We start from the raw sequence: 72,089 nt of genomic DNA, 5'->3' as shown, positions 1-72,089 counted from the left end.
TTCAGCGCGAGGGTGCAGCATAGCTCGATTTAACAGAACACAGTTAATTCTGGATTGTGTAATAAAAGTGATCAATTCTTTAAGCAAAGTTCAATACAATAATATATTATACATACATCTGTTTCTGTTTAAAGTTCGAAAACAGAGCTCCCTCAGCTAGAGTATTGTTTCTTAAATATAATATTATGGAATAAACTGGCCCTAGATTTAGTCTATGTCTTCTGAGATTATCTACGTAACGCTTAATATTACCCCAATGTCCCTTTGGATGTGTTCCATGTATGTGCTCATAATACCACTAATAAATAGTAAATTCCATCTGCCCCTGAAACGTTGACAAACTTCAAACTTATATGTCTTCCAAAAGGAAAAAAATTATTCTTCCAGAGGAGTTACATAGCTGTCCCGTTGAGCCATACAATTGTGAGCGACACTTTGTCCATATATTGCTGTGAAATTCAACAACAAATTAAACGTATTTCCCCCAAAGTGCGGTTGAAACTGCCCATAATATATCAGGAACCATAAGCCTATTCTTTTCAGGGTATTGTTTCATTGTGGACCATATCAAATTTTAAAAGATAATTGTAGGGAGAAACTAGAAAGAGAGACGAGAAAGAGCAGTGACACAAAACAACTTCATGAAAGTTGGGAGTAAACACCAGCCATTTCCCCCTTCTATTCTCTTGCTAGTCCCCTGCTTTCCCTTTCTGTATCTTGCCTTCATGGTCCTCTTAGCTGCACTAATGTCAAGCATTTATTACATTAATCAATGGAGTATTGTCTGTTTATGCATTTGGTTTTAGAGAGCACTATATTTTGTTAATCTTTGTGAACTATAGATTGTACCTACTGTGTGCAAATTAAGACCTCCAAGCCCGGTTTTCGTTAAATAAAACTCTTAGAGAGAAATAGAATGGACTCGGTGTCAGTATGGAAGAAAGTGGATTTGGCCCAAATTGTTCGAAAGAGTAGTCTTCTAACTCCATTATTTATTTAGTTAAAAGTTTTATATAGCACAAAATGCATGTAGTTGAACTTTACAAAGAAGAGGAGTAGATGTGTTCAACATCATAGTAAATCAGATCAATGATTATTTTACCTAGGTTTGGGTCAGGGTATAGCAATGACATACTACAGTTCTCACACTTAGGGCCATATTGACTTAGCCCTTGCGCTTCACTTGTGTCACACAAGACAATACAAGGTGACTAAGCCATGTACAGCAACTTTGCATGGCTTAGTAAATCCAGAGTAACGCAAGGTAGCGCAAATCTCTGTCTTGCATTTCTCTGCCTCGGGAAAATGTCCCGTGGGTGGAGCATAGGCGTTCTCATGCACCCATCCATAGGTTTTAGCATATTGTCAGAATTACAAAGACTTGTAAACCTGTGAATGTGACAAAATGGTATGCCTTCCCAACATCATTATTTCTCCTTGTTATTTCCTCTTTCCATGTGTCATGCATTCTGCATCACACGTAGATAGGGGAAAATGACTCAAAGGATTGCTTCTGTGCAAGAAGCTGTCCCTTCCAGCACAAAAACAATTCTTCCCATAGCAGGGGCACCTTTGGACATTGGTAAAAGGGTGCCTGTGTTGGCACTAGGCAGCACTCAGTGTGTCAGCACACAGAGAGAGAGAAGGAATGTGTTATATCTTCGTAGACATGACACATTCCTGCTCTGTCTCTGTCACATCTTGCAGCAAGTTGTCTTGCAGCGTGGTGTTGCATGATATTTCAATAAATCTGGCCCTTAGTTTTTCATGTTTGGATGTTGAAAAAGCAGCCTACTACTAGTTGCAGGCCTTAAGGTCTTGACACATTGAGATAATGCTGAGCTTGTTTTCAGAAACAGATAGATTACAGCAAACATTGCTCCTTTTCTGGCTCCTTTCAGCTTATATATTGTGACTTTCTATATTATAATATTGGCACTGTACTTCGCTTCAGAGGTGTTGATGACCCATCGGCGCAAACCCTAAACATTTACAATCAACGTCACCACCTTCCAGTTGTTTGTGTGTTGTCCCCAGGGATCATATACTGTTAATATGTATATTATGATATTAACAGTTATGCTGATCTCAGTTGAGTTCATGACCCTTCGGCACAAAGAGTAATGATATATAAGCAAGGTCACCAGCTTCTGTTTTTTAGTCTATTTCCCCCTTTTGATCATATACTGAGTATATGCATATTATAATTTTCACACTCATAATGATCTCAGAGGAGTTTATGACCCGTCGCCACAAAGATCAACCTTTTCGATGTCCTGAAGAAAAGGAGCTCAGAAAATAATGACCGCTCGAAAGTATTTCGTTATGGATCTTCTATTCTATAGATAATTTCTTTTTTCCTTTTCTTTTTACTGTAACAATGAAATTATTCATTATATTGTAATTGATTATCCTATTGTTTAAGAAGAGGAATAGGAGATTTTTTGGGGCCATCTGTAATACAGCTTACAAAACATTAGAACGTACTTGATCAGATATTTATTTCAGTGAGCATATTTTACGAGATTGCAGAATAAAAACATTTAGCTTTCATACATACTTTGTCTCTTTAAATATTTGATAAACCCTACATTTCTGAATCGTATTTTCTCATTTATATTCTTCTCAGTTGCGGTTCTTATTCACCTTCTCCCTATAGAATATATAGGACCAGTACTGTATATTAAAATAGTACTATCCTATATATTCTTAGGTGAATATGTGATTTATTAGCGGAACAGTGTGCGACAGAACGTTCCTGAATTCTACAAAATACAAATTTGAACAATAATAATGCATACATTTCTATGTAATATGAAGTCACTTGCATTTAACAGTTTTTTACTTGTTCTCCTGACCTCAGATAATATAGTGTTTGTTGTAGTACTTCTATTCTACTTTATCTAAAAGTAACTGATGCCCTCTTACATTATCAAGAATATGGGGTAACACTTTTATAAACTATAGCAGAAAAAAGGAGGGTATGGTCACGCTTAACTGATATTTTATGATATTCCATTTTTATTTGTCACCCCTTTCATATATACAGCGTCAGTTTCTGAAGAAATTTTATTTGTAATTGCTAAATAAAAACTGTTTCAAACCTAGACTGACATTTTTGCTGCGCAATCACACCTCCCCATCGGAAAAGTATACACCACCTTATAAGTAAATAGTGCTTCTGGGAAATATCCCACCTGCAAACTTGATTAAAAAAACACCGCAAGACACTGTCATTTTTCCGCTGTGATTTGTACACCCCACGGCAATTATATAAATGGCCCTTAAAACATATAAAAACAATGTTTACCTTCACAATCCCTGTCCACCACCTTGTGACCACTGTGCAGAGTTAATAGTGTTCCTACCCTCCCCTCTACTACTTTCCTTTCCGATACTCCTTTGGAAGTACGTCACAAAATGACTGACAACAGTGAACCGTTCCCACCCAATAAGGAGCAAACTTGTGCTTGAAACACTTTAGCCAATAAAATGTCCATGTTGTTCCGCAGAGTAGGAAGGAATGACTGCCAACAATTCTACTTTTAAAGCTTCACAGCCAATGAACATTAAGCTTCGTAAGGTCCCGCTTGGAACACGCTACCCAAGAAATGTCCATAATACTCCGCGAAGAGGGAAGGAATCGCTGACAAAACTTCTACTTTAAGCGGGATACAGCCAATCAACATTAAGCTTGGGAAAGTCCTCCTTGGAACACGTCAGCAAATCAGATGTCCCTCCTACTCCGCAGAGCGGAAGTGAATGTCTGCCAACACTTCTACTGTCAATAGTTTGCAACCAGTCAACATTAAGCTGTAGAAGCTCCTCCTTAGAGCATGTCAGCCAATCAGATGTCCCGCCTACTCCACGGAGAGGAAGTTAATGGCTGGCTACACTTCTACTTTCAATAGTTCGCAACCAACCAACATAAAGCTCAGGAAGGTCCTCCTTACAACATGTAAGCCAATTAGATGTCCTTGCTACTCTCCAGAGCAGAAGTGAATTGCAGAAAACACTTCTACTTTCAATTGTTCGCACCCAATGAACATTAAGCTTGTTAATGGAACACCTCAGCCAATTAAACATTAAACTGCGATCAACAGAGCTCACTACTACATACCAGAATCGCATCAGCACTACAGACAACATAAAATTCAGTCTTGATTTATTTAAGGCAGAGTCAATTATACTGTGTCCTCAGATTTTGTTAACTGTGACAAAAAAGCATTCTTCGATGTCTGTGTCAACCACTGCCTTCGATGTACTCTGCGGACAGAAGAGTTCACAACTTGAATTCAACTTTGCATTCATACTACGGACAGTAAGGAATTCAACCTTGATTAATTTAATGTAGATAATGTAATGCTCGACACTTTCCTCATACATACTTCACACGACACCAGTAGTAAGCACTATAATGAAACTTTTGCAAAGGTGGACATAAGCTCAACAACATTACATTACATAAAAAGCAACTGTTTTATTGATGAAAAAAGACAATAAAATCACACTAATTTAGTGCATGATGTACATCACATATATATATAAAAGAACAATTAAAAAAAAACATGTCCATAGAGTTTGTGGACAAAGGTACAGGAGAAATATATAAACAAATACAGCCCCCTATGTCTTTTTGATAGTCAATTCATAAACATTTGGATCAACTGAGAGTTAGAATATCCTATTTCGTTAAGGTAGAGTAAATTCTATTTTATGTCATCAGATTTTGTTAAAATATAGGACAAAAAGAATTTCTTGATGTCAGTGATGACTACTGCCTTCGATCTACATTGTGAGGGGTCACCATTCAGGTAGAATGACGATTGTACATGACGCATTCCAGTAGACAAGAGACATTATACTGCTGCGAACCCCCTGAACCACGAGTCATCGCAGGGTATGCACACGCGGAGTTCTTTCGGTACCACTGACTCAATGCAGCACAAGTCATTTCCCAGTAGCCTTATGAAAGCAGAATTCTCTAGGCAAAAAACATTGCTCCCAGTACAGCCCCCCCTGCATTATGCAATATCGCAGGGTACGTACAAGCTCAGTGCCAAAGATACTACTAACTCAGCGCACCATAAATCATCGGAAAGAAGAGTGAACAGTTTTATGTCAGTTATGAGGCATACTATCACTTTTAAGTGGAATTCATGCAGAATCCAATCGACAAAACACATTACTCCAATTACTGTGCCCCCCTCCCCCCAGACCACGCATCATCACAGGATACGTACACGCTAAGCACCAAAGGTACTAGTAACTCATTGCACTAAAAACCTTTATCACGTGGCCTTACTAAGGCAGCATTCATAACACAAAAACGTTACTATCAGTGCGGCCTGCCCGGACCACACATCATCGCAGGCTCCACAGAACTTTGGGGCATATTATCAAGGGGGTTTATCTCCGCTTTTTTGGCTTTAAAAGCCAAGAAAGCGGAGATAAAATTATCTCCCTATTACCAAGCTGTCGCTAACACCAGTTAGTGACAGCTAAAAGGAGATAGCGACCATCTTGGGCCCCGCTTTGCATGTCAGTGATATTTATCACTAATGACATGCAAAGTGGGCGTGCCAAGATGTTAGCGACTGGAAACAGTCCCTAACATCGCTATCTCCTATTACCAACTTTTGGAGATATTCGCGCTAAGCGCGAATATCTCCAAAAGCTAACACCTGCCCTGAGCAGTTCTTAGCCATGTTATCCAATGGGAGGTGGATAACATGGCTAAGAGCATTTGCTCGATAATGCATGAAGATCGCTGACTTTTCAGCGATATTCATGCATTTCGGCCGTTTTTTATCGCATTTGCGATAAACCTTGTTAATAGCAAGGTTTATCTGCGATAAAAATCGCCGATGTGCAGCGATAATTTTTGTCTCTAAACAAGTTAGAGACAAAAATTATCGCTAGTTGTTGGTAATATGCCCCTTTGTTGTTTCAGATACCACTAACTCAGTGCAAACCAAACTAAGTATAACACCTATCAAACTAATACAAAATCCCTTTATTATGCATCCTTCAAAAACTTCTTTTATATCACTTATAGAATTAGTTGAATAATAAAATTTATACTACATACATGTTCTATCTTTCATTTTAATCATGATTGCAGATAATGCGGTCCACCCTAACATCTACTCTGCAGACAGCAGGGTTTACAACTTGAATTCAGCTTTGGATCTACACTACAGCCAGTAGAGAATTTAGCCTTGATTTATTTAAGGCACAGACAAAAAAAACTCCTGTGGCACTGCTAGTATGCGCAAGCCCCTTTAATCCCTATATCCTTTGAACTTTTTTTACAAAAAAATGTAGTATACAGCGCCAAAATGTACCTCCACCACCGGCAATACCAAGTACATCTGGGGTACCTTCAACAATGCCACCAGACATACGTCCCCATTCTGAGAAAGTTAGAATGCACTGCGTGAAATGCAATTGTTTAATTTGTTATGGGGAGAAATCAGTAGATCTAGTTTGCAGAGCAATTGATAACCATTGATGGTAGTTTTTTTTTAACCTCAAAGTTCATGCAGACCAGTATGCAACACTCAATATTTTGAGTACAGACCACTAAAACCCCGCATCATCACAGGGTGAGCAGACACTGAGCACCACATGTACCACTAACTCAGTCCACCATAAATAATCGCCACCTGGCCTTATTAATGCAAAATTCAGTTGCCAAAAGACATTTTTACCAGTGCGTTCTGCTTGAACCACGCATCATTGCAGGCTCTAGACAAACGGCCCCTACCTCCGAGTACCACAATTCATAAACCCTTTACGGTAGAATCTTCTGTGTATTATTTCACATATAATGCTCCTACCTTTGTACAGCAGAATTTATAAATCGTTTATGATTGAATATCTGTGTATGATATCATGATTGCTATTCTACTTCTTACCAACAGAAACGTATTAAAATGGAGTCGAGCACACGTGCCTGTACCCACTTCAACTATCTATCTGTCTCAGTGTACTTATTATGTTTGTAAAATGCTGCTCCTGCGCCCTACCACATTATATTGTGCTGTAAACAGCGTATGCAACCATCTTATCTCTGCCAATAACAAAAACTTTGATTATATAACTTTCTCTCGATCATTCTACAAATACGAACATACAAAATGGATCATTACAATATTGCAAAGAAACTGTATAGTCAAGTGACAAATGTGATCTTTTTTTTTTTTTAGAATATGTATATAGCGCAAAGTCAACCCAAAACTATATCAACACTTTACATGACCACCGTATTTACAGTACATTTTCAGGCACGCATAGATTACGTCATTTCTCTTCAATAACAGAATGTGGACGCGACTCAGAGGCTCGAACGCTGATTTCCAGCACCAACTTCACCAGTATACCCCAATGACTATATTTGTATATATATTTGCTGCACTTCATGTGCCAAAAACTGCATCCTAAAGCTTTCATAGCCCTGTGTTACTACAGCTACAACACTCCACTGAATGTACAACAAACATTCATATACGCAGAAATGCATCATGTCCACCATCTTTTATGTATGCAACTATGAATGAAAATAGTCAGTAATACCCCGTACCTTCCATGTTGGCCATGTTGTAGGACTTTATGGATATAATGACACATTTGCGTTTAAGACCCGGGTGAAATCAGCACTACAAGACAGACACCCGAATCACTTGATTTCTCATATAACTTACAACGGAACCAAGCTCATAGTTCTGGAATCATGGTTCAGAGCCTCACACAGCACTGGCATACATCAGTCTAGCCCACTCCGCTTACGCTTCCAGGAGAAAACAAAAATGCAACATTGCCCAGATTTCCATTGTAGTGATTTCTTAGTTCCAGGTCTAGTTGTCAGAATGGCACACACACACACACTCCCTCATACCTGGTATACACCCATACCACACCCATCCACCACAAACGTCACTACATACGTCACCCCACCAATAAAAAAGACGGGGCACACGTGCTCTACGCCAATTTAGAGTTGCTCGTATCGCAAGCGTTGTGATGGCCCGTCCTGTTGGGGGGCCCACCACTACGTGCATGGCCTTTTTGGTCACTGAATAGTGGTACCGCAAGGACTGAGCGGGTGAGGAACCTGGATGATGATGGTAGAATGAGCATGTCGTTAGCCATAGTGATATCAAGACTCAGCACCATATGTGAGACTTTTGGTGGAAGAGCGGGACTGCGTGATTTACAAGGTGCCCTGTCCGCGAAAGGGTGAGCAGTGAGGCCTGGGTGCGGAGCAGAGGGAGTAGATGGGGTACAGAAGACTGGATACAAAAAGGCGACACAGGTATCTTATTGCATTTGTATTTTTTTTTCCAATAGCAGAAACGTTTTTATAATAGGTCAAATTTCTGACGCTCGTGATGATCGAAACCATGTGTATCACTGTGCACTACTTGCTTTCACAACCGGATAAGAACATAACTAATATAGTAATTTTTCAAAAATCGAAGCCTATTAAACAAGTTGGAACTGTACAAATAGTTGTTTTTAAATGCGGGAGGGAAGGTGTGTAAAAGGGCGATGTAATTCTACTCCACATTAACATAATAACAATTACCAATCATAACATCTTTCTTTTACTATCTTTTAGATGTAAAGCTTCAGGGTGCATTATATCCTGGCACATGGTGAAAGACACACCAGTGACAGAAAGGTGAGCTGCGAATATTCTTTTCAGTCATTCTTTCAGTTCCTCACTCTTTCATAAAGAAATGACGAACAATATAACTTCATTTTTATCTTACAGGTTGTGTTTCACTAATTGGTGTCCCCCTCCCCCAACACCTCCAAAGCTCAACGTTCGAGGATTCTGCGATGATGCGTGCCAATCGTAACAATGTCTGAGAAGGCTGCTTCGACACATGCGCCCTCTTTGAATCACGTCAATGGCACAAGGTGAGCAAAGAAGCATGTTTCCGAAGCAACCAGAAGTCACCTATGGGCGGAGAGAGTGAGTAGTATGCAGCAGTTTGACTGCGTACGCATGTACAATTACCTCCCGGCACTGGGAGTGGATAGGTTGCAACAGTCTGAAGGGCAGATTTACAACCCCCTTGAGCTACTTTTGTGTCACTTTTAATATGGTTAACTGACGCAAAAGTGCACAAAGAATGTATAAATCTGCCCCTGAGTGCGCAAGAAGAAGCACTTACCTCCGGAATCTGGGAGTCAAAAGGATGCAACAGTCTGGGTATGCAGTAATGAGAACTCACCGCTATGCAGTGGGAGTGCATAGAGTATGGTACTTTGGAAGAAAAACATTGCACAAACACCTTCTTGCAGTGGAAGTTGATGAAATACAGTTTCCTGAGTGTACAAAGACATTAGACAAAAATATACTTGTGCAGTTGTATGAAGTATACTATTTCTAACTCTATACTACCTTTCATATCAGTAAACTGGAGGGTGCACTATGAACCGGCACGTGCTTCAATAGGAGTCCTAACTCTACTACTACTAAATTGAGAAAAATCCTAATTTTAAGACTTTCGGTATTCACAGAAGGCATTTAGGAGTCCTAAAGTTAGGACTACTAACTTCTGTGAATACCGAAATGAGTAAGTTCATTCTGTGAATGCCAAAAGTAGTAAGTGCATTCTGTGAATACCAAAATAGTAGTAAGTTTAGGATTGAGTCTTAAGTTCATTCTGTGAATCGGGCCCTCAGTGCCTATCATTAACGGTTCCTATGAAAAATGTTTAAAACTCCAGGACAGTAACTGTTTCGATTAGCAACATTATATGGTGAACTTGTAACCTGTGTGCTCCCTTGAGTGTTCCATGAACTGTTACTATGGTAACAGGCAGTAAGCAGTTTGGGGGAAGGGTTGAAATGTACTGGCTGTACAGAAACCGTTATATTTACCCAGGATCCTTTACATGACAGAAAGGAAAGCAAACTAGGACAGAACACTGTGTAGCAGATTTACAAGCCCCTTGCTCCACTGTTGCGTCACTTTTCCCATGTTAAACGTAATGCAATAATGACGCAAGGAACTTGTAAATCTGCCCCTATGCACATTAACTGCAAAAGAAGTACACAACTCTTCGAATTCTTTATCGATGACAATTAGACAGTGTTGCTTCATGATTCACAATGCACTTCACTAAATACTTCGGGGCAGATTTATGAGGCTCTTGCCCCTCTTTGCGCCGCAATTTCGTCACTTTATTTGACGCAACGGCGGTGCAAACAATGCGAACTATTTACAACGTGACGCATCTAGGAGATGCGTCACGTTGTAAAGCCCTGCGCCATAAGGAGGCGTTCCTGCGCAGGGGGGGGGGGCGTTCCTGCGCAGGAATGCCTCATGAAAGTGGCTGAGTGAAATCTATGAGATTTCACTCAGTCACTTTCAGTCCAACGCTGCGTCAAAACCCTGCGCCTGCTTGAAGCAGGCGTAGGTCTTGACGCAGCATTGTGAAGATGGGGCACCCCATAGCCTTGCTGGAGCTGCGTCGCGCTTGCGACGCAACTCCAGCAATGTGCCACCTTTCCGGCACAGATGCGTCACGCATCTGTGCCGTTTTTGCACCATGGTGCGCCGCATTACAAATGCTGCGCACCATGGGTGGCGGAGCTGTGGCGCACTGTGGCGCACATTAACTGGCGCATCCCTGGGGATGCGCCAGTTAACATAAATCTGCCTCTTCGTGCCTATTTAAATGGGAGGCGGGATTATTGACATTACAAAACTTAGTGGCATATTTACAAGGACGGCGTTAAAATTGCAATTAGCGAGAGTTTTCCTATTGGCCCTCAAATCCAGGGCCGCCTTGTAAATACAACGCTATTGTCATACCTCCCTCTACCTTTATATGTTCTCATAGAAACACCTACCTTGCCACTGAGAACACCTACATTGCAACTCATTGGAGATACAAGGCGAGCCCTTAGCAAACCAGCTGCTTACATGCTTTAATGCATATTAGCGCCGCCTAGTAAATAGGGCGATATAATTTTCACTGCATTTTTGGCTTTTTTAAATAAATTGCACTTGTTAGGATGCCCTCAACCTTCCTATGACACAGCAGGAACCTGGACTCCGCCTTACCATAGCAAACAGCAGTGTCCAGGAGGTAGGCACCCCGAGACACAGCAGGAGCCGCTCCTGGGAGGTGGTGTTCCCCAAGGCTTTCGACTGCTCCAGAATGGAGACCATGTGGCCCCATCTCAAAATATAAAAGCCATGGAGGGTGGTAATCCCTGGGTTTAGACGGACCTTTGAGCTCCCTCACCCATTTATTTTCTAGGACCGAGGAATGGCGGTCCCCGGGCTAGAGGACCCCTTGGAACCCTCATCAAATTTAATATTTTAGATCCCGGGATATGGCTCGCCCAGGTAGCTAATTTTTAAACAAGCACCGGAGCCCCGCTTCATTTTTTTCTTATTATGGCAGATCCATGCATCCAACGCACATTTCTCCGTTTAAAAAAAATATATAATTTTTTTTTATAGGGCCCAAGGGGTCCTTGTGGGACCCCCTGAGCATGTCTAGAGGTTCAAAATATTTCTTACCTGCCCCCTTTATAAATTTTGAACACTTGTTCCACAAATTTCTAGATCCTTGCTACTACAGAGGCACAAAATGACTGCCAACACTTCCTGGTTTCGAATGATGACAACCACTTGACAGCCTTTAGTGTGCTCGCAGGATACGCGCATCCACAGTGGCCATAGATATATATGTACTTTTAGTTGTAATTTCCTCAGAAACTACTGAACAAATTTACACCATTTAAGCAAAAGGCACGAGTCTGATCCGAGGACTACAACTTTGCCAAATTTGATGTAATTCTGTTCAGCTGCTCGGGCATTAGCGGCAAAGAACAGTACCTATGGACAATTCCATGCGGAAACACGTTTTGGGATCCCCTTTTTTCTTAGCCCCCACTTCCAGTTGTGGGGTACCCCAGGGCTCCTCCCTGAGCCCCACTCTTTTTAACGCCTATATGGAGCCCCTAGAGAGGATAGTCCATTCCTTCGGTGTGCGTATTGTTACCTACGCAGATGACACCCAACTGGCGGTCTCCCTTGACCACTCAGCGGGATCATCTTCCACCTTAGGTCCCTGTCTAGAGGCTGTTGCCAGATGGATGCAATCCTCATACCTCAAACTTAATGGGGAGAAAACAGACATTATGCTGTTGGGCAACCCCTCTCCATCTGCCCTAGCATCCATCTGGCCTCCATCTCTTGGCCCGCCTCCTCCTCCCAAACCGCAGATTAAGAGCCTGGGAATCTGGCTGGACAAAGCGCTTGATTTTTCAGCCCAAGCCACTAAAACCGCCTCCACTTGCATCGGGATGATGAAAATGCTCCGTAAGGTGCTTCCCCTGCTCCCATTCCAGGCCAGGAGGATCATGGTCCAGGACCTGATCCTCTCTCGCCTTGATTATGGGAATGCCATCTATATGGGAGCCCCAGCTGCAGTGACCCATAGGCTTCAGGTCACACAAAACTGTGCTGCCCGTTTATTGTACAACATCCCCCGCTGGCAGTCAGCTAAGAAAGCTCTGAAAGAGCTTCATTGGCTCCCAGTAGTGGCCAGAGTGCAGATCAAGACAATGTGCATTGTGCACAAATCTTTTCACCGTACTGGCCCGGCAATTCTGCACCCTATAGCTACACCCTATGCTCCGTCCAGAGCCTTACGCTCTAATTCTCTGCAACTTGTAACCGCCACCAAAATTAACAAAGCCCGTTGGGGCGGTCGTTCCTTTTCCCACACCGCGGCCAGGCTTTGGAACTCCCTTCCCCTCTCCCTTCGAGAAATCAATAATCACTTGTCCTTCAGAAAGGCTTTAAAAACGCACTTGTTTGCAAAGACGTGCTGATCTACTCTGAGCCCGCCACCAGTATTCAGTCTAAAGCGCTGCGAGGCCTTCGGGTAGTTACGCGCTATATAAGTGCAATTTTCATTTCATTTCATTATTACAGGCTATTCCTGTAGGCTGTTTTGGAGCTTTATATATATATATATATTCACTGAAAAAACCATAGGTTATAGACCATATATCGTTAGGAATTAGCATTTACAAAACTTTATTTTACTCACACAAAACCATTGAAATTCGCATATATAGTTAGTTGCACTAACTATATATCGCGCACCGCAATCCACTGCTGATCATGTCACATACTACATCGTTCATGACATGGTCAGTGACATCACTGATGACATCTCAAATGACATCACTGATGACATCACGGATGACATCACTGATGACATCTCAAATGACATCACTGATGACATCACTGATGACATCTCAAATGACATCACTGATGACATCACTGATGACATCTCATTTGACATTACTGATCACATCACTGATGACATCATTCATGTGATAATACGATAAACCTCTTCAGACTCTAATATAACCTTAGATACACTCAGTGTAAACAGACCCTCACAGACTGTCACTCATCCATGGAGTTACTCAAACACCTAGTCAGTCATGCAAAGAATCAATCACACCTCCATTTCCTCAACTATACAGTTATACACACCTTACTTATTCAAACATATACTAACACATATTTACTCTCTTATACAATCCCTGATACAAGTTCACAATGATCCATACAGCCACTCACACATTCACTGGCTTTTATACACAGTAATTTATATATGTCAACTCTCACATGTATTGTGTTTTACAAATGTACTTACTTTGACATGTAGCACTGCACTGAGAAATCCATTCACTCACCAATACACTCATGCACACAGTCAACCACCCATACAGCTGTTTCCACATGCAGTTTTGAACCCATAGATCTAGTGAATCAACTGTTCACACATGTATGCACAGAGACACACACCTCCCAGCCACCACAACACACACACTCACTCTCCCATACAAATACTTGGGCAACCAATCAATAACCCATATAGTTACTCATATAGGTACTGATCAACACATGCAGCACTTTATAGAACAACAGATATAATGATGCACAAATTAAGACAGTTTAATCACTAACCCATGCACTCAGTGAGACACATTTAATCACTCTCTCATACAGTCAGTCATGCACCTACTAAATCCTTCATCCAGACACTTATACATCCACTCATTCTTCAATATGTAAGACATATTTTAACTTTACAGAAACATACAGTCACTGGATGATGTCATCAGTGATGTCATCAGTGATGTCACTGACCATGTCATGAATGATGTAATATGTGACATCATCAGCAGTGGATTGCGGGTGCGCGATATATAGTTAGTGCAACTAACTATATATGCGAATTTCAATGGTTTTGTGTGAGTAAAATAAGGTTTTGTAAATGCTAATCCCTAACTATATATGGTCTATAACCTATGGTTTTTTCAATGAATTTTCAAGGTTTTGTAAATGCTAATTCCTAACTATATATGGTCTATAACCTATGGTTTTTTCAGTGAATTTCAATGTTTTTTTTATTGCAAATATCAAAAACTGTTAAATGTATTATTCTTTTAAATGAAAAATATATTTTATATGTTTGTAATATAATTTTTTTATGCATCTGCCAAACCCTAACCTCTTAATAGTGCACTGTGGTGGAATTGATTTTGGGACTATGACTGGGGTTGGTCTGGAAATGCTTTTAAAGGACACCTTTCATCAATTGATGACACTTTTTCCCCAAACTGCCTTGGTATATTCCAATATATGCCAATGACAGAAATGGAAGTGGTCCAACCAATTTTTTCCACAATTTGAGAAAGCACGGAAACATGTGAATAAATCTGTTTCTGCTTACATGAGAGAATTTACATTGGGTTTATTATACAACAATAACTTGCGTTACAACATGCAAGACATCTACAGAGGAGATGGTGTGCACTTCTCCGATGAGGGGAATAGAATATTCCTCCTGAATTTAAAACTGTGCATTGGAACCTACTTGTAAGTACCTTAATTAGCCACAGAACCCAATAGCTCTTTTCATTGCTTCCCTACCTCTGATCATTCAAAACGTTTATCTTTATCTAACCTTTTTTTTTTTTTTTACCAAAGTACGCTCCCCGGTTCGCTTGCATATATCACCGTCCTAAGACCCCCTCAGAAAACCTAGAGGGTCACAAAGTGTCTACCGTGCCCCCTTCTACACATTCCAAACATTGTTTGTCATCCTTCTTGTGTCTCAATTCTACCGATACACAAAATGGAGAACTCCCGTAACGCTGCCGGTTGGCGTACCGGGGCGCACACCGGGGCGCGCACCGGTGAGCGCTCGCAAAAAAAAGGTGGGAAAGTAATTTACAGAAAAACCACTAGAGACACTTTCATCAAATATAGAATAGGCCCTACTACATAGCAGTCCCTACCATTTACCCAAATTTGATGGAATTGCATTGAGAAAATTATGCTGTAGGCCTGACTAAATATTCTGAGGTAAATTACCTAACAAAAACACTTATGAAGTGTTAGAATTGACAACCAATCAAAATGCTACTTTTATTATCTTCTATTATTGCATGACATTTGATTGGTTATGTACCTGAATATATATAAAGAAAGAGAGAGAAACACAGCCATTTTGACTACTACTTCCTGAAGTACAATTTAAGTGCATTTCAACTGAGAACTTAAACTTCTTTTTGAAAGGTAAGATGTTATTTTAAAAACTGAAGTATGTTGTGCACTTTAAGTTAATTAGGAAAACATTTTCTGATAGTTATATACTATCCCTCTGTAATAGTTATAGAATAAGATAGACTTCTCTGTTATAGTTATGGATGGAGTTAGGCTTGTCTTGTATAATTATGAATTTACTTAAGCTTTATCACATACACTTTTTTATATTTCTACTTCCAGTCTGATACCATACACTGCCCAAAGATAAAATCACTGTTAAAAAAACCAAACGACCTGTCTGAACTAAAACCCAACAGTGCCCTATCTCTACTGATATATTTTTTTTAAATTCAAATAACAGCACAAAAATGGAAGGAGAGCAAAGAAATACCATCGAAATTGTTCTGGAAAGCAACAAACATACAGATATTGAACCCAATGACTCTGATTTCTTTGATGAATCACAGGCCTATAAACTTCTTCAATGTGTAGAATCAGTAGATTTCCTGATTGAAAATGACGACATTTCTGACAATCAAATATTAGAAGTTCTTTTAAATTTTGAAAACGAATCTGAGAAATAAATTTATATTTAATAATTCAAAAATTGTTTGAGACATTATTCATTTTTATATGTATTTTTAAACTAGTACCAAATTGATTATAATGTAAAGTCAGACTTTAAATATACTGTGCAACTTTTTTGTGTAACATAGTAAGTTTGCTCATAGTTACTTCCTTTCTCCCACTATTTTATCTCCAATGTGTATTTAACATCTCTTTTTCATCTCCTGCCTCCATATTCTTTCTGCTTTCCTCACATACTATGCTATGAATTCCATATACCACAATAACTTCTGAAACAACATGCAATATATCTACAAAGGAAACGGTGTATTTTTATTTTTAGACTCTGCATTGGTACCTACATGTTGATACTTAAATAAAAAAAAATTAAAAAAATACAACAAAAAGAACAATCAATATACATACATTATTTGAATATTCTTTCATTCTATTTTCCCTATATTACTCTCTCCGGACCGCTTCGCGGTGCGCGTACCGAGCGCTCGCCCCGCCAAAAAAAAGATAATAAAAATTATTTTTTTTGCCCCGCAGGGCCCTTTTAAAGCCCCCTCATCAAACCTATGGGGTCAGGGAGGATGTACTCTGCCCCCTTATGCTCATTTCCCCCTTTGTTTTTGCCACATTTTGTGTCTCGATCCTACCGAGACACAAGATGGCGGCCGCTCCGGACTGTTTAGAATGTTGACAGTCACCGGGGAGCCAATCCGCTTCTCTCGCGAAGTTCCGTTAGGCATCAGGTACGCGAACCGGGGCGCTAACCGGGACGCTGTCACAGATATATCTGTTTTTTAAAATGTTAATTTCTCAAAATCCACTGGAGCACATATATTGAGACATAGCAAAGGCGCGTCGGGCAAATCATATCTACAATTTTGCCAAGTTTCGTGTAAATCCATTCAGCGGTTCGAGCTAAAAGTGATTCCAACCGCCCTATGGAAAAATGAATGGGAAAAACGCGTTTTGGGACCCCCCTTTTTTCTCGGCACCCCCTTGACGAAACACCCCAAATTTTCAGGGGCTGCTCAGAAATAAAATGTGGTACAAAAGGGGTTGGTGATGGACGGAGCTTCTGAATCAATCAGACACTCACACCCAGTCAAGAGATCTGTGTTTAATCCATCACCGTTCTTTAGCCCACTCTGCCACCCCAGTTCAGACATGGCTATATGCAAATCAGTCTGAACCTGTGCCTCATGGGAACAGTGCAGCCCGAACTGCCAAGCCATGTCTTCCCTGGACCGGAAACAAGCTTCCGAGGACCGGTTTCTGGCATTCCAGCCTTCTTCAGCCCAGCTTGCTTGAATCCAGTGGCAAAGTGAGCAAGGGACTCACGTCTGAGTATACCCTGCCACACTTATGGTGGCCAAAAGCGATACAAAAGGGGTTGGTGATGGACGGAGCTTCTGAATCAATCAGACACTCACACCCAGTCAAGAGATCTGGGTTTAATCCATCACCGTTCTTTAGCCCAATCTGCCACCCCAGTTCAGACATGGCTATATGCAAATCAGTCTGACCCTGTGCCTCATGGGAACAGTGCAGCCCGAACTGGCAAGCCATGTCTTCCCTGGAACGGAAACAAGCTTCTGAGGACCGGTTTCTGGCATTCCAGGCTTCTTCAGCCCGGCTTGCTTGAATCCAGTGGCAAAGTGAGCAAGGGACTCACGTCTGAGTATACCCTGCCACACTAATGGCGGCCAAAAGCGGTACAAAAGGGGTTGGTGATGGACGGAGCTTCTGAATCAATCAGACACTCACACCCAGTCAAGAGATCTGGGTTTAATCCATCACCGTTCTTTAGCCCACTCTGCCACCCCAGTTCAGACATGGCTATATGCAAATCAGTCTGACCCTGTGCCTCATGGGAACAGTGCAGCCCGAACTGCCAAGCCATGTCTTCCCTGGACCGGAAACAAGCTTCCGAGGACCGGATTCTGGCATTCCAGCCTTCTTCAGCCCGGCTTGCTTGAATCCAGTGGCAAAGTGAGCAAGGGACTCACGTCTGAGTATACCCTGCCACACTTATGGCGGCCAAAAGCGGTACAAAAGGGGTTGGTGATGGACAGAGCTTCTGAATCAATCAGACACTCACACCCAGTCAAGAGATCTGGGTTTAATCCATCACCGTTCTTTAGCCCACTCTGCCACCCCAGTTCAGACATGGCTATATGCAAATCAGTCTGACCCTGTGCCTCATAAGAACAGTGCAGCCCGAACTGCCAAGCCATGTCTTCCCTGGACCGGAAACAAGCTTCCGAGGACCGGTTTCTGGCATTCCAGCCTTCTTCAGCCCGGCTTGCTTGAATCCAGTGGCAAAGTGAGCAAGGGACTCACGTCTGAGTATACCCTGCCACACTTATGGCGGCCAAAAGCCGTACAAAAGGGGTTGGTGATGGACGGAGCTTCTGAATCAATCAGACACTCACACCCAGTCAAGAGATCTGGGTTTAATCCATCACCGTTCTTTAGCCCACTCTGCCACCCCAGTTCAGACATGAGCTGGGATGGTGCAGTGAGATAAATGACGGTGATGGATCAAGCCCTGATCTTTGGACTGGGTAAGAGTGGTCTGCTTAATTCAGACACTCTGTTCATCACCACCCCCTTTTCTGAATCAGAAATAAAATGTGCCATTTTCCTGAACATTTCAGCCAATTCCGTCCACAAACGCCAAAGTTATTCGACATAGAATTTTCAGAAATCCCATAGGAAAAAAATCCTAACTATATCCGCCAGTAGGTAATATATATATATATATATATATATATATATATATATATATATATATATATATATATATATATATATATATATATATATATATATATATATATATTAACGCTCCAAAATCCTTCCCAATCCTCCTGGAGAGAATGACAGCACTCGAGGTTGAGGAATACAAACGCGCTAGATTTTATTCAGCGGAGGGGTGCACACAGACGCGTTTCGGCGGTCTGCCTTCGTCAGTGTGTGATATATATATATATATATATATATACATATATATATATATATATATACATATATATATATATATATATATATATATATATATATATATATATATATATATATATATATATATATATATATATATATCAAATTTCTATGGCAAAATGAAACCCCTCATTTTGTTCCTTTTCAAATTAAATGTTTTAAGTGTTACCACTTTATTCCAATCAAGATGACTTCAGGTGTGCCATACTTTTGTCATAAGTAAGACTGTTAGCGTTCTAGTTGTTCTTTAGAACACTCTGGGACATTCTGTCACTGGGCTATAGTTGGGCTACATCTGGCTGATATTTGGGCTACATTTGTTTTTTTTTGTCTCTGGTGGCCATCTTTGGGCTACATTGGGCTACATTGGGCTACATTAGGCTACATTTGGGCTCTAACATATATATAGCCCAATGTAGCCCAATATATATTTTTCAAAGTTAATTTTTGTAAAAACCACTGGAGCATATATCTTGAGACATAGCAAAGGCACATTGGGCTATCAGTCCCTACAATTTTGCCAAGTTTTGTGGAAATCCATTCAGCCGTTCGAGCTAAAAGTGAGTCTAACCGCCCTATGGAAAACTCAATGTTAAAAACACGTTTTGGGACCCCCCTTTTTTCTCGGCCATCGCTTGAGGAAACCCCCCCCAAACTTTCAGGGGACACTCAGAAACAAAATGTGCAATTTTCCTGAAAATTTCAGCCAATTCCGTCCATCAACGCTAAAGTTATTCAACATAGAATTTTCAGAAATCCCATAGGAAAAAAATCCTAACTATATATACCTACTGGCGACCGCTAGTAGGTAATATATATAAATATTTACACGGTGCATAGATGTGGAGTTAAGTATAGTAAAACTTTGCTTTTCCATGGAAACTTGCCTTCATGATATGTTTGTCCTCGATATTCTTGACTCAATATTTTGTCCACCCAATATTTTTTCCTCAATAGTTTGTTCAAACGCTGTCATCTACACACAAGATACCTGGTCTTTATAAGCTATTTACTGAAACATTACACTTCTTCAATGAGAATATTGTCATTCTACATGTGTTTATTCTAGGAGGGATATGATTTGTTCAATATCTGTGACCTCTTGCATCAAAGGAAATAGCAACGGAAGATACATGCCTTTCAGAGATCAGTCAAGTCTGGGTGTGCCCAGACATGGGTCCCATGCTTCTTGATTCACTGGAACCAAGCTGCACCTGGCTGATAAACCCATAATAAGGGCAAAACCGGTACTGGGTTGCTTGTGTTCCAGTTCAGGGAGGACCTGGCTTGGCAGTTCGGGCTGGACTATTCCCATGAGGAGCAAGGTCATAACTCATTTGCATATGGCTGGGTCCAAACTAAGGTGGCATAGTGAGCAAAATAGTGATTGCACCCTGATGTCTACAGCAAAAAGCTGCGCTCCGCTGGGAAGTTGGCTGAAAAACGCCAAAAAAACCAAGAAATTCTTTGCAGTAAGATCTCATCTTATGTTAAAAGAAACCTCAGGAATTCACTTAGCAAAACAAACGTTATAGTGATGTTATAGTGAGGTACTGAAATAACACAAAAACTAAGGTTTAAAGACAAAGAAACACTGAAATTACTGGTTATAGTTTACTGCTCTAACTTCACCTGTTATAGTTTAATGAGCTAACAATAAAATGTGCTCCCACAATGCACTGCTTATGACCTCATATACTAAATCACTCATGACATGCTAAATGACAAAATTGATGGCATGATTCATTCATTAAAAATTCTTTATTCGGCCTAATAAAAATAGATCATAAAAGCATATAGTATCAAATAAAAATCCACATTATAACAGTAGTATAAATCCGAGTTTACATTATTTTAAAAATGAATAAAAATATGATTACAACAGTACACTTTTTTTAAAAACTTGTTTTTTTTTAGATTTTTCAAAACAAGAAACAATAGTCATAATGCAATCACTGCTGCTTATGTATCCACAATTCGACATATAGATGAGCATTACAGTGAACACTAATAATTATGGCATAAATAAATGATGAAGAGAAAAATAAAATAACCAATAAACATGACAATGCAGGTTCATATAACAGTGATTCTTTAGCACACAGTACATCTCAATTGCCTAGCCATTATCGCAACTATTTGTATAGTGAACTTCGCATCAATCAGTGAGTTCAGGATGGATCAGTAAGTATGAACAAAGTGGCTGCCAGATGATTTCGGGCCGAACGGTTAGGGGTAGCAGGGACGCATAGACATCGTTAGTAGTATCATGTAAATCAAATCCTTCAGCCAGGCCCTCACCAATGGCGTAGAGACTCCACCCCAAAGCAAAGAGACCTGTTGTTTGGGTAACAGTAACGCATTTGCAGTAAAATGCTTCATGCCAACTCGCAAAGGAAGGACATATCCCAGCAGCGCCAGTAACGGTGAGGGCTTAAGTTTGGTCTCGACCCTCAGACCAAGATGTTCGAAGACCCACTACCAGTAAGCTAAAACAGCTCGTCAATTCCAGGCTAAATGGATAAAATTGGCATTTTCCATTGAACAACTCAGGCAATTATCTGGCTTAGCACGATTCATCTTGGAAACCAACACAAGGGTAATATACGTTCTATGTAAATGCTTGAAATGCAGGAGCTTGTGTTTATAATTATTCAGCACATATTGTGTCTGCTCACAACAGTAGACCGAAATCTTGTCAGTCAAGGGGTGCGCCAGGTTGCCCTCCCAGGCCGTCCTCGCCCACCCGCCCACCGTCGGTCGGAGTGTCTGCGCAAGATGATATAACCGGGAGACCCGGTGTGCACTGTAGGGTGTTACAATTGTTATGGTGGAAGGCATGAATTCAGGGGGTTCCACCACTAGAGGATGCAGTACCATCGCTAATCAGGTGTGTGTTCTGTCTATCAGGAAATGTTTAAATGCATTCACATCACGATCCTTTGTTAAGACTGCTATAGAGCGCATTTGCCCGCTATCGAACATATTGCCCATAATCTGAAGGTGGCAGCGGGTAAGCGCCTCTGCGTCAATGTCTCAGTATTGGGAGGCAGCCATGGATTGCCTAGGAGGGGTAAATGTGGAGAATACAAATGTTCAGTCCCTAAATATTTACAACGATGCCTCCAAGCCCAGCATGTGGTTTGCAAAGTATGGATTTCAGCTGGAGTTCTAGTGAGCCCAAGTGGAAGAATAGTGGAGCGGGGAGAAGGGCGAGCCTGGGTAAACTCTGGTTTAAGAAACTGCAACCTTGCATCTGGATGATACCAAAAATATGCATAATGTGACTGCGCCACTAAATAGTATAAATGAAAATCAGGAACACCGAACCCACCCCGCACAAAAGGCTGAGTGAGTGTCTGCCATTTCCCCGTGCCAATCCTCCCGCCCATATCAGTCTCCTCAACATCCCAGGGAGCGAATTGAAAAAGGCAATCGTGAGTGGAATTGGGATATTCTGGAATAAATACAGAAAACGGGGTAGTACTACCATTTTAGCAATCGCAATGCGACCACCAATAGATAATGGGAGCTCTATCCAGTGGTCTATCTGTCCCATCAGACCGTCTATGGCTGGGCCGTAATTAAGACGGATAACCTCTGAAGCTGTGTGATGTAAGATTATTCCCAGATATCGGGGAGGGTCATCACACCAGCTCAAGAGAAAGTCCAATGTGAACGGGAGAGTGGCCTCCGTAATTGGAAAGACCTCGGAGTTGGACCAGTTAATGACCAAACCCTAGATGACCCCAAACTACCTCAGGGATAATTAGAGAGCGATTTGCGGCGGGTTCCCGAACAAATGAAAGAATGTTGTCAGCGTATAGCGAAGCCAGAAGGAGGCCCCGGTGGAACCCAATCCCCCGGTGGAGGGGACGCTCTTTTAAATGCTGCAACAAGGGGTCCATCACTATTATGAACAATAGGCGTTAAAGCGAGCATCCCTGCCTGGTGCCGCTTGATAGTGGGAATCTGTATGACAACACCCCATTAACCCGAAGCTGAGCGACCGTGTTTGTGTATAATAAATGTACTAAGGAGCGAAAATTCTGTGGTAAACCAAGTTGAGTGAGTGCTGCCTGAAGAAACTCACACTCCAGAGAGGCAAATTATTTTTCGGAGTCAAGGAGTACCACAGCATCGGGAAGAGTTGGATTAATCTGATTAATTATGGCGAACAACGTGCATAGATTTACCGATGTGGAGCGGCCTGGAATAAAGCCTGATTGCAGAGGGGAAACTATCTGATCGACTATGAGTGATATCTGTGTTTCAAGGAACTTGTCCAATATTTTATAACCTTGATTCAACAAAGAGAGCAGCCTACAGTACACGCACCCTCAGACGATTTGCCCAGTTTAAGAAGCAATGTGACTATTCCCTCTCTCATAGTAGCTGGCAGTTCACCTGACTCTAGTGCCTCTCTGTGAACCTCCAAAAGGTGCGGTATCAATAATGTTTTATATGTTTTGTAAAACATTCCAGTAAGGCCGTCCGTGCCAGAGGCACGGGAGCCATCGAACTTGTCAATGGCCTCTTCGATTTCATTCGCACCGATAGGTGAAGCTAAGAAGGGTTGCTGTCCCTTTTCCAGCCAAACCATCACTATCTCGCTTAAATAGTCTGAGAGGGCTGTACCAGTCGGTGGGGAGCTTGAGGTATATAACCGAATGTAGTATGCCCAAAAAGTGCTGAGAATGTCTGCATCACGTGTGGCCCAGGCAGGCACCGTCTGCAGTCTGGAATCGGGTGATATATGTAGCATGCTGTTGAGGTGTAAGTAAACGGGTCAACAAATACCCTGGCCTCTCACCCTCGCCATACACTCATGCCCGTGCATACTTCCCCAAAAAGGCAGTCTCGCAAAGTGCAAGGTCCTGAAAATCACTCAATAGGCTCGCCCGCTGATGCAATGGCTGAGGGTCTCCGCCAACCAAGGTACGGGAATCTAGGTCACGTACTGCTCGTTCAGTTTTGTCAAAGTCCCGTCGGAATGTATGCAAGACCCCAGCTTGCTTAGCGATGCAGACACCCCTAATGTAGACCTTGAAGGCCTCCCATATGGTGGCATGGCGTAACACAGAGCCCGTATTGGTATGAAAATGATTCTGCAATCACATCTTGGACTTCACTCCTGAAAACAGTGTCCATTAAGGCATAGTTGGGAGAGCGCCAAGGCCTGTATGGGCATGCAACTGTGGGCAGAAGTACCGATAATAGTACGGATGAATGATCCGACAGGGTTCAAGGCAGATGATCAACCTCTTGTATTGTAACCAGAAGGTCCGGTGTCACATACCATCTGTCTATATGAGACCAGGTGCCATGTGGTGTCGAGTAAAACAAAAATCCCTTGTCTATTGGGTGCAGGTGCCGCCATGCATCTGCTAGCAAATGTTCATGTAACAATGTCTCAAGCTTTGCCGTAGAGCACTGTTTTGTGACGTGACCTGTGCCAGTGGTGTCTGCATTTGGGTGCAGTGTGATGTTGAAATTCTCGCCATATATAATAGAGTCTATTGGTGTGGTAGTAATGTGTGGGGGTATTGTAGCAAAAAAGCCACAGGCATCTACAGTGGGGGCATACACATTAATGATAAGTATGCGTTTAGGGCCAATGCTTCTAGCCACCAGCAGGTAATGCCCATCAGGATCAACAATAATGAACTGGGACACAAAGGGAAGTGTCTTGTGTATGAGTAAACACACACCACAGGAATAAGTGGTGCACTTTGAAAAAATTCTGTTATTGCCCCAGGAGGCCTCAAAGCGATTGTTCAGGTTAGTGGCATGTTGGAATTAAACTTTTTTGCTGGCACATTACTCAAGCTTCACAAGTTATTATGTTGGAATTTATGTAGGTAATTCATGAATTAGTCCTATTGTATATGTTTGCAATCAATAGATATAGATGTGGTGTGAAATAACGTTAGCATTTGTGCTGACTTCTTGGTTTTAGTAGAGGCCATCTTGTATCATAATCGAAACTGCTACTTGCTTATTTACGAGAAATGGTCCCTAGCAAGTTTTGTTTCTTCATGTTCTGTTTTGGCTCCTTTTACTTGCAAGTGTTCTCATTAACGCGTGACTTTCCCGTTAGATAGAGGTCTTCTCCCACCTGCTTGGTGGGGAGGATATACTAGACGACCTTGGGCAGTAGATAGCTTGTGCCTGGCAAAGAAATCGAAACCCATGCTCTGCACTCCAATTTCATTACAACATTTACCAGTTCTTTTCCATAGTAGGCGGGTATTTGACGTCTCTGCAACATACATAATGTAACTTTATGGTTGGTAGAGACAGTCCCTCTTCAGCCATCACAGGAGGCTGGTCAGACTGGACTCCACTTCAGTGTATTTACTAATAAACCAGTTGTTTGTTTTCTCTACTGCGTCATAGATTCTTCATTGTTTGGAAGGCTAGAGGAGGTCGTGAGTGACCCAGTTGGCCCATTTTGGGTCACTTCCTTTAGGCATAATGGGTCTCTTGAAGCAGGACAATGTGCCTTTGTGTCTTTTTAAGTGAGCCAATATCTGTTGACTCTTGCATGGATTCAATAGCCCCCTCACATTCCATGTTATGCATTTAAGTTCTAATCACCTATACACTGCCCTTCATGTGGAATGCAACCACGTGTGGATCGATGCGTTTGTGCTATTAAATGCAAATAGTGATCAAATGGATATATGAGTGATCTGTAAAAGATAAAATACTTGAACTATACACAACATAATCACCCCCACCTCCCTCATCCCACATCAGATAGCCAACCAACTTGGATCGGTTAATCCCTATCCATCTCTTCAATTAGAAGAAAAAAGAAAAGACAAACAACAAGAAATTATAAGGATTAGGAGATCTCCTGGGGGGGCAGCAAAGCCCCAAGCAGACTGCAGACAATGAAACGTATAGGTCGCAAACATGCATGTACCTACACACATAGGAGGGACTGTGCCATAGTTATATCAGTCATCTAGCAAAATAGAAAGGGAGACACTGCAACATCATCTTAGAAGCGTTTATAGAGTTTGCTTGAACAGCGTTCATCACATGTGCCCGGCGCTCCTCTCCCCAAAACACTTTCCATTAAAAACTATTGTGGATAATTTTCAAGGAGCGGGACCTCTAGTTGATTTGTGGTGCTTCCAGATCTCAGCTGCATCCGCAGGAGTGTCAAAAATTGACATTTTCCTGTCGACCATATGAGAAGGTGCGACGAGTACAGCATTGCATAACGGATATTGGCAATTCACAGTGTACTTTTGATATCTTGGAACTTCCGCCTTGCCTCCTGCACCACTGGAGTGAAGTCAGGGTAGATGGACAGTGACATTTCCTGGAACTGTAGATCTCCCAGCTTTCTGGCTTTTCGTAAGGCAGCATCGCTTTTGCGGTAGTTAAGCAGTCGTGCTATAATGAGGCGTGGAGGTGCTCCGGGAGCAGATCTAGGAGCAAGAGATCTGTGGGCCTGTTCCACAGCAAATGTAGTAGAAAAGCAGTCTCTGCCAAATAATTTGGTTAGCAAACCTTCAACATAAAGCTCCATAGGGCCATTGTTAATTGTCTTGGCCACTCCTGCTATCTGGAGGTTGTTGCGGCGCAATCTCGCCTCCAAGTCTTCTGCTTTCGCCGCTGTAGTTTTGAGGAGGCACTTCGTATGCTCGAGGAGTTTGGCAATTGCTGCTTGTGCATCTTTGATGCTCTAGCCGGTTTTCAATTGTGTCTATGTGTGCACCCAGGTCATCAAGCCCGCCCGCTGCTCCGCCATTATGGCAGCATCACCGTCCAGCGCTGCTTGCTCGGTGTCTGGGTGATCAGTTTGCTCAGTTGGTTCTCCCCATGCAGTGTCGTCCCCCCTTCCTGTCTGCGGGTCTTAGCTGTGTCAAATGATAGCTGCCGCTGCTTGGGGTCTCCACGCCCCACGATAAATGCAATAGTTGCCAAATATGTGTATGTTGGCGGGTGTTGGGTGACCAGGGACCCCCTAGTTGTAGGAAGCGGTAGCAGGATGGTGTGCCTAATAGGAAGCGTGGAAGGGGACACTGGGAATCCTGGGCACCCTTCACAGTGGTCGCACTCCAAGTTACCCGGTCCAGCTGCAAGTGCGCAAGGGGGCCTGGAAGGGCCTCTCGCTCACTTCACTTTGGAGCAGGGAGAACTGAGCACATATAATAAGTGTTTAGTGTCATTGATCGAGTATCTTCCATACTGCACAATGTTTGGCGCAAAAGCAGCCCAGCAGTTATGTTGCGGGCACTACCCCCACCACTCTGTTCATAAAGAGTGCGTTGGTGGCTGCTCTGCCGTGTGGTTGCAGTTTGCAGCTATCCCTTCAGTGGAGAGCCCAGAATGATGAGCATGACTCACCCCCTTTGGCGAGTTTTGGCTCTCCATGCCTCAGTCAGCTGCTCCGCTCCTCTCTCGTAGGCCGCCAAGCTGGGGCTTCATTTAGTGCAGCGGCGGTCCCACCGTAAGGCTCGCCTGCAACATTTATTGTTGCCGGGCCTCCGAGGGCCGCCTCAGGTCACCACCACGGGGGTCACACGCTTGGGGATTGGGAGAGCTTTCTCAAGCTCTGCTTCGCTCCCTCCCTGCTCTGTTGTATTCGGCGGCCACCCTGGAGCTTCAAAATCAAGTCACCATCTTGGTGCTTGGTTATACCACGCCCCCACAACAGCGCACTTTAAGCCTCCAAGTTCACTATATGACCAGGATAAAAAAAGATACGAACTCTGGATATAAACAAAGAACACTTGCACAAAAACACAATTATCAAGCTAAATAGTATGACACAATCCTCTAATAGGGTCTGTCATCTGCTCCTTGCTGATATTAAGCCATTAATAATAACATGTCAAATGACATCATTAAGGATGTTACTGATGACATCACTGATGCAGAAGAACAGAAATAATGATTGTTAATATTTTGGGACAAGACAATCCTCACATTTGATTTAAAATGTTTCAAAACGTTTAGTTCCTATCTGTGGATATCTGTATAAACCTGGCGAAATTTTAATTCTGTCAGAGTAATTGGAGCAATTTTGGTAATTCAACGTTACTGTTTGACACAGAATTGCTGATAATTACGCAATCACTCCTCCTTGCATAATAAAGGTTATTTTTTGCGCTAAGAAATATTGCTAAATGCATAACTACTCTTTTTATGAAATACAAGCGTAATCTGGCAAAATGTTTAGGTAATTCTGCGAGGCCGTATCTGGAGCGCTCTCCCCGGGATGATGACATGGACGGGCCATTTCCTGTGATGCCAAAGCCACAGGATACCTCAGTGGGGGTCTGGATGGACTTTCTTCAGGAGCTCCAAGTGGTGATGGCGGTCCTCATTCAGTCAGATCAGAGTCATCCACGGGGGTTGGATCTCTGGCTTGCTCCCTCTTCTTCAGCCATAGTCTGACTTGGGCCAAAATCCATACTTTCCGAGATGGGAAGGTTGGGAGTTCCGGTGTGAACCTTTTTGAAGAATGATACATTCTGTGTGAGTTCCACCATCCCTCTCCGGGCTGTTACCATTGTGCCTGTCCGGCGGGCTACTGTCCATGGACGCTGCTCAAACAGGAGGCGGAACTTCCTCCCAGGATGTGTGTCTTTGACGTAGACCTGGTCCCTTTCCCGGATGGTCGATTCTCTCGCTCTTCGGTTGGCACTAGATTTGATGTTGGTCTTGGTCATTTTGGCTAGGACCTTCGCACCATCAATCGGGGAAGGGGTCCAGTTCGGTGATGAGGAATGGTCTTGCATCACTCAACCCATACTTGCGGGTCCCGGTGCCCTCTCTGTCAAGAGATGGGGAGTCAACCTGTACTCCCCCAGGAAGCTGTAGATGGCTCCTTCCAGAGGTGCTTCTTCAGTATGCACAATGCGAAAGACCTTGTTGAGGGTGCGCATAAACCTCCCTACTTCCCCGTTCGCTTGTGGCCAGCATGTCACTTTCCGATGGTATATGCCCCAAGATTTGAGATAGTTGGTGAACTCTTGTCCCTGAAAGGGTGGGCCATTGTCAGTCTTCACCACCTCAGAGATCCTGTGGGTAGCAAAGATTTTCTCCACTTCGGTGATCACCTCCGTGGCCGTTTGGCCTCGGAAAATTTCTATTTCGGGGTATTTCGTGTTGCCGTCTATGACCACGAGGGCATAGCGCCCGTCTGGTAGATGCCCAAAGTCAATGCTGATGCTCCCATGGTCGTCGAGGGTTACGTTCAGTGATAACGAGGTGAGGTCTATCAGGTTGGCCTGACACCTGGCACCATTGGCATGTTCTGACTGTCTGCTCTAACATTGAGTCCATCCCTTGAAACCACTCCTTCGCTCTCAGCCTACCTTTCGTCTTCACCACACCTTGGTGCCCTCGATGTGCAAGATCCACTGCCTGCTGGGCAAGGCTTAAAGGGATCACCAGCCATGGGCCTCTCAGCAGGCACCCCCTACTGTCGATAGAGTTCTTCTTTGATTCCCATGATCCACTCCAGCGTGGTCTTAGCTTGTGGTGTTCGCCAGGCCATCGTGGTTTGGACCGGTGCCAGTCATTAGTTCGGACTGCGGTGATAGTTAGTTGCACTCCTCTTGCTGGTTGGCATCCACTATCGCTTCTAGGCACATCGGAAGCGGTTGGGACCGTTCTGCTATGAACCGGACATATTCTTCGGTGTCCTCGGCATCTTCTTCCACTGCTTTAGTGACAGTCTCGGCTATCTCAATAGATAATCTGCTGGGATGGACGAACCAGGTTTGTAGTCGACCCGGTAATCATATCCTTGAATGTGGAGGATCCATTTTTCTATCCTCGTGTTGAGCTTTGACGCTGATCCTTGAAAAAGGGGTATGAAGGGCTTTTGATCGGTGGTAACTGTGAATGGGTGGCCATACACATAAATGTGGAAGTGCCGACATGCCCAATGGATGGCGATCGCCTCCCTCTCAATTTTAGAGTATTGCTGCTTGGTTTCCATCAGGGAGCAGCTTGAATAGGCAATTGGAGCCCAGTCTTCATTGCGTTGTTGTTGTGTGAGCACTGATCCTAGCCTGTAGGGGCTGGCGTCAACAGCAATGTTGGTAGGCCGGGTCGGGTCAAATTACGACAGCGTGGTGTCTGCCGAGAGTGCTGCTTTGGTGCTCTTGAAGGCTTGTTCTTGGTCGGGCCCCACTGCCACGGAGCTCCCTGAGGTGCTTTGTGATGTTGATCAGATCTGGGATGGAACGTCCAAAGAAGTTTACCTTCCCTAGGAAACTTCGCACTTCAGAGATGTTGGAGGGTGCCTGGGCTTCCTGAATGTCTAGCACTTTGTCAGGATCTGGGGCTCCTCCTTTGTCCGAGAACGTGTAGCCAAAGAAGCTGATTTTCCTTTTCAAGAATTGACACTTTTCTTTGTGCAATATGAAGCCAGACTCTCGGATCTGCTGGAGGACACTGCAGAGCCTTTTGTGGTGATCATCCAGGGATTGGGGCATACCAGGGAGCCCACTGAGGACTTCCCTGATGGTGTTCTAAAACACCTCGGCAGCACTTGAAATCTCAAAGTTGAGACGCTTGTATCGTCTGAGGCCTACGTGTGTCAAGAAGGTGGTAACGTATCGGGAATCCAGATGTAGGGGCAGTTGGTGACTGACCTTTTCTATGATCCCTTGCCATTCCAGCACCTCCAGTTCATCGTCTACTTTCTGCCATAGGTGGAATGCTATGCGTCCGTGCCTCAGCACCACTGGTTAAATGGACTAGTCAACGTGGAGTGAGCTTTCTTTACCTTTGAGGCACCCGATTCCTTTGAAGATGTCATTGAAGTCCTCCATGATGGCCGCTAGTTCCTCTTCCTGGACAGTGAGAGCAAAGTAGATCAGCCTCAGTACTTCTGCTGTCTGGCCGCTTATCAGTATTCCACTTCCTTCCTCTGTGGCGTATACCGTTGTGGGAACTGTTAGATCCTGATTCCAAACCTCGGTATTGAAACATCCCAGGAGTGGGATGGGTGTCTTCTGTCCATAGGCGAACACACAAATCTTTCCTTTGCGCAATTGTGGGCGTAGACTCAACTGGTTATACACATTGGCGGCCATCAGTTTGATTGAGGCCCCTGTGTCTATGGTGGCCTGCACCCCTTAGTGGTGAACCTTGATTCGGCACTTTGGGAGCCTGCGTCTTTTCTGCGGTGGTTGGTTCACTGTGAACACATAATGGATGGGGTAAACTTCTGTGTCGTCATCCATGTCTTCGCTGTCTCGTGTTTCGTCTGCTGTCTGGGCTGTTTCTGTCCGGGGTTGTGATGACCTGTACAGTGTCGCGAAGTGGTTCATCTGGCCGCAGGCCAAAGCACTTCCTTCCTCTCGTCTTGCATGCGGTGGGGCTTGCCTCCACAATATCTGCATTTTTTCATCCTGCTGGATCTTGCCCGGGTTTTGGCGTGGCTTGGCTTTTACGACGTTCACCTGCTCCGTCAGGATGGGACAGTAAAGAGGGGCCTCCATATTAGATGCTCTGACCTTTGCCAGTTCTTTAGATTGTCCCATGGTAAGGATGTCTTCCAAGGGTTTGCTGCATTCTTGGAGGATATTCTCCCTGAGTTTGGAGGAGAACCAGCCTTGTATTACCTGGGCCCTGATCTCCTCTTGTTTGTCCTGGAAGCTGCACCTACTGGCTAGCTCTTTCAAACGCCCATGGAAGGCATGTAATGACTCCTCCGCTTCCTGCTTGGCCTGGCGAAAGATTAATCTCTTGTAATCTTTGCTCGCCATCGGTTCGAAGTGTGCATTCAGAGCATTCAGTAGTGTCGCATACGTCTTGGGGGTGGCCTCTACCAGCATTTTGTAGATGTGATGAATGTCTTTGCCTCCGAGGTGGAGGAACAATGTCCTGCGCCTGTTGCGGGCTATTCCTGCCCCCTCAAAATAGATTAGGAGACGGTCGGTCCAGTCCCTTCATTTAGGGGCGAGGGAGGAGGGAGCACCATCCATCGAAAAAGTGCTCGATGTCCAGGATCGATGCCATCCTGTCACAGCTGTGGGAGTACCTTGTGGCACGTGCACTGCCTTCCTACTGGACTGGAGTGGCAGCCGCCTGGCCGAGGTTGGCTGTGATGCAGCTGGGCTTCGATAAGGTGAGCCCTGGTTGCACTGCTCGCCCCTGACATCAACATCCACCAGGGGGTACTGAGGACCAGACACGCGTGAGTACAGGCTGGGGTGTTGAGGGCTAATCATGGGCCCGAGCACTGGCTCTGATATGGGTTGCAGGGCAATCACTGGTGGCCACAGGCAGGCTCTGTGTGTAGCTGAAGGGCCCTTCTTGGTGGAAGCTGGCTGGCCCTATATGTGGCTGCAGGGCCTTAATCATTGGTAGCAGGCTGATTTGCAAGAGGCTGCAGGGCCTTTTCTAGTGGAAGCAGGCTGGCTGAGCAAGATGCTGCTGGGCCTTCCCTCGTGGCACAGGCCACTCACAGTTGTGGAGCGTCGGAGCTTGGCAGCAATGCGGCATGGGCTCTTCACCACTGTCGTCGCCAGTGTAATGGGCTGTAGCGCGGGGTGATGTGCGTGCCCCGGCCGCTTAAATAATCACGCTACACATGTGTGCTGTGCGGTAGCGTGGTCCCGGCTAACTACATTAGGCCACGCCTCTTTATTTTATATCCTAGCGCCTGGCGTCATGCGCCAAAGCGTTCGTCCCAGGCGTGGTTAGGCTGCACCGCTACCCCGCCTGTAAACATTACAGCCTTCACGGACTAAATACAGAGACATTTTGGAACAAGAGACTCTTCTTTCTCAGCCATGAGGCCAAAGGGTGAAGTATTTTTCTTGATTGTTTATTTAGGACACCATGCAAAAAAAGAATGCAAACTCGGGGGAAGAGAAAGAACGGTGTGAGTCAACAGCATTTCACGATAAATGCACTTGGTATCAACTCTGTGTAAATCTCGAGCAGAACTGTCGACAGTAATAGCAGTTATTTATAGAAATAATGCATCTGGGCTTTAGGACTGCCATTCCCAGTGAACTGAACTGTGCATCTTTAAATAACTTCAGACACACATTACAGGATAGGATAGCCATGGGACAGATACACGCGTAAAAAAAACATTTGTTACATCACGGGAGAGGTAGGGTTTGTGTTTTATTCAGGGCAGCCGGAGAAAATGGCTACGTGATTGACTTAAACCGAATCCCAGATGTGTATTTAAATCTGGCCAGAGAATATTAATAAAGAGGAGGCAATAACAACTTTATTTATGAGTAATTGATGATCTCAACGGATATCGGTTATTACAAGTGGCTTTTTGTTTCTTTTCACTTCCATTCGCAGGGCATTGTTCAACAGCTAGGTGTAACAAAGGGAAACTGCATGTATGCCACATTTTCCGGGAGCAATGGGAGCACCACAGGCAAAATATACTTTTGCCTCTGGCACCAATAATCATCACACCACTGTTAAATACACCAGAAAAAGCCTATCACTTAACAACAAGTATGCATCGATTCACATGAAAATCTGAAATCTGCAACCATGTCATTGCCTCAGGTTCAGTTTGTAGTTGTACTTAAAAAAAACCATTAAAGATTCCTTCAGGGGTTTCAGTATTTTCTCCAATCCCTATCCACCAAGGAAAGTGATAAAATGGACCCTGAGGGTCTCAATTACAGCTACGTAACTAGAGTCCAGCAGCATACAATGACAAGCAACGATCACAGTTCAACGTTTAGCTCAAGGCTGATTTAGCCCAATAGGTTCTTGTCAATACTGCGCTGACTTATCAGTCTTGCTGGCCGAACCATCAAAAGGGGATATTTGCCCCAGTCCCACACTTTTAAGTGACCCACTCTGCCACGCCTAAATCTATTTATAGAGCACTTGTACACAAAAAGTATCCTCAGCCTCAATGAAGGTTCACCATAAAATCAGAGCGAGAACATGGATTTTGCTGGTAACTTGAGTCTCACTAAACTATCTGACAAGCCCAGTTGCTGTCACTGTCACAAATAAACAGTAAAGCAATAGGGATGTGTAGTAAGGGTTATCCAGGAGCAGGGGGCTATTGGGTAGATTAAGTGAGCTATTGCCCAGAGTCACATTATGCTGAGCTGAGCTGCCACCGTGGAGCAAACCGTGAGCCTCGTGCTCCGGAGTAAGCCGCTATGGCCCCTGCACCACATTTCTCTTTGGAGGTGATTAGTGCTAAAGGGGATAAGGATTTTTAGGGTTATTGGAATGTTAAGGGCAAAGGCTTTTTATGGATCAAGGTCAAGAAGAGGTAAAGGAAGGTAAAAGGTTTTTAGGTTTCAGCAGCAGGTAGGACAAAAGGGAGGTAAGAGTTTTGGGGGTTCAGGGGCAGGAAGAAGTAAAAGGAAGTAAGGAGTATTAGGGGCAGAAAATGGTAAAGGGAGGCAAGGGGTTTAAAAATGGGGGTTTAGGAGGTTAACTCAAACAAGGAAGAAGAAAAAAAACATTTTAAGCTCCCCAAAGGAGGCAGGACTTTACACCAAGAACAATGGACATGTTATGCTAGAGCTGTGAAGCGGTACCCACCTCTGCGGCATGACTGTGACTGCACCGGTGTCCCCCAAGGGGCTTTCAAGTGAACCTACTGAGACCTACAGTACTAAGAAACCCTATTCATGTGATGGAAATCCCTTACCCCCCTTACAGCTCTTATCTTAGCTTCTGTTGAGGCACCTTTCTCTATAAGCACCAGTTGCATTGCGGCCTTTCGACACCATGTTTGCGCATATAGCGTAAAGTGAGCCGGTGCAGTCAGGATGCAATTTATAACTTATTCCCAGCATCACTTAGATAAGTGGCTTTTACTAGTGGCCACTGTTAATGAGTGGAATCAAGTTGAGGCCCAGTGGCTCCGCTGCTAGGTCGGCACAACTGCTGTAGACAGGAGGTACAAGCAGAGGATGTCAGGGAAGAAGACAGGAAGCAAGCCAGAAGTTATGGCTTTTGGGCACCAGCGAGACTCCATCTCCAACAAAGGAGGATCCCGCACCATGGTAAACACTGGAGATCAATATGAGTCATAGAAAGAGGACTCTTATCGGACCAAGATGGTGACAATTTTAGATGCATTTTCGTCCACTTCAAAATGTGGACTTTGTGGCCTTCAACAACAGCCTAGAAATGATGGAATCACAATGGGGAAGAAGATGGTTACTACACGTACCTAAATCACCAAAAATACCTGACTACAGAATTCTACCAGGAGGCCAAGCACAAATGGAAACAGTTTCTGGCGCTCATACCCCAACTTCTAAAATGGGAGATTAGGTATGGACTCCTAGAACCAAACACAATGTTTATTACACTGATGGGTGCACTACCAAGTATGAAGAGACAGAGGACTTGGAGAGATTTCTGGACTCCCTTTGACCCATTGAGATTGATACAAAGACAAGTGCATGGAGCAGTATCCCGGCGAGAAAGTTTCTTGCGATTCCAAAGGACTAAGGGGCAGATTTACAATAACTGGCGCATCCCCAGGGGTGCGCCAGTTATTGTGCGCCACAGCTCCGCCACCCATGGTGCGCCGCATTTACAATGCGGCGCACCATGGGGCAAAAATGGCACAGATGCGTGACGCATCTGTGCCGTAAAGGCGGCGCATTGCTGGAGTGCTCTGGGGTGCCCTATCTGTCCAATGCTGTGTCAAGCCTTACGCCTGCTTCAAGCAGGCGCAGGGTTTTGACGCAGCATTGGCCTAAAAGTGCCTGGGTGAAATCTTGTAGATTTCACGCAGGCACTTTTGCGAGGCGCACCTGCCCCGGAACGCCCACCATGCGCCGGAACGCCCACATGTGGCGCAGGGCTTTACAACGTGACGCATCTGCCTAGATGCGTCACGTTGTAAATGAGTCACAGGGATGCGCCAAGTTTACACCGCCGTTGCGTGATGCAACGGCGTCTTAAACGTGGCGCAAGTCCGACATAAATATTCCCCAAATTGTATGCAAAGGACTAATTGTATCAGGAAGAACGAGAAAGAATTGAACGCATATCCCTAAATTGAATGGACGGAGACATGAACAGAGCCAGGAGACACTCGACACAGACACACACATTTTGATCTCTGCTAAATGATTAAATAGCCCGACAAACTGGTGAATGGAAAATAGGACTGCACATCTCTTAGGGACTTCGGTGATCTGATAATGCCTTGAAAAAAGGTGAAGTTCAATAATGTCATATGAATATGAATATGAATAGAGGTTTTGCGTATGTATAAACAGCAAACTTGAGTGGGGAAATAACATATCCAAAATAGTTATGCTTTATATAGATTCAAACGCTTGCCTGCTTGAACATACAGAGTGCATATTTACAAGGGGACTGTTTTACCGGAACATCACTTTTATCGAAGCTCCGGTGGTGTATTTCACTGCTCCATATTTACAAAGTGGCTTTAAGCCACTTTTTGTGGCTGGATGTCATTTTGTAAATATAGTATCCTGTCATATAGTTTTTTGCATGAAAGGGGCGTGCAAAGGAAGTTGCTGTGGGTATTTCACTGCAACATTCATTGCTATTTGGTACTGCCCCAGATTTACAAGAATGTGTAAATCTGAGACAGCGCCAACAACTAATACCATGAAAAAGAAGGTGACAAATTGGCGCAACGGGGAGAAATACTTTCATTTCTCCTCAATTTTTCTTTTTATATGTGTGCTGCATTTTGTAGCACACATAGAAAGAATAAAACGCCATTATTGGTTCTTTATGTGCAGGAAGGAGTCGCTTCCTGCATATACATTAAATGAAGGCAATTTGCTTTTTCCATGTGTGCTGCATTCTGCAGCACACAATGAAGTAGCAATTCACCATTATTGATTGTTAATGTGCAGGAAGAGACACCTTCCTGCACATAAACAATCATCCCTGCAACACAGGCACCCTTGCACTATGGCGCAAGGTTGTGCCAGGCAGCTATTTTTAGCGCCAGTACTAAGGGAAACAAAGGGTTCAACCAAATCCTTGCTGCACCATTTCCATGTAGATGTGCCCCACGGAGTGGGCATGGGGAGGTGTAGAAGATGAGGTATAGAGGTCAGGAAGTGCCCACTGGCACATTTTAATGATTTACGATACAAGATCTGGTCGAAAATTCATTGGCTCATAGACTTCACTATAAACTTTTCACAGCAGGTGGCACCCTGGTACCTGGACGAAACAATTTAGTTAAATATAGAGAGTGGTGCACAAGACATCAGGTTACCCACCATAACCATCTGATGACAGGTTAGTGCATCACTTAAAATCAGCCTACTGTAGTTTAAATAGTTGTTTTATTATTTTGCTAAAATAGCAAGTGGCAGCCTATCTCAGCTTTCGCCTTGGAGCTCCTTTTCCGGTCATACACATTATGCAGCTCATCTGCATTATCCTTATCATGCATATCCACACAAGATTTCCACCAAACCATTATCCATATTACCTCTCAATGGATTATCACATTTTAATTATAATATATTTGAGTGGTCTCAGACCGGAATCCAGCTGATGTCCTGGAAATACACTTAGGGCCAGATGTACAATGTATTTTTGTATGCGCTAACAGATTTGCGACCGGCTTGCACATGCAAATAACTAAGGTCCATATACAAACCTTAATTAGCGAATTGCTAATTAGGATTTGTGGCTCGCTATTAGGAAGGGGTGTTTCAAGGGAGTTGGACTTGGCCCTTTTGGCAGGTTCACCCCGAAACTTTTTGCGTTTTACTAGCCTGTTTCAGTAACCTGGTGTTGGTGATTTTAGGCCTCTGCACACTATTTCATTGTGGTCCAGTGTAAAGTGTGTGCGCTCTCTGTGTAAGTGTGGTGAGAGTGGCCTGCCCTCCAATAAGAATGTATGGGGATATGTGTGTACATGGTAGTTCCTGATGTGTGGGGAGTGCAGGGTCGGGTTTGGTATGTGCGAACTCGTGAGATTAAATGCTGCACAATGATGTGTGCAGATTTATTGTGTCTAGTGGAGAAGTGCCACTTTTAGAAGTTGGCATGTCTGTGCAGTGAATGTAAAGTGACTGTCTGGCTTGTGATTGGCTGGAGCTGGCTGGTGTGATTGGCTCCAGGAGTCAGGATGGTTCTGCCCGGTGGTGAATGGAGAGATCTGCATGTTGATGGGAGGGAGGAGTGCACCTGGAACCTGAAGAGGGCTGGGCTTTCCCTCCACAATGCTGGCTCCACCCCCTGTGGTGTGTCTGATGTCCCTGACCCACCCTGGGAATAGGCAGAGGGTCTGAGCAAAACAAAGTGCTCAAGAACCAGTTGCATCTCATTCGCCCCTTGCCTGCACCTTTGGAAACAAAGGATTTGGTGAATAAAAAGGGGCTGTAACCCCATGAAAAATGTTCTTGTTCCTACTTGAATCTACCAGGGGCGTGCTGCGGCTGGGGCCCAGGGGAAGGCTTGCCTCCCTGGGCCATGCCCAGCCAATGGATGCCTAATGGACTTTCCCTGGAAACTTTTGCCTGTGTTTCCCTGCTTGTTGCTGGGACCCTTTGCCTTAAGGGGACATTTCTGGGGCCTTTGGGGTTTTTGTGCCCCCCAGGGCCTCATGAGCGCTTTATTTTGACTTCCTGGCAGAGCGTGGTCATTTTCCCAGGCTTGCTGTAGCTTAAGCGCCTTGGGGGTGCCGTATGTTAAGTGCCCCAGGAGGAATGCGGGGGCTTGGCAGCGCGGCGCTGACTGCCAAGAAGAGGCAATCCCTGGCGAGGGATTCCCCCGAAATTGCCATTGTGTGCAGTAGGTGCCCATCTTGCATTCGGGAATTTGTATGCTGGCATGATGCGCGGGTGCCCACCCAGCGACTTTGATCTTATTTTGTTGCTTGACACCTAAGATGCATGGGTCCCCACCCCGCGAGCTGCTCTACAAAACATTGCAGGGAAGCTGCCTGCCGCGACCCGGAAGTAATGGAGGTGGGCCGCGCCAGTGCCGGAAGCACGCCCTGAGCCTCGCGGGCTCCCATTCCAAGTCCCGGTCCCAGAGGAGAGTGGACCGAGTGAAGCATGGCGCCTAGCTGAGACGGGACTCCCATGAGTGATAGAGAGCCCGCAGGCACCACCGAGAGTTGCAGACCAGCGGAGGGGCTCAAGGCACATTGCTGGTGCCTGCCACTTTGCATCAAAGAGGAGAGCCTGAGGGGAAGCCAGCGAGTCTCCAGAGCCCGGTAAGCAAGGGCTTGGAGGGGGTTGTCCCTGTTTGTGTCTCGAGCGGCCCCATTTGGCAGCGGGCCGCTCCAACAGTGAGGGCATTTTTATCTTTAAGAGGCAGATGGCTCCAAATGGTGCCTAAGTGATTTCCCGAGCCAGCGCACTACAACGTGGGGCATATTTGATTCCTAGAGCCCGAGTGGCTCCCACCATTGTTTACTTGTGCCCCCCGGGCCCTGAGGGGCCCATGCTTTATTGCCCAAAGGCAAGTTCTTTCTCTTCAAGGGGCCTCAGTGTTGATGGAGCCAGTGTGCTCCCTGGGGATATTTGTTCTCGAGCCTAGAGGGCTCCAACGTTTGGGTGCAGTTTTACTCCTAAGGGCCTGCGAGAGCCCATGTCGCATTTGTGACTTTCACAGCTGCCCAGCAAGTAGTGGGCAGCTGCACCATTTAGGTATTTCTAGCAGGGGACATGTCTTTATGAATCTAGGAGTGAGATGCACTCCTTTTGCCCCTACCTTGGCCTCCACAGCTGCGCAGCACTTAGTGCCAGCTGCAGCATTTAGGCCCAGTTATTATTCTCAGCTTCCCAGCAAGTAGTGGGCAGCTGCAACGTTTAGGTTTGCGAAGATGGCACACCCCTGACTGGCGCTGCATTAGCAGCACGCACTGACATTCTGGACACAGGGCATTTGAGCCCCTTCTTGGATGGCCAGTTGGCCAGGGGGCCTGGTATATGGATAGGGCGAAAGGCCCTAATGTGTTTGATGTGCTCTAAATGTGGTGCTAGGAAATATAATGCGTTTAGTATGTGTTACGCACCCTGTGTGATACCTCTAGATATGGTTTAGACAATTTTTTTTTAAAATGTAGTTTATTGGTTTTATTCAAGACAGACATAAACAATATACAATCGCTGCCATCACATCTGCAGAGAAATCCCACAAAGAAAGGCCCCCCTAACAGTGGAGCCATACATCAATTGACTTTATAGTAGAACTTCACCATCAATGCCTCAAATTCGATAAACCTCCTGCAACATAGCTCTGTTCTTGATCCACCAACGACTACAACTGCCTTCCCCCCGCAACCTCCCAACCCCGACGCGGTCCTTGTACAAATTCCCAATGGACTGTTGTTGCTAGGAATGGCTATACGTGTGCTCGTACATTGCACCTGGCATGACCTGGGCTCTCCTCCATCAGCAATCTGCTCCCCTCAGTCACCATCATTGTCACTGTCTCATAGCGCCTGCACTAATGCTTCCCATGCTGCTGCCTCCTCTAACCCCTTGTCGTTGTTTTGCCTACGCGCTAGTTGATATTTCAGCGTACTTTCCCCGGAGGCCCACTTCAGGAATTCCCCCTTCCATCTACGACTAGTGTGACCCACCACTGCCTTCCAGTGTCTCGTGATCTGTGTTCTGGCCAGTAGGAGACCCATATCTATAAATTTACTTGTAGTTTTATTCTTGGAGGTATGGGGAACCAATGCAACACGCATTGAGCCCTGTCAAACTCCAACCCCTCTCTGTTATTGTGTTTAGAGTGTCACCCACCTCCTTCCTGTAAAGCTTTATCGCCGGGTAGGACCAGAGCATGTGGTCCAGTTCCACCCCATCCTCGTGCATCTGGGGCATGCCGCTTCCTTGACCCCAAAGTATTTCCGGATTTTCCCCGGAGTCAGGTACGCTCTATGAAGTATATAGAAATGCACCAGTTGGAATCTGGCATTCCTCGTGCCCTTCCATGCCTGCCGCACTATCTGCTTCCAGGCCGTCTCAGGGATGTCCCTGCCTAAATCATCCTCCCATTTCCCTTTCAGTGTCTCTAAGGGTGGAAGGCCCTCATTGAGCATTATAGAGTACAAGCACGTGACTGCTTTAAAGGTCCCTGCTGCCATCATAGTGTACTGACAGGCCATGGAGGTCTTGGGTTCCATTAAACCTTCTTTCCAGTGTGCCTGTATCACTCTAGTCACTGCCATGTGCAATAAGAAATCTCCCCCGGTAAGTCAAACCTCTCTTGGAGGGCCTGATAAGGCAGCATTGTCCCATCTGCAAACAGATCACCTAATACCTGTACCCCTGCGTCTTCTCAGTCCTGTAGCCATGACCAGTCCCCACCGTGTGGTAGTGCTGTAATCATCCCAAGCGGAATCTCGGGAGCATACGGGTGCAACGCTCCTGCTCTACGTTTAGAGCGATTCCAGCAGAGTCTAAACGTTTTATCCTCTAAGAGAAGGTCCCTGAGGTCTAGTTTCTGCTGAAGTGCTATATAAGACAGGACGTGGCGTGGCGTTCCCATGCCTCTCTTGTGCTCCGGTCCCCTGAATTCCCGTGCTATCTCCTGTGTGTAGACTTGCAGCTGAGCCGCTAGATAATATATTTCACAGTCTGGGACCGCCAGTCCACCCTCAAACTTGGGGCGTACAAGCGTCGCCTGTGCCACCCTACGTCTGCCCGTGCCCTAGAGAAAAGACACTATTAAGGACTTCAGCAATTTGAAAGTGGAACGAGGTATCCATACAGGTAGCGTACGGAAATAGTATAGAAAACGGGGAAGTGCCACCATTTTTAATAAGGAGATGAGGCCCATTGCCGATAACGGGAGCGTGGCCCAAAAGGCCATGCTTCCCTTCAGTTCTCTCACGCCACGGCCCACGTTCCCCTACAGCAGGTCCGCCGCTGTGTGATAAATGTGTACCCCCAGGAATTTCAGGCAATCAGGTTCCCAGATCACCACCCGGATCAAGTGTGGTCTGGTCTCCCACTGCCGTACTGGAAACAAACATGTCTTGGACCAATTAACCTTCAGGCCCGAGATCTCCCCAAACTTCGAGAGCAAACTTTACGCTCCCTACCATGCTCTGTCAGCATCCTCCAGGAAGAGCAACAGGTCGTCCGCATAAAGTGACACGAAGTGTCACTCATTTCTGCTTTCCAAGTCTTGGTAATGCCTCCCTGTTCTGAGGTCAATTGCCAGAGGCTCTATCGCCAAGGCGAACAGTAGTGGGGATAACAAGCATCCCTGTCTCGTTCCTCGCTCCACAGGGTATTGTGATGAAATTAAAGATCCCAGTCTCACCCTGGCCACCGCAGACGCATATAATATCTTCGTCCAGCGTAAATAGCCCTCTCCCAGGCCAAACCGTCTCATGACTTTATACAGATACTCCCATTCGAGACTATTGAAAGCTTTCTCGATATCTACTGACAGTATCATTGGTTTACGTGCCGCCAGTTGGTTACTTTCGAGGAAGCGCACTAACCTCCTGACGTTCACAGTGGTGTTTCGTGTTGGTATAAAACCAGCCTGGTCCTCATGGACCAATGTGGTCATATGAGGAAGTAAGCGGGCCACCAGTATGCTGCTCAGTATCTTATAGTCGGAGGTTAACATCGAGAGCGGTCTGTATGAGGCTGTGTTGTCACTGGCTCTCTCTGGTTTAAGCAGCGGGATCACCAGCGCTTCACGCATCGATTGGGGCAAATGCCCTGCCTCCCTAGCCTCCTTATTGACTTCCTGGAGTCGCGGCGCTAGTAGATTGACATATTTTCAATAAAATTCCAAGGGTAAGCCATCTAACCCTGGAGTTTTATTATGGGCCATGCGTTTAATGGCTCCTCGAATTTCACCCACTTCTATGTCTCTACCCAGGTCCTTCGCTTGTTCATCATCTAGCCCCGGCAGAGTCAAGTCATCCAAAAAGGCATCAACATTTGGATTACCGACCTCCAGGTTGCTCTTATAAAGTGCCTCATAGTAGAGATGAAAGCCTTTCAAGATTCCATTTTGAGTATAAACCGTGTCTCCCTCCCCCATTTTCAAAGCTAGAATAGGGAAGCTCCTCTTTGCAGGGTTGGCCAACCAAGCCAATAGCGTTCCCGCTTTGTCTCCGTCTGCATGTACTCTCATCATGTATGCCTTAAGGTCGAAGCTACGCAACCGTTCTACCTCAGCCGCTACTGCCTCTCTAGCTGTGCCAACCTCTTCTTGTAATTCGGGGTGACCAGGTCTCACCCTTTCTGCCTCTCGGAGCTTAGATTCTGCTTTCTCCAGATCCCCCAAGAGCACTTTCTGTACTCCTGCATATTTACCAATGCAGAGGCCCCTGACAACCACTTTAAATGCATCCCATTCTGTCGCCCTTGTCGTGGTCGTACCAGTATTTTCAGAAAAATACTGCGTTATATCCTCTTCTACCGTGGCATGTAATAGCGGGTCGGCTAATTCTTCGGGATGCAACTTCCAGGTGGGGACGCACGAAATCCCGGCCATCCAATCCATAGAAACCAGGAGTGGGTTGTGGTCCTATATTGTTCTAGTCAAATATTCAGTTCGAACAATAGCGGGCATTACTGCCGGGGAACAAAGCACTGCATCTAAACGCACATGCAGCTCATGCATACTAGAGAAGTAAGAGTAATCGCAGTCGCCCGGGTGCTGTGTCTATTAATCCCCAAAGCATCTGCCAATCTAGTCTGCCTTTGGATAAGCGGTGTGTCGGAGAATCCGCTAGCGGCGGGTGTGACTGGTCCTGAACAACATCTGCAACGGAATTGAAATCTAAGCATGGGCGAATTTTGCGAATCTCGCGTTCGCGAATTTTGCGGATTTGCGAACTCGCAATCCGCAAAATCCGCGAATTCTCGCGAATTTGTGGATTTTTTTTTTTGTGTTCGCGCGGGTTTCTGCCAGGTCGCGAGGGTTTTTGTACAATTTCGCAAACGCGAACTTACCTGTCGGGTCGCAAGTTTTGCGAACTTGTTGTTTCTAGGTGTCCAGCATGTTTGGGACACTCTTCTTCATCACTGCCACCCTCTGTCACCACTGCCACTCTCTACTTTTCCCATGCCACCAGCGACGGCTCGTGGAGGGAGTTACGGTGGGGCAGGAGGGCGGGGAGGGGGAGGGGCAGGGCGGAGGTTGCTAAAAACCGGCATATGGATAATTGCAGGTTAGTAAACAATGTAATTAATAAAACGAATTTCGTAGCTCGCACTGCATTGCATTTTGCGATGCAAGGCGCACTACGAAATTCGTTTTATTAATTAAATTGTTTTCCGCCCATACTTATTGAAATCCCCCCCCCAGTAATAGAGGACTCGCCAGATACTGCGCCAGAGCTCCAGATACCCACGCCAGGAAACCCAATTGATCCACGTTGGGTGCGTATAGACTGCAAAAAGCGATATCCCTGCCTCTGAATTTCCCCTCAATGGCTAGGAATCTACCCTCAGGGTCTACTGTTTGCTTAGTCAGCTGGAATGGAACACCCGCCCTAATCCAAATTAACGTCCCCCTAGCAAATGCAGAATACGTGGTGTTATACACTTGGCCTCTCCATCTACGCTGCACCGCAATTCCCTCTGCCTTCGTTAAGTGTGTTTCCTGGAGCAGCGCAACGTGTACACCCCTACTGACCAGGTAAGCATGGACTTTGTGTCTTCTAGCCATAGTATGAAGTCCCCTCACATTCCAGGTCATACATTTCAAGTTAGTTGAATCAGCCATTATCCCATAGCATCCTGTGCGAACAAACATAAATTATCACTGCCGCGTCGGCGATGACCCCTCCCCAACTTCCGCTGCGGCAAACCCTCTATGGTAGCTTGTAGTTCTCTTTCGCCACCATCTTTTCCAGCTCTGTAGGTTTCCAGCCAGGCGCAGGCATCATCTGAGGTATCAAAGAACCAAGTTTTGCCGTCAACTATGACCCTCAGTCTGGCCGGATACAAGAGCGAACATTGCAGTCCTTCCGTGCGCAGCTCCCTTTTGACAGCCAAGAAGGAAGACCGACGGCGCTGGGTTTCCTACGTGTAGTCGGAAAGATATTGACCCTACTGTTTTCCACCTGGTAGGGTCCATTCATCCTCACCTTCTGTAGGATCAAGTCGCGATCCCGGAAGTGCAGCAGCCTGGCCACCACCAGTTCAGGGGGGCAGCCCAGCTGGGGCGGCCGGGCCGGCACTCTGTGTGCTCGCTCCAACGTGTAGAAGGTAGATAATCCCTCTGAGGCTACTGCCGATTTGAGCCAGGATTCCAGATATTGGACCATGTCCGTTCCCTCAATTTTCTCCGGCAGAAGACCCACTACACGTATGTTGTTCCGCCGATTGCAGCCCTCGGCATCCTCCGCTCTCCTTTCTAGGGCACCCAGTCGTTCCAGTGCATTGTCTAGGGTGACCTTCAAGGCCCGCTGTGTCGGTTCTATGCTTCAGTGACTCTATCTGCTAGTTCCCCGTGGTCGGCACGCAATAATCCCAATCCCGTGGCCACTTGCGCGATATCTTGCTGGATCGCTGTGAGAGTATCTGTTATCGCCAGCAGGATTTTATCTAATTGCTGCTCTAGTTGGGGGTCTCGTACCTGCGCGGCCTCCTTCTGCTCCTCCTGCTTCTGCGCCTCATCTTTCGCTGGCGGCGGGGCGCCACTCTTTGGACCTCTCTGTTTTTCCATCATCGGGCAGCTACGTGGTGGCCCAGGGCACCTCTCACGAAGCAGTGGGCACTGTGGGGGTAATCAGCGAGTAATCCCTCGCTAGGTTGCGCCTTTCAGAGCGCTGTCCTCCCAGCGCGTCCAAGCCAGTCAATAGCGGTCAGCTCCAGCTGTCTGGTAAGGTACAAGGGAAGGGCAGCACCCCAGTCAACAACTCAAAGGGTGCTACCAGCAGGCCTCAGGGTTCCCAGCTTGGAGCTGCAGCTTAAGCTATCTGGGTCTCAAGCCACCACTTTCCAGTCTGTGCAGCTTCTCCTGAAACTAGCGTCGGTCAGTGGGACTTCACCCCTCCACATTCTATATAGTGGGTCTCCTTGTGGCAGTGTGACACAGTTGCACAGTCTGGCTGTGTGTTCCCAAAGCCCCACAATGTCTTTCCGGGGGCCTCCCAGGGGGCACACCAGACTACTACCGCAAACCCAGGTCCAGGATTACCTCCTCACCTGGCCAACTCTCATTTATTTTCTCAATGCCCCACGTCAACAGCCCCTTCGCCCTGCAGGTCGCAGCCCACTATTCGTGTGGCTCTGCACTCCCTGTATATCTCCAGGCATGCCCCGAGCCATCAGCGATTGCACCGCCTCCTCACAACCCTCCTGGCTGCTTCCCCCATAAACATGTGGTCTCCAGCCGGTAGCCTCTGCTGGTTGGCCCCGCGTTCAATTGGCAAAGCCGGCAGGTCAATCCGCCTTCCGAGGGACTCCAAAGACAGTCCACTCTTATTCCAGGCTCCTCGGTGCCCTCAGCGCACCTCCGTTATCTCAGGCATGCGTGTTAGTAAGCGCTCTAGGCTCCCGCCGCCCTGTTGACACTCAATCCGGCCGGTCATGCGTCTCTGTGTTGCCGGGGAGCACTCTCCGTGACCATCATGCAGCGGGGGATCTCTATCACGGATCTATGTATCGCCGTTGTTGCTCCCAGCTGCAGGTTCTTTCCCTTACGCAGCCAGTATCAGGTGCCCCTCCCCCGCCGCTGCTCTGGGAGTTCCGCCGCTGGCATAATGTGTTTATGCAGGTGAGGTTGGTATAGGATGTAATTCGCGCCTGATGTGACTGTGCATACTGTAAAGTTATGTTATAGGTTGAGGTGGGGTACAGTGATTCTAAAATTCCCCAGAGATAGTGTGTATGCGTGGAGATAAGAGTGGGTATGGTCAATACCGTGACCGGCAGACTTCCCTAGTCGGAACTTGGAGAGCCTCATACAACCAGAGTAAATGGTGTGGAACACACCCTTACTGGAGGGTATCCAGTGTCATCATCGGCTCACTGCCCCTCGACAGACCAGTGCTGCAATGTCTGCCGGAGTCCCGGATGGTACTCTTTTGGCGGGGTTCTTTAGTTCCTTGCCGATGGTGGGTGTAAGTGAGGAGATAGAGGAGTGTAGTCAGTGAAAAAAATGAGTGAAGGTAAAAAGGGTAAAACAGTCCACACTGAACTTTATTAACGTGGCTGGTTCCCTGGTTAAAAGGGGTGAGAGGGGAACTAGAGACTGTAAAAGTGTACAGAACTCTAACTCAACCCCTTGGTGTGGTCAACATGTTTCTCGCCTAATGGCGATTCGTCAGGACCTAAATACAGTACTACACAAAAAGAAAAATATATGAACACAATGTTCATACAATATGTAGAAGCTAAATACAACCTCTCTCATTCGGAGGGAAAGAGGTCCTCGGGGTCCTGCTCTATTTAGGCGACCTAGAGGTAGGGAAAAGGGTAAACAAAGAAATCACAAGTCAGTTCACCTGTAACATCAGTGACTTATATGCTCCCAGGATGAAACGTGACTATGTGACAAATCTCCACTTGGTGAGGGGTGAAAGGGGTGAGACTATGTGAAGGGACAACAATCATACCTAAGTGTGGTTGCATTAAAATCCCTTCTAAATCTAACGCAAGTGGATCTCGCTCTTGAGGGTGACCATCGTGCGTAACACACAGAACTAACGAGTGGAGCCAAAGCTTATCCTAAAAACACCCAATCATAGATAAGAAGCAAGCAAGGTCTTACCCTAGGGGGATTGGATAGGGCCCCGCAGCGTACTCCCGTGAGGCCAGCGCTATTTGGTTACAGGAACCTGTTGGATATGGAATGGAGGTAAGGATTGACACTCGGTCCAGCAGTTAAGGATGGGGTAAAGAATCAGGGAGGTCAACCCTATAAGCTGACCCTTCTAAGGGGGTCACTTGCCAGAAGGAATCACACAATTATAAGCGGTGGGACATGATGGAAGAGGGTGACATCCCTAAAGTGGAAGTCACTGACCAAAAGAAATCACACAATCCATTCCAATGAGGGGTATTTGGAAGCGGGATCAAAACTGCTTCTGACATAGGGCAAGTATAATGCTCTGTTCAAAATTGCAACAGAAAGTGTGTAACATAAGTAACTGTCCGACCCCATAGAGACAGGGTATTTAGTGAAGGGAACAACATTGAGGAGAATGTTTGAGTGAGGCATGGCGGGCTAACCAGGTGTGGTGATCACAGTTGCAGAGAAGTGCTGGCCGGGATGAGCATGGTGTAAAGTAGGGTGCTCAGCCACTGCCTAGCGGTTGGAGGGCAAGCAGAGGGAGAAGGGAACCGGTGTCGAGCCTCGGTAGACACACCGCCGGTAAGGTCGAAGCGGAGTCAGTCTCCCCGGGATTGTGAATTCGCGCTGAGCTAGCGTGCACAATAGAGGCTCGGGGCTAAAACGGGAAACATGCAAACCACAACCCGACAAGCTTACCTTAGTTCTGGCGCTGGTATGGCGGAACACCTACCCCTCACGCTCGCAGCACCTGGTCAGGGTGCGGAGCAGCTGGTGAGGGTTCGTAACGGTGTCCGCCATTAAAAAGGTAGCAGCTTGATGACGTCGGAGTCACGGCGGTAGTGGTGCGACCCTCGCGTCAGATGCGCATGTGCACCATGAGTCCTCTAGTCCAGCACAGTGTACGTTGCTGGGTGGCTCGCTCTGGGGGCCATGTTGGAAGGAACAGAAAAGGAGCTTGTGTGAAGTGTAGCACGGGGAGAAGCCCCCAAGGTAACAGTGGAATGGCGCAAGGGGGCGGGCGCCTAAATAATATGAGGAGGATGTCGGTGTGAGCAGAGGTAGGGCAGAGTCGCCGGTTGGTGTGTCTCGGCAGGGCTACATGGAAACTCGCCTAGTGCAGACGTCTCGCCCTGTCACTGCAAACAGGTGGTCGAGTTTGAATTCCTTTGCGGTGGGGGTACCGGTGTGAAGGGTGAGAAGTCCCTAAAATGTGATCAGCTTGGGTAGAAAAGCAGCCTAAGTGAGGTGGAGCTGGTAGGTTTCTCATGAGAAGTGGGGCTGTGTGTCATAAAATATCCGGGCATAATTCAGTGGATGCATAGGCTTAAGGTACAGGTCGCAAGAGTCGACCAGATTGTAACAGGGGTATGAGATGGGGTCTGAATGGTTCTCATGCCATGGATGGTGATGGGGGAGGGTGAGCCTCTGAGGATGAATTAGTTATGTCGTTATAGAGTCACACACAGTGTCTGACAAGTGGCGGTTAGTGACTAAGTAAGGTTGTTAGGTGACCCAAACGCGCTGGCCAGGGATGATTTACTAGGGGGGGGGATAAAGGGGGGTACGCACCGGACATGTAGCCGGGAAGGAGTGGTAAGGTGAGGGATCTTTATCTTGAGACGGTCACCCATGGAATGGCGTCATTTAGCCCTATTGTGTCTAGCTGGAGGCGGTGTACCCATCTTTGTTCGAGTCTAAATAAGGCTTGTTTGCTCATGCCTGGTTGGGACTCAAGCACTAGCCATTGGATGCTGTCAGCAGAGTGGTTGTGCAGTTTGTAGTGTTCGTACAATCTCGTATGGGTCTTCGAGCACCGTATGTTGCTTTTGTGCTCCGTTATTCTTAGCTTCACCTGTCTCATGGTCATCCCTACATACGATTTGCCACAAGGGCAAGTGAGGAGGTAGATACACTTGGAGCTATTGCAATTGGTGTGTCTATTCAATTTCCACAGGAAGGACTCTGTTAGCTGGATCTCTTTCCACTGTTTGGTCTGGGGACAGACCGCACAGCCTCCGCAGGGGTAGTGGCCAACAACAGGTGGAAGGTCCCACAGTGTACGTTGTCCTGCACCGGGTTGTTTCTTAGGGCGTGTGTGAATCAAGGAGTCTTTTAGGTTAGCCGTGCGTTTAAAGGCGAACCTTGGCTTAGGTAAAACAGTGCCCCCTGAGTTGAGAATATCCCAGTGTTTATTCACTGTCTTTTTAATGTAGTTGGAGTTATGGGTGAAACTGTTGACGCATGTTATTAAGTTGTCACGTTCTTTTTTATGAACTTCAAGGAGGGCCTCCCTATGATTGTTAAGGGCTCTCTTACTAGAGTCACGCACTAGTTTGGTTGGGTACCCCCTGTCAAGTAATTTGTGTTGTAAAGTTGTTGCTTCTTGCCTGTAGTCATCCTTTGACGAGCAATTTCTACGGACCCTCAAAAATTGACCAATGGGAAGATTTTCGCGTAGTGCTCTCAGGTGGTGACTGTTAACCAGCCGGAGGCTGTTTCTGTCTGTCTCCTTGCGGAACAGCGTGGTGCTCAGACCAGCTGGTCCGAGCCGTATCATGAGGTCAAGGAACGGGAGGGCTGTCTCCGACACAGTACCAGTGAATTTCAAATAGGGATTCTGTTGGTTAATCCAGGTACAAAACTGGTTGAAGCTCTCTCGATCACCCCTCCAGAATATCAAAATGTTGTCGATATAGCGACGCCATAATGTCAGATGTTGTCTGAAGGGGTTCGAGTCGGGATAGATAATCTGGTTCTCAAAAGCCGCCATGTAGATGCAGGCAATACTGGGAGCAAAAGTCGAACCCATAGAGGTGCCCCTAATTTGGTGGTACATCTGTGAGCCATACTGGAAGTAGTTTTCCGTCAGGGCGATACTAGCGCAGGCCATAATAAAGGATATTGGGGTAGGCAAGGACCATTCCTGCTGCCTGAGGACAGATTCTACGGCTTCCAGTGTGGCTGCTTGGGGAATGTTCGTGTATAACGCTTCCACGTCAAGCGTTAATAATAGGTCCACCTCTTCTCTACCTTCCATCGACTCTATGAGGCGCAGGACATCTCTTGTGTCTTGGAGGAAGGAGGGTATTTCCTTTACAAGAGGTTGTAGAAATACGTCACAGAACTTTGATAGTGGCTCAAGTAATGAGCCAATACCCGAGACAATGGGTCTCCCTGGCACTGGGCTGGTACCTTTATGAATTTTAGGCAGCCTGTAGAAGTAGGGGACAACTGGGTCCATTGTCAAAAGGAACTCTGCCTCATGTTTGGAGATCCAGCCATTAGTCTCGCCTTCAATGATGAGACTAGAGATGTCCGTGATTAGTCTGTTGGTTGGATCTGCTGGGAGGGGTCTGTAGTGGGTAGTGTTAGCTAGTTGGCGCTTACACTCTGTGTCATAATCAATGGCATCTTGTATGACAGTTGCTCCCCCTTTGTCAGCTTGTTTGATGACGATGGAAGTGTCATTGCCCAGGGATAGGATTGCCTGTCTTTCGGCTCTGCTCAAGTTGTTGAAACTGTTGGAATTTGGCTTGGTCTCCAAGGACTTAAGTACAGCCTTCTCAAATGTTAACACCTCTGGGGGAACCATCCCATCGGTGGGGGTAAAAGTAGATGGATTGCGTAGTCCTGTATCGGTCTTATCAGTGGATGGCTGCTCCTGGAAGTAAGCTCTAAGGCGAACTTTACTAAACAGTTGTTTTATTTCACACATTTCTGTGAAGCTGTCCGGGGTGGGGGTAGGGACAAAACCTAAGCCCTTTTCGAGAATCTCCATTTCAATGGGAGTGAGTGTCCTTTTGGAGAGGTTTACTACTAAACTCTTCTCCCTCTTGCTGCACTCCTGGTCTCCATCGGGGCGGAAGTCGATGGTTGGTCTTGCCACTGTACCCCTCTTGTGCCGCTCCGCTTGCGCCCTTTTCCTTTGCCCCAACCTCTGTTGTGAAAAGGGTTCTGGGGGTAGAATTGTGGGGGTCCCTGCGGATAGAAAGGATATTGCCAAGGGGGCAGCATTTGTGGCGGTCCATGGAACATAGGTCCTTGATGGAAGCCTCGGTTCCAGTTGGGAAGGCGTTGGTAACGGTTGTTATGAGGGGTATTACCTGTACTGGAATCACTACCCGAGGACCCCCTGCGACTGTCCGTACCTGAGTTCTCATCAGAGGAGTATCCAGTTTTTTTATTAGTGTATCCTTCCTTAAGGTAGGGATAGACTTTCTCCTTGTCAAACCTTGCTACGTCTTTTTCAAGTTTAGACAGTTTCTGTTTGAGGAGAAATTCCTGATTATCTGCGATTTCCTGGTTGATTTCAGCAAGTTTGGCTGAGAAGGCCGTTTTAGAGTTTTTATTATTATTAACGGCTGCCTTCATTGTTGTCTCTATAGCTGTGATCTTATCTAGCAGAGCGTCTGCCAGTCTTTTAGTTGTTTTTACTATCAAGAAAAGTAGATCTTTAGTGCATTTCCAGGAGACCTGGCACCAGTCTCCTTTAAACTGATTGTCCTCAAGGAAGATCCTGGGGAAAAGGTTGACTATGAGTCCCTGGCGGGCGATGTTGACTCTCAGGTACTCGGTCATCATTAGTCCATGTATGGTAATTCTCAACCATTCCTTTTTCAGGGCGGTGAGTATCATCCAGTCGTCATTAGTAGAGCCAGTGGCGGCTGCTTCTGTTGTTCCTAGGAGCGAGGGTGTGGATCTCAAGGCTTCGGCTATAGCTTCCTCATCAAAACTAATGCCCGGGACGTCCTCCATGGTGGGACAGTCGACCAGGGGATAGAATCGGTAGGAATAGTGGGTGGGGTCGGGGGGAGAGAGAAAGGATTATATTGTGTACACTCGCATGCAGAAAGTCATTTGAGGTACCTAGTGGGCCTCACAGCTAAATAGAGCTGGAGGCAACCTAATTGGTTCCGTGGGGGCAGACCCACGCTGAGATTTTAACAACAAGGGAACAGAGGAGGATGATGTTTAAAGGGGTCCAGTGTACATGTCCTAAGGTAGAGCTAACAGCAGAGTACAAAGTTCCCCAGAGATAGTGTGTATGCATGGAGATAAGAGTGGGTAAGGTCGATACCGTGACCGGCAGACTTTCCTAGTCGGAACTTGGAGAGCCTCATACACCCAGAGTAAACGGTGTGGAACACACCCTTACTGGAGGGTATCCAGTGTCATCATCGGCACACTGCCCCTCGACATACCGGCGCTGCAATGTCTGCCGGAGTCCCGGATGGTACTCTTTTGGCGGGGTTCTTTAGTTCCTTGCCGATGGTGGGTGTAAGTGAGGAGATAGAGGAGTGTAGTCAGTGAAAAAAGTGAGTGAAGGTAAAAAGGGTAAAACAGTCCACACTGAACTTTAATAACGTGGCTGGTTCCCTTGTTAAAAGGGGTGAGAGGGGAACTAGAGACCGTAAAAGTGTACAGAACTCTAACTCAACCCCCTGGTGTGGTCAACATGTTTCTCGCCTAATGGCGAATCGTCAGGACCTAAATACAGTACTACACAAAAAGAAAAATGTATGAACACAATGTTCATACAATATGTAGAAGCTAAATACAACCTCTCTCATTCGGAGGGAAAGAGGTCCTCGGGGTCCTGCTCTATTTAGGCGACCTAGAGGTAGGGAAAAGGGTAAACAAAGAAATCACAAGTCAGTTCACCTGTAACATCAGTGACTTATATGCTCCCAGGATGAAACGTGACTATGTGACAAATCTCCACTTGGTGAGGGGTGAAAGGGGTGAGACTATGTGAAGGGACAACAATCATACCTAAGTGTGGTTGCATTAAAATCCCTTCTAAATCTAACGCAAGTGGATCTCGCTCTTGAGGGTGACCATCGTGCGTAACACACAGAACTAACGAGTGGAGCCAAAGCTTATCCTAACAAAATTTTTTTTACCAATGTTTGCTAAGTGTTGATCCGGACAGTGGCCCACATGTCCCTGTCCTGTGCAAATAATCCCTTGTGAATATTGCCCGTACCAGTTGGCACAATGTATATTGTGGGATTACTATCTGATGTGTTATGAGAATACAAAAACTATTTTTATATTACCTTGTTTGGAGTTCCTTTTGTAGTGTGCCTGGGATGTTGTTGCTGTGTGCGTGCGCAAATGGTTTACACATTGCCTTTGGGATAAGCCAGACTGCTCGTGCCAAGCTACCAAGGGGGCAAGCAGGTGTTATCTTTACCATGTAAGTCCCTTGCCCTGACTAGAGTGGTGGTTTCTGCCTGGCTTTGGCACAAGCCTTAGCCAACCAGAAATCCCGGTTCTAACATTGGTGATCAGCGGTGAGGATTAGGACTTGTGTTTGCGCAGTACCACAGCGACAACTGGCTACATTACAAAGCTCTGCATTTTAGATAGTCACATGTTGTGGATTGTTGTTTTTGATTTTGTTTTTATGACAGGGTGGGACGCCAGTAGGTGGGGAGGTTCCCCTATATAGGGAGTCCCTTGCTGGGTCCAGTGCCCAATCCCTGTTCCTGTCCCCAAAGGTGTGGGTAGATAGAAGAGAGGGGATGTGGAGGAGAAATGGCTAGCTCAGGAGGGTGGTTATCGTCTGAGTGTAGTGTGTGTGTCTGGATTCCCCAGTATGGTGGGAGCCAGTTGTGGCAGCAAAAATGTGTCTAGTGCGTGAAGTCCCATTCCCAGTTCCCAGAGTATTGTGCTTGGTGCTCAGTAAGAGGGGTACAGGTTGAGAGTCAGGGGCAGTGAGGAACTGCCTCACCAGTCTGGAGGGGGCACATGTGGACGAGTGGTGTGTTGCACTGAAGGAGTAGGTGTGAGTTCTTTATTTGATAAGAAGCTTGCACTGGAGGTGTACCTCTGGTGGTGTGTGGTAGGTCCTGAAGAGGCCCTGGAGGAGTAGGTGTGAGTTCTTTGTTTGATAAGAAGCTTGCACAGGAGGTGTACCTCTGGTGTGCTTGAGGTCCTGCAAAAGCACTGGACCAGTGAGTGTGAGTTCTTTGTTTCATAAGAAGCTTGCACAGAAGGTTGACCTCTGGCGGTGTGCTAATGGTCTGGCAGAGGCATTGGGGAGTGATTCCAACAGGAGTGGCTTGCGTATCTTCTGGTCCTGTGTGGGGGAAGAGGTTCATGTGTAGCCCAGCTAGGTCCCAGTAGAATGGGGAGGATGTAGGGGCCCACGCCCTGTCTCTGAGGAGAAGGAGTGGGAGGGACTGTGTGTCTCCATGTGCCCGAAACCCTGTCCCCAAGGCCTGGAGGGTTCCCTAAGGGAGCACCAGGTCAGGGGCCTAGTCTGTACTGGCTGGTCATTTGAGGAATATCTTCCTGTGTCTAGAGGACGGGGATTGTCTGTAACCAGAACTCCAGCGGTCCTGGTGTTGGACAGTACCGCTCCTAAGTGGAGGGTGCAGAAGTCCTGGTTGAGGGGTGAGAAGGGGACACATTAGTGATGTGTCACCCTCAAGGGGGACATGCGTGCTCCCTGTGAAGTCCTGGTTCGCTGGGCATTCCCTGAGGAGGGGAAGGCCAGTTTCGGGTTGTAGCCTGACCTGGAAGACTGGGCATCTGTAACCAGTGTCCTGGCCGGGTTGCCTTATAGGGGTACCCCTGTGAACACAGGAAGGACCCATCTGAAAGGAGAGGGAACCTGTATTTCCCAGAAGGGTTGGTGCAGGTCTCTGGCTGACTATTGTAGTACTACCCTGAGAGCAGGTTCGGCCCATCTTAAAGGACGGGGCCCCTCCTCCACAGTGGGAGGGTGCAGAACTCTGGAAGGGGGTGCAGAGGGAGGAAGTCCTTGCCTCTGACCCCGGTGCATCCGGTGAATGTAGATCCGAGGCAGTAGACCAGTGATGGAGAGAGGTCCTGAACTGGTGGGAGAGTTGTGTTCTGAAGGGTGCTTCCCTGGGAGGGTGCGGAACCCCAGAAGTAGAGGTAGGGTGGGGCACTCTTCCCGTGACCTCTGGTCAGCCTGAGGGTGCGGACCCTAGGTTAAAGGATCAGTGGTAGTTTGCAACTACACTGAGAAGGAGGGTGGAGAATGGCTATTGTATGCCAGGGGTTACCCCCCTCTCTGTGGATTGGCAAGGACCACTGGCATCTGGATGGCCTAGGGCCTGGTCCTGGCCGTGGACAACAAGAGAATACCAGTGGGGCATCCTAGTTGGGCCGAAGAGTTCTTGTTTAGAGAAAACCATGTGGGTTCAGAGTGGCGTAGAACCGGAGCGTGTCCCTGCCGTGCGGGCCCGCGTTCGTGTTCTATCGCCCAAAGCAGGGAAGCCCATCAAGGGAGTGATTGGTCTGCCCTGCGTTTTGGCTGGAAGGGGGTTGTTTTGGACTTGGCCCTTTTGGCAGGTTCACCCCGAAACTTTTTGCATTTTCCTAGCCTGTTTCTGTAACCTGGTGTTGGTGATTTTAGGCCTCTGTGCACTTTTTCACTGTGGTCCAGTGTAAAGTGCGTGCGCTCTCTGTGTATGTGTGGTGAGAGTGACCTGCCCTCCCATAGGAATGCATGGGGATATCTGTGTCCATGGTAGTTCCTGATGTGTGGGGAGTGCAGGGTCGAGTTTGGTATATGTGAACTCGTGAGAATAAATGCTGCACGATGATGTCTGCAGATTTATTGTGTCTAGTGGAGAAGAGCCAATTTTAGAAGTTGGCATGTCTGTGCAGTGAATGTGAATTGACTGTCTGGCTTGAGATTGGCTGGATCTGGCTGGTGTGCTTGGCTCCAGGAGTCAGGATGGGTCTGCCCAGTGGTGAATGGAGAGATCTGCATGTTGATGGGAGGGAGGAGTGGACCTGGGACCTGAATAGGGCTGGGCCTTCCCTTCACAATGCTGGCTCCACCCCCTGTGGTGTGTCTCATATCCCTGACCCACCCTGTGAATAGGCAGAGGGGCTGAGCAAAACAAAGTGCTCAAGAACCAGTTGTATCTGGTTCGCCCCTTGCCTGCACCTTTGGAAACAAAGGATTTGGTGTATAAAAGGGGGCTGTAACCCCATGAAAAATTTTCTTGTTCCTACTTGAATCTACCAGGGACATGCTGCTGCTGGGGCCCGGGGGAAGGCTTGCCTCCCTGGGCCCTGCCTAGCCCCTGGATGCATAATGGACTTTCCCTGGAAACCTTTGCCTGTGTTTCCCTGCTTGTTGCTGGGACCATTTGCCTTAAGGGGCCATTTCTGGGGCCTTTGGGATTTTTGTGCCCCCAGCGCCTCGTGAGCGCTTTATTTTGACTTTCCCAAGGGAAGAGTAAGGCCCTTTTGGACAGTACTTTTGTAGGGCCGTAAAGTGAAATATTAAGAAAAAATATTGTATTTCCCTAAAAAAATGAAAGAAATAATAATGGGTAAATAAACAACATAAATCACAAAAGGTATATGGTGTGATTTTTCTAAACAAAAAATAGGACTTTTTTCTTATTATTTTTACTTCTGTCAGAGCGTGGTCATTTTCCCAGGCTTGCTGTAGCTTAAGCGCCTTGGGGGCGCCGTATGTTAAGTGCCTCAGGAGGAATGCGGGGGCTGGGCAGCACGGCGCTGACTGCCGAGAAGAGGGAACCCCAGCGAGGGATTCCCCCGAAGTTGCTGTCGTGTGCAGCAGGTGCACACACTGCATTAGGGAATATGTGTGCTGATGTGATGCGCGGGTGCCCACCCCGCGACTTTGATCTTATTTTGATGCTTGACCCCCTAAGATGCACGGGTGCCCACCCTGTAACTCCACCATCGCAGCCCAAGCTAATCTACAAAACGTTGCCGGGCCGCAGCCTGCCACGACCCGGAAGTAATGGAGGTGGGCGGAGCCAGTGCCGGAAGCACGTCCACAGCCTCGCAGGCTCCCATTCAAAGTCCCGGTCCCCGAGGAGAGAGGACCGGGTGAAGCACGGGCCTAGTTGAGGCAGGGCTCTCATGAGTGAGGGAGAGCCCAGCAGGCGCCACGAGAGTTGAAGACCAGCGGAGGGGCTTGAGGCACATTGCCGGTGCCTGCCCCGCCGCACGAAGGAGGGGAGCCCGAGGGGAACCCAGCGAGTCTCCAGAACAAGGTAAGCGAGGGCTTGGAGGGAGTTGTCCCTGTTTGTGTCCCGAGCGTCCCCACTTAGCAGCGGGCCGCTTCAACAGTGAGGGCATTTTTATCTTCAAGAACCAGATGGCTCCAAACGGTGCCTAAGTGATACATTCTTTCAAAACTACTCAGCCATCATAAACACAAACAACACCTTTAGACCACTGAAAAAGGGGGAGAGGCTCTTATCCCCAAATACTTACCTACATATATCTTACGCACATGGATAGGTGGTCTAGGTAGATATGTGCTCGCCAACTTGAATATCCAAGATACCTCTGTTATTGTGGGATCAGTATATCCACCATGCAGGTTTGAAATAGATTTTCCTTCTTGTTATTTCAACACTTCACAAATCTTTTGGCAAAATACAATCTGTCATAGGGAGAGACTGGATTACTGTGATAGATCCACAACCTGACTGTTCAGGCAACCAAAATAGTAAGCAGACATGGGAAGGGAAGATATTTCCCAACACCATAAAGGACCAATCCCTTTTTGACTCCTGGGTGGTTTTGCATCCTGAGTAACAGGACTGAACTTTTAAATTGAGGATGAATGGCATATGGTCAAAGCGTGACTTAATTTTTTTTACACTCAATTCCACTTACTAGATCACTCGTGGCCCCATATGTCACACTTAACTGTGCTTCAGAACACAAAATAATATGGATTAGTTAATGCTTAGGGGCCCTGACTCCCCCATGGAGTACTTGGAGATTAAATGTTGACATATAACGACAGCAAAGAGATCTTGCATTCCTATAAACACCCATCAGTAGAATTATTGAGGAAATGTATCCAATCCAAACATAAACTTATTAGGGCATATACCAAACAGGCAGAACCATGCTTTTCGAAATAAGACAACAGTACTACGAAAAAGGCAAGAAAGTATGGCGCTAACTAGCTGCACAATTATGATAAAAGGAAGCTACTAAAACAATAGCAGCACTCACACATGACAAGGGCCAATAGCTCACCAATCCCTTAGACATCACAGGAAAATTCACGACTTTCTACAATGATCTTTAAAATTCTACCTTACAGGATTCGGAAACCACTATGGAAGTCATCCTGAAACCTCTCTCCTTAGCGTGTATGGAAGATGAACACAGAGTGTAGTTAAGTGAGGATATCACGGAAGAAGAAATTATCCAGGCGATTGACAGCATGGTCCCTCACAAAGCACCTTGGTAAGATGGGCTACCTATACAAATACTATAAAATCAACAAAGACTTAGTAAACCCATTATTAATTATAACATACAAACCACTTGAAGGGAGAGGAGCACTCTGAGATGGCCAAGCAGCCCGGTCTCCTTTTAATATATATATACAACCCTTTAACTTACATAGTGGCACGGGGATGGCATTCCCAGGGCATTTTAAAGGGGGGCGTACCCCTCTGCCCCATGCCCTTTTAACAAATATGTACGGCCCTGGAAGCTGAGGTCACCAGGACCATAATAGGTCTGAGGCCCCCCTCCCATTTAAAATAAAAAAATGGCCCTGGGGAATGGGGCGCCCAGGACCAAATAAGGCTCGGGGAGTCTCAACTGTATGCTACTCCACTCTACGTCACTCCGTTCTAGGCTGTTCCACTTCACTATACGTCACTCTACACCAGTCCACTCTATGGTATTCAACTCAACGCCACTTCACTCTATACCACTCCACTCTAAGCCTCTCCACTCTTCACCACTCCACTCTATGCCTTTAAACTCTACTCTACTCCACTCCACTCTCCACTATTCACTTAATGCCTCTCAACTCTATGCCACTCTATGCCACTCCACTCTACTGTGTTCCACTTGATGTCACTACACTCTTCATCTCTCCACTCTTCACTATTCCACTCTCTGCCACTCCACTCTACACCACTCTACTCTATTGAGCTGCACTATGCACCACCCCGTTTGACACCACTACACTGTATGCCACTTCACTCTAAGCTATTCTACTCCAAGTTATTTCAATCTATGCTATTCAACTCTACGCCACTCCACTTTTTGCTATTCCACTCTTTGCCACTCTTGGCCACTTCTCTGTGCGCTATTCCACTCTACAGCAGTAAGCTCTGCACCACTTGTCTCTATGCCACTCAACTCTATGCTATTCTACTGTATGCCACTCCACTCTGCACCACTGTAGTGTATACCACTCCACTCTACACAACTCCACTATATGCCACTCGACTGTACACCATTCTGTGCCACTGCACTCTACGGCATTCCCCTCTACTCCACTCCACCCTATGCTATTCCACCCTATGCCACTCCTCTCTATGCTATTCCACTGTACTCCACTCTACACCACTTCACTTTACACTATTCCACTGTACGCCACTCCACTCTGCGCACCTCCACACTATGCTATTTCACTCTACACCACTCCACTCTATGCCAATAGTCTGTACGCCACTCCACTCTATGCAAATGTACTGTTCGCCACTCTACTCTACATCTCTCCGCTATTGCTCTCTATACCACGCCAATCTATGCTATTTGACTCTATGCCGCTCTACTCTACACCATTATAGTGAACGCCACTCTTGTCTAGAATGATAATAAATTCTCCCTGAGCACTTCCATAGGAAATTAAAAATGAGTATATAAACAAGTCCCAGTAAGCACTATTAATAAAAGTGCAAACAGTACAAATATATTAACTGCAGTGTCCAAGTATCGTAAATTCACTTGTAAAATCCAACGATATTCCTCTTCAAGTCCAGAGGATTCTTCACTTTTCACAGTAAACAATTGTAAAGTTCCAGGATTAAATAGTTTCCATCAAAGAGTAAACGTGACCATTCAGTGGTTCCAAGACTTTAATTGTTGTCGTCACAGAAAGCATCCAACGCAGCCACTGTGCAACGTTTCTGGAGCACTGTACAAGGAAAACAACTAAACGGGGGAGGGGACAGCTTTTGCATTTTATGACATTACACCAAATTCCCCCTTCAGAAAAGGCAGCACTAAGCATCAAGCACCTGGCTTCAAAGCACACGTGGGCGATGCCGCCGATTCCCCGCACTTCAGCCAGGCTTCACTAAGAAGATGCAACCAGAATAAATCTCTTGCAACTTGACGACAAGAGTTTCCATGCTGCAAATTGTGAGTGGAAGTAAATTGCTAATAGCTGGGGTAGGCACTTTAACCCCTTGAGCGCGGCCGCGATTCTGCCCCTGTGCGGCACATTCGGATCACTGTACTCCTTGATATCCCAGCTACCCAGGAATGCTTGTCCATCATTGAATGACAAAGGGCCTGCTGGGTGAACAAGTCCTGACCTTCTGGAGATTCCCCAAGTCCAATAGACCCATAGCTGAAGTTGAGGTAGACCGCTGGACCTGCTGTAACTGGGAGTCCAGCTTCAAAAAGGCAGTGAAGCATATGGTGATCACACATTCAACTGCCCACACCCTGGAGTAGGCAGAAAGTCTGTCATCTTGTCCAGTGGAGAGAATCCTGCTGCAGAACTAGTTTTCCAGGAGGAATGGCTCATTACGCTGGATACATCTCATGCGTGTACCAAAGGCTCATCACAGGGAAGAAGGCTTGTGCATATCCCTGGATATGTGATGGCCATATCCCCAGGAAATAATGTAAATTGGGAAGGATTGCCTTTTTGACAATATTTCCCCATTGGCTAGTGAGTCCATCCCTCCCACAAACAAGAAGATGGCATAACATTTGCACCCCAGACATGCAGTCCTCATGTCACCACTGAACTGGGAAGAAGACTGAAAAAGGCTGTATCTGCTGTACCCACTTGTAGAAAAGAGCTCCACTCGTACCAGGACAAGGGCTAGGTAGCTATCCTCTTGTTAAGACCACCAAGACCTAAAGAACACCGTACTAATTGAGATCCCAGCTGCCCTGGAATGCCTGTACATCATTGAATGACGAAGTGACTGCTGGATGAACAGGTCCTGACCTTCTAGAGATTCCCCAAGTCCAATGGACCCATAGCTGAATTCGAGGTGGACGACTGGACATGCTGTAACTGGGAAACCAGTTGATCAGTAGTGAATGAACCTGCACTGGACTCCCCTGCTTCACTTTGGAAGATCAAGTCCTGAAGATGGAGACAACCCCTACCGCTGGTTGATACCAGGGTGGACACTGGAAAAGTAACTGCATGTCTTCATTATCTACAGCATCTTAAGAATCTTCAACATTCAGTATTCCCAGCATTAGGACTACTTCTTGGCTGGACCGTGGTAGAAAATAAAACTTCAGAAAATACCTTGAGCCTGCTGGACCTGACAGGTAACTGTCTCTATGGGCCTATATGGGCCTTTGACTGGCCCCCAGCCTGGTGTGGCCCATACAAGTGGGGGAGGGAAACATACTAACTGGTTGGCTAAGATCTGTTAAACTGCTTAAAAAGATGTCTTGCATTTCTTAAGTGTGAAATGCCGTGATTTACTCACCTTTTAACAAGCATATCTCTGGTTTCCGTTGATAGATTATTGTCTTTTTGGTATATATTTTAAGATAAACATACAGTCTATTTTTTATAAATTGTTTTTTTCAGTTACATTGTGTTGTGTTGCTTATTTATTGACGGTTTTGGTACTACAAAAAGCTGTACAGTAATTTATTTTATTAATCCTGACTTCTCTATGCTACAAATGCACAGGACTTAATTAAGGGTTTTATTAAAGAAACCTAACTGGACCTGATAAAGATTGTGACATTATTACATAGTGAGGTCTCATAACCACAGCACATATTAATAATCCATATTCCTTAAGGCATGGTAATAATATCGTAGCTCACATTAAAAAAACAAGGGAAATTCACAGAAAAAATCAAAGATTAAAGTGATGTTTGTAGAAATAGCATAAAAAAACGAATGTTTAAAAAACAAAAAATTATAGAAATTTACTAGTTATAGTTCACTGAACTAAATATAATTTGCAACCTGCCTTGAACTACCTATGACCTCTCATATATTATATAACTCATGATATGTTAAATTACATCATTGATGACATACCTGATAACAGCTCAAACGACATCATTGATGACAGCACTGATGACTTCACACATTAATTGTAACACCATCCTGTATGAGTGGAAGTAATTGAGCATGCTAAAAAATCAAATAAAGAGAAAGCTGACAAACAAAAACGAAGAGGAAACTTGCTTTTTGTTGCAGTTCATATATTTGTACCAAAATGGAAAAACACAGTAGTCTTTTTGAAAAACACTCTCACCCACCCACCAAATCTTGGTGACATATGTTATCATTGGGTACTCACTAGTTCCGGGTGGTAAATTCCGTTCGACCTGCGGAATTTGGGTAATTTTGCGTTCCACGGAGAACGCGGAATAGCCAAAAATTCCGTGATCTGCGGCTTCGCAGAATTATTTGCTTGTTTGCACTTTCAAAAGGCTCGTTTGTGAGATATTTCCCCCCAAGCAAACAGGAAAAAAGCATCGCGAACGAGCGGAACAAGTAATTTCGCATGTTTGGGGAAATCTGCGTTCTCGCGGAGATACCGTTTCGCAGAGCTTTGCGTAGCGCGACTACGCAAATTCTGCCCACCACGCCTCACCTCAAATGTGAATACATCTCTGTGGGATTGACCTTGAAATCAAAGAGAGCAGTTTGAGATCTTGATTGAAGACTGGCATTTAATAACTCTAAAATAACCTAGCAGAATACGCGTAATGCAAATTGGGAACATGTTTATTGGGGTCAACTGGTAAGGATAAAAACAGGTTAGACACTGATGGAGGTCATTAGTTCCTCATGGATCTAGATTTAAAGGTCTACATGTGTCAGCCTATTCAACTATGCCCAAAAAGGTCATTAGGTTTTCATCAAGAAAAGTAAGAAATCCCTACTACTCAGGTTTTTAAGGTTTATACTCGATTTATAGAGACCATTCACAAGGACATTCATACATGTCATACAAAAGAGCGTGTGATTGACAAATAACAGCCACTGTGTCACTCTGTGATGCACTACACACCTCTCAATCAGGGTATATATATAGATAACATGTGCTGCTCCTTATACACCATCACCTGTTACTGTTGGGGGAAATCACTCAAATTATATTTCACATAGTTCTTGGCACCTTAGTGCCATGCAATTCAAAAAGACATACATAACTTTTCTCACAATCGTATCAGTTTACTCATAACTCAGTCATATTATACCAAACACGGTGGTTGCCGGCACGGATATGGAGTGGCGGGCGGGGGTCTAGAAAAAAGAAAAATATACTTACCTCTGGCTTCGTCTCTCCCACATTGTCTCTCCTCCTTGTTGGAAGGAAGCACATCAAGGCTCCCCTGAGCTAATCACAACACTACAATGCAGTGTTATGATTGGTTTGAGCGCCATGGATTGGTGCTCAGGATGGGGACTGGGGACCTGGGCATGTTTTCCAGCCAAGCTGTAATGCAACCGCGGGCGGAGGACATGTTAAGTGCGCATGACTGTTTGGCCGGCCCTCTCAGGCTGTCCAAAGCATCATGCGAAATTTAGTGTGCCCACCACTCCTCCCCCTGCACTACTCTGTGAGCAGAGCAGCCCTGCCCCGCCAACCCTGCCTGCAGCAGGACAAAATAAAATTATAATAACATCAAGTTATTATCATTTTATTTTTACTTTCTTTCACTGCTTCAAAGCAGTGGGGTGATGCTCCCCTACCTTAGTGGAGAAGCTACCACTGGCCTCATAGGGTATTAGGTAGTGGTGACTTTGTAGTCACAATCTACAATAAAGAGAAGCCAGTTTCATGAATGTGATGGTGTGTAATCCAACGGCTCATAGGCATCCATTATAATACTCACTTGTCAATAGTCTTGGCTTGTGGTCTGCCTAATTTACAGTCTCTATTCACTGCATTCTGCGGCGCATTAGGTATTTTGCATTATGTGATTTGCTGAATTCAGTAAAATTTGTCAATAAAAAAATAGTGGTGGATATTGATTCAGTGAGCCCCCAATGTATACAATAAAATGAAAAAAAGAAACAACGAGTTATGTAAATGTTGTTAGTAGGGATTGAACTCCCTGGGATTAGATATGGTGCAGATTCAAAGTATTGTGTACCCACTGGGAGTATGCAATGGGTCCAGGACCAAGTACATTGTCAGTGATTTTGTTCACAAATATCATAGATATGAAATTAACTGTGACTCATTTAACAGCAGTGTCAAGTTGCCACAGCTGTGAATATTCCTATCATCTGTGTTTACAAGTGTCATCTATTGCCTGATCAAATGTACCCAAGGAATCTCATCGTTCATGCCTTGTTATTGGGGGATCGCCTTCAAATCCACTGATGTTCTTTTTCTAATAGATTATTGATTGTACGACTGATTGGTGTGCAATGGTTAGGCATCTTGGTTGCGTTGTGTTTGCATCGTGAATTGCTATAGTGCTTGCAAATGTGTTTTTTTATTTTTCTACTCATCATGCCTTATATCTTAGTCAGTAAGGGTATGTAATCATTTATGTGTGGGTGTTGTGTTACAATTGATGTGTTTCTGTAAAATTCTGCGGTTTTGTGGGCCGAGGTCTAAAGTTTTGGTTGGTTCAGTTCAGTGGCAAACACTACAATTGGCACATGTTTCCAGTCGCTAACATCTTGGCACGCCCACTTTGCATGTCATTAGTGATAAATATCACTGACATGCAAAGTGGGGCCCAAGATGGTTGCTATCTCCTACTAGCTGTCGCTAACTGGTGTTAGCGACAGCTAGGTAATAGGGAGATAATTTTATCTCCGCTTTCTTGGCTTTTAAAGCCAAAAAAGTGGAGATAACCCCCCTTGATAATATGCCCCTACAGGTCTTAACAGCAAATACATAGCTCTATCATATCCAGAATTCCTTCCCTGTGCCATGTCATCACCACAAGGCCAATGGTCACACCTTGCACAAAGCAGGCAGCAGCAAGGGAAGACTGAGTGCAGAGCATGTCCAAGGCCAGAACTTCCCCCGCAGTTTGCACGGGAGGTGAAAAGATTGGGTAGAGTTTGTGACCTTAATTTCCAGTGTCTTATCGTAATTGTAATTGTCCAAGTGTATTTGCACATATTTTCTCAAAGACGTATTTATTATCAATGTAACTATTCACTAGTGCTTAATTTGAGCCAGTGGTTTCCAGGGCTTGGCACCGGCACTTAGTTGTTTTCCAGTGCTCAGCACCAGCACTTTACTGTCTACTTCGCAGTCTGCCACATGGTGGTGGTGCTCATCTAATTTAGAGATCAGCAGGACAACGGTTATTTATAAATACAATTCACAGTAACATTTACTAATACGTGCCTCCACAGTCATTCCTTTAGCTTTGGGGATTAGGAATAATCTGAACTGTCGCACTTGCAGGCCAGAGAAATGGATAGTAGTTGTTCTGGCAACGATGACAGCGGCGATGGGTGGTGCAAACTGCAGTGGCCTCCTAGTCAGGGTCCTGGCACCTATTATTTAACAAATTAAGGGGCATATTACCAACAAGTAGCGATATTTATCGCTAAATAGGCTTAGCGACGATTATTTTAATCCCTGCCTATCGCTGGATATGTTAGCGGAGAAAACATGCTATTAGCAACGTTTTTCTCCATTGTGCTAAAATATCCCACGATAGCGGCAAAATACATGAATATTGCTGAGAATACAGCGATATTCACGCATTATCGCTAACAGGGTCTTAGCAATTATATCCACCTCCCATTGGATATAATGGCTAAGAACTGGTCTGAGCAGGCGTTAGCTTTTGGAGATATTTGCGCTTAGACCCCACTTCGACCCCTGGATTTACCTGATATCTGACTGAGAGGTGAAAGTCACATTTTAGAGGATTTTATAAGGTGGATAAATTGAATTTTCTACCCATCTAAAGGGGATCTCCTCTATTCTTTGAGGAGTGGTAGACAAATTGTGCCCCCACATTTTCCTTTTCCTCACAATGTTGCTGCAGTTATGACTCAAACGTGCGTGTTATTATAGTATACTGGATTCATATTCGAAATTTCAAACCACAAGCAAAACGATCAAACTATAAATTGGATGTCTTTAATTTCATGTAGTTATTTCAAAATCTAATTGTCTGGTTTATGCCAAACTTAAAAAATAGATTTTAAGTCTGGCCAAATAGTACCATCTGGTCGTAGTTAGGGGTTAGTTTGGCTCTTAGTTTTGTGTGAGACAATTTTGCCTGTCAGTGGCTATTGTACAAAATCAAGGGGTTCAAACCCATGATCCACTAACAATTGTACTGCGATGCCTTGCAATTTACCCGTGATGCCTTGTAACTTGCTGAGATGCTATTTATGCTCAAAAAGATAATTTTGAGGGAATGGATATTAAATGGCTATTCTCAAAGCTACAGCACATCCAGACATTCTAATATGGCGCCCAATATTTTTGATACTCAGAACACGCTCAATTTCACATACGTCTTAGAAGCGAGATGCTAGTAAGTATGCAGGGTAGATTTACAATAACCTTAGTGAGCACTCATGACACTTTGAATATAATTATGATTTACAGCATGATGCAGCATCTCATATTTAAATCGCCATGGCCCAATTAAAATGTGGGGCCTGTCCTCCCACTGCTCAAAAAAAGCCTTACAACCCAGACAACTGCTGTGACATCAAGCAGAATCCACAACGGGTGCAATACATATACATAAACCTACCTTTAACAACCACAACAGTCAACAAAAGTTTATTAAGCTGAATTTGTTGTTTTCACCCTCAGGGCACGTGCCCAGCTTGTTTTCCTCCAGAAGTGATGAGGGAAAGAACTCTCTAGTAGAGGTACCATTAAGGTCTCAGGAGCTTATTTATAATCCTATTGCACTGCCAGTGCATCACTTTTTTTGACAAACCAGCTGCGCAATGTGACTGCCCTTATTTACAACGTTTTGTAAAGCTACACTGCGTGGCTTTTCATGGCCTTGTAAACTTGCCACCCTTTCACTCATTACTCTGCGTGAAAGGAGCATTCCATGGGTGTTGCTGTGGGTGTTCCCACGCAACATCCATGCAACTGACGCATTACCAGATTTAGAAGATTTTGTAAACCTGGGACTGCACAGGATTCCTACGCCTCCCTTGGGAGGCATAAGGAAGGCACAGCAAGGAGAATTACCTTTATTTACCATCGTTTTTCCTTTGTGCCCTGCATTCTGCAGCACATATAGAAAGAGGAAAACACATCTTGTGATTGGGTTTGTGCAGGAAGGTGTCCCCTCCTGCACAAAAACAGTCAACCTTACAATTCAGACATCCTTGCACTATGGTGCAAGGGTGCTTGCATTGTCACATGGCAGCCCATTGGGCTCCATTGCAGAGGAAAAGCACAAGAGTGCACTGTATATTGTAGATATGGGACATTCCTGCCCTTTTCTTTTAATGCCCCTCAGCACAGCAGGAAGGCTTGCTGCACTGCCATGCATCAAAATATTGTGAGGCCCTGAGTGTGAACCCTCTGTCCATACCCAGAAGTGGAGCCCACCAATGAAAAGCTCTGGACCCAATTAGGCATATAATATGTATCTTACTAGTGCACCTGTGAAGTCTTTTCTCAAAATACAACTGCAACCCACATTCAAAGTCAGTAATGAGGAGTCAATAAGGCCTACACTATGAAGGTGTCCCTCAAAATGACAAACTAAGTGGATACACTATCTCCCTCGGTGAGACACTTGTGGGCTTGTTTATGAGAGCCTTGCGCCCTTGGAGCACCACTTTTTTTGATGCTCTGGTGGCACAAGCCTCTCAATCATATCTAGAAGGCCATGCAAAGCCACTCTGCATGACGTTGCATGGCCTCATAGGTATGTTGTAAAACAAAGCAGCGCAAGTCGCTGTGTTGCCAGGGAGGCATTCCATCGGCACTGCGGTGGGTTTTCAACATCCATGGATTTTGATGCAGCACCAGATTTACTTGTTCACGTAAACCTGGAGCAACACCAAAACCTTACACTTCCCCAGAGCAGGCATAACAGGAATAAATATTTTTATGCATCCTAGTTTTTTCCCTTTTCCACGTGTGCTGCCGTAGCACCATGGTGAAGGGGTGGCTGTGCTGGCACTGGGCAGCAAATGGTGCACCAGCACAGGGGTAAAGGACTGGAATGCACCATCTTTCATTAATATGGTACATTCCTGCCCTTTCACATTAGTGTAGGGCAATGTAGCAAGCAGACTTAGGGTGCTGCCCTACGTCAATGCCCCATAAATGAGGCTCCAGTTGAAACTACTAGCATGCGAGTCACTTTTTTTGGTCCTCAATTGCGTGTGCCATGTTAAATTCCGACACCCATAAAACCCCAGTTTGCACAGATGTCAGTGTTATCAATTACTCGATAAACTATGGAAGTTAATGTGACCTAATACATTTTGGTACTTTAGATTTACCAACCTTTTTTGAGTGAAAAGTAAATGCCGGGATATGCAGATTTTGGGGCAGCAGTCACCAAAATCCCTCACTAATACTCTGCGTACAATACATAGAAGGATTTATTTATCACAGCCAATAAATAATGATTGTTAGGTATTAATATTTATTTGATGAACTAGATAACACACTAATAATGGAGGACTCATAATCAAGGCCGTCATGGTAAGTGCTTTTGGGAGCAAAATCATAGTTGAGTATCATCATCTGTGAAATATGTTGGACGTATTTGAAGTGATCTGTCTAATCCATAATGTTTACAAATTAGGTATGATTTCATGGTGCTAAGTGTTTAAATTTTGAGCTTTCTTAATAGCATCTACAAAACACACACCTAGACACAAGGGGAAAGTAGTGCTGTTCTTAGTGATGCCAAAAGAGTGTGGTCATAGTAGATCCAATAAAGCAGATGGTCATATGTTACATTTTTGTTAAGGCTGTGATCAATGTTCACCATCAACAACTCACCTCAATCAGCCTCTGAATTTCAGCCTACCATGCTGCACATCCACCATTGGATGGACTGTAACTATTTAAAGCTTAACCCAGGCAAGACCAAATTGGTCCTGTTGGGGGGCAGCCACAACTTTTGGGGCCCACATGCTTTGGCCAATGGAACTAGGACCCTCCCCCTCCCCTTCTTCCTCTGCTAAAAGTCTTGGCGTCACAATGAATAACGACCTGTCACTAAAAACCCAAGTTGGCTCTGTGATCTCTACCTGCTTCTCCCAATTACGGAAGATTAGAAAAATCAGCAGATTACTCACACAGGCAGCATTGATACAGGTTATGATAGCCACGATTAAGTCCCACTTAGACTACGCAATTACACAAACTCAGTCTACCTTGGTATGCCACTGTTCTTAACCCAGCGTTTACAAATGGTGCAGAATCATGCGGCTAGATTGATTAACCAGCAATCTAGGTGGTACCATGTCACCTCACTTTTGAGGAAGCTACACTGGCTTCCCATCCCCCAGCGTTGTGCTTTCAAAGTAGGATGTCTGTTTTTTAAATCTCTACATGGACGGAGCCCCACATTTATTGTTAGCCTTATTCAAATGTACACTCCCTTATACAACCTACTCTCTGCTCACCTTCATCTCATGGCAACTCCTGCATTTAAGTGTAAGCATCAAGGGGGCTGCAGGTTTGCAACCCTGGCACCCAGACTTTGGAATTCCTTTCCCCGGAAATTAGATCATGCCCTGGCCTGCTGAGCTTCAGAAAATCCCTTAAGGCATGGTTGTTTACCAAGCTTATGAATAATTCCAACTGGGTTTGGAAGTCCTAGAAACAGTGCAATGAAACCAATTTGTGTATGTGCGTTCTATAAGAATTTTATAACCTAACATATACCATAACATAACATAACATACAGCCTACAGCTATACCGCTAAGCCAAGCAAATGACCTAAGAAATGGATCATCGGTCATATCAGGGTGAATATGCAGAAATGCTTTGATCTTTTGATGCTGCAGATTTCAGGTAGTTCCTCTAGGCTTAGAAAATCCAGTTTCGAGCAGCCCCAACCACTTGCGCAAAGGGAGGTCTAAGGGCATGTGAAAACAAAATGATGCCATTTTTAGCTAAATAAAATGGAATATTTTCACGCACCGAAAGAAAGTTCTCCTTCCGGTGTTAACAAAGAGATGTCAGCGTGCCCACACTGCTCCAAAAACATACGAATGCGATTTTATTTAATTTGGAACGCTTCCAGGAAACAGGGAGCCGGAGAGCGGCTTCTGAATCAGCAGTAACACAAACAGAGTCCCATTAAAGTGACAAAGACTAAAGCAATTAGAGTTAAACTCGATGAAGTAGTTGCGGCATCCATTTACTAAATCATACCGAAGTCATCTAACAACCTTTATGCGTTCGCAAGTGCAGGTGCCCTCTGCACCAGCCCGGCGCTGTGGGCCGCCACGAGACTTGTAACTGTGCACGCGCGCGATGCATTAGGGTCTTAAGAGACTGCTTATCTCCTTTGTCAAATCTCTCTCTGGCATAATTATTCAGCGGCAGGTAAATAGAGGGGAAATGAGACTTCGAGAACGGCACACGTTTGTCCTACAGCTACCAGGCTGCCTGTCATGTCACAGCGCACAGAATAGGTCCCATCAGAGACATCACGATTGCGTCGCATCCTTTAAATCCTGCGGACGAGCTGTCATCAAACCGCCATCAGCGCGCGCTAATGTGCCGGAGAGAGTTTCTAGGAGCATGCAAGTCAGTCCGGTCTGACTAGCTCTGCAGAGCTGGGCATCACAAAAACATCACGCGAAAGTGTGGAGTCTAGTGCAATATTAGATTTCAGTCTGAGAACCGAAAACATGAATATAAAAATCATATATGTTTGGTGATATGGAAGTAGATGTAGCCAAGACAATACCGCTGAGGGCTTAGTAGCAGCGAGGTAAGGTGTAGGTTGCACTACTTTCCTTCTGCGCACACAATTCCAAACCGTGGCTGATCCTCATCCCCCACCCCCTCGCCCCGTGATCTTCATTTATTAGCCATTAACTATGTTCCAGCGATAAAAATTGATGTACAGTTTAAAACAGTCTGATGTATGAACTAAAAGAGAACGCGTTTATTAATATTTTAGGGCCTGATTTAGGATTAGGCAGAGTGGGGTGACTTCGGCCCCCTATCAAACTCATAACTCCCCACATCAGATTCGAGGCGAGGGACGCACCATGCTGACAGCAGCAGAACCTCCGCTGGC

This window comes from Lissotriton vulgaris, chromosome 3_1, assembly GCF_964263255.1.
Source record: "Lissotriton vulgaris chromosome 3_1, aLisVul1.2, whole genome shotgun sequence".
NCBI lineage: Eukaryota > Metazoa > Chordata > Amphibia > Caudata > Salamandridae > Lissotriton > Lissotriton vulgaris.
Note: the sequence above shows the minus strand (reverse complement) of the source record.